Source organism: Perissodus microlepis, chromosome 16, assembly GCF_051167445.1.
Source record: "Perissodus microlepis isolate ML-2025 ecotype Zambia chromosome 16, ASM5116744v1, whole genome shotgun sequence".
In the NCBI taxonomy this organism is placed as follows: Eukaryota; Metazoa; Chordata; class Actinopteri; order Cichliformes; family Cichlidae; genus Perissodus; species Perissodus microlepis.
This window is the reverse complement of record NC_140476.1, coordinates 33220317-33292375: the sequence shown is the minus strand read 5'-3', so window position 1 is coordinate 33292375 and position 72059 is coordinate 33220317. Positions and strand designations below refer to the sequence as shown.

Sequence of the window (72059 nt, the reverse complement as noted above, 5' to 3'; positions counted from 1 at the left end):
TAGTTCCTGCACCAGCCTCATGTACCTTGCAGTCGTGCAGGACCACAGTTCCCCTCCTGTCACCATCACATCCTTTCTCCACAAAGAGACAGCATAACTCCTTCAGACCTTCTCCACATCTCTCTGTTGGTACACTTGCTTTTCTCTCAGCATGAAGCCATACTGCTGCTCACTGTCCCGTCGCTTCTTAACCTATCTTAAGCAAGTCTTTCCCATTGTCGTCAACTTCATCCCCCTGTATTTACAACTGCTCTGTGCATCACCCTCGTTCTTGATAATCTGTACCACTGCACTTCTTTATTCCTCAGGCATTGTTCCCTCTTCTTAAAGTACATGTTCACCACAGCCATTTCAATCCTTTTTGCAAAATCCACCATAACCTGTCATTAAGCATTCCTCTCCTTAACACTGGTGTACAGGGATGTAGTATCCCCACACACCAGTACCGTCTCCCACCTTTCTCTCACTTTTGAGCTGTAGCAGAGCTAGTTGTAAATTTGCTGGTCTTCATTACTGAAAGTGGGGGAGAGTTCAGTAACATCAGAATACATATTAAATGCCAGCCCGTGTGATAGCTGCTTGATCCACTGTACAAAAAGAGTCTCCTGCTCTCTTGTGCTGGTCTCAGAGCATGAAGAACCCATTTACAGCTATGATGGTGTCTGTTCCAGGAACACCGAGTGTCCAAACAAATGCACTGTGTTTCTTGTCTCTGAACATGCCAAGTACCCAAAGCTCTACAAAGCATGAAGGACAAGTGCTTACAAACGTCTACAGTGCTGCTACAGACGAGCCCCTGCTCAAAAGGAACGGTTACTTATGAACAGTCCTGTTGAAATGATTGAACTGCAGACTTTACTCACTTTTATTTCAAGGGTTTAAACAAAAATATATCTTTATCTGTTTAGGAATTTTATTTTGACACAGATCTTTTCAGAACATAATTTTAAATAAGAGTATTGTTTTTGACATTTGGATCTATCCTTTGCCTAAAGTCCATAACCGATGAACATCCCTTGAATTAAAGCTGAAAGTTTCCACTTCAGTCACATCCACAGAGGCTACACAACAAAATGTGTCATTGTCTAATAACTTACCAATTAATTGTTCGATATATCTGCTGTGAACATGCTGCACGGTGAATGATGGGAACTCAGCGTGACACCACGACCACGCTGTTTCACAAAAACTGCTTGGCAATAGAAGGTCCTACCAAGGATTCCCCTCACCGAACAGCTTGTTGATCTGATGAAATCCCTGGGAGGAGTTCATTCAAGTACGAGGCCTGAAAATGGTGAAAAATGTTGCCAAAATGACACTCTAAACTCCAAATGGCTGACTTCCTGTTAGGTTTAGATTATGACTCCAAGAGACCTTAAGATAATACATTAGGCTACCAAATTTCAGTCACAGATGAAACATAGTGCAGGAGCCGCTTGTTTGAAATGTATTCTGTAAATGTTGTACTTTGTGCTGTGGAGCCAGTTTGCAATATTCCATGACCAACTGCACCACCTGCTCCCACTGGGTGGCGCTCTAACTATTGCTGATAATGGGTACATCAATCTGTTCAGGGCGGGACTTTCATCGTGCCTGTGAAGTTTGGTAGATACTGGACTAGATTTCTTTGACTTATAGCAGTTTTATACTTCATCGCAAAACATCAACATTCACCATGCTGCTGGGGTCGTGCCTTTTGTGAAACACTCACAGTTTTCAATCTAACCTAAGACCAAATCCTCAAAGCTTTCCTGGATAAATCTGAGGTTGCTGGGGTGAAGTGGCTTGAAACTGTACTCCAAAGTGTAAAACATGACATTTCCTGTTCCCACTAGGTGGCGCTGTAACCACTGTCAATTTTAACAACTGAAACGTGTTCGGGGCAGAGCCTTGTCACCTGTAAGAAGGTTGGTCCAGAATGAAGAATGTATGTGTGAATGACAGCAAATTAAAATTTCATGAATATGATCAAAATTTGCTTTTAATGAAAACTCAAAAGCACTGCAGTTTACCATGGCCCAGGTGTGTCGTTAAGACTGCCCAGGTGTGTCGTTTACATGAAACTCCAGCTGTGTCCCAATTCAGGGTCTGCACGCTTGAAGTACGTGCACTACGCGAACAACGTACGGTGCGTACTATAAGTACGAGAAGTGCGGAAGTGAGAGGCTTGTGAAATGGGACGGTCTAGCCGTCATCGCGCTGCTCAGGCGTGTATATATACACGTATACGTGTATATATACACGTATATGTACATACGTGTATATATACACGTATATGTACATACGTATATATACACGTATATGTATATATACGTATAAATATATATGTATATATACGTGTATATACATATATATATATATACGTATATATATATATATATACGTGTATATACATATATAAGTGTATATATACATATATATATATATATATATATATATACATATATACATATATATACATATACATATACGTATACATATACATATACGTATATATATACACGTATATATATCTGTATGTGTATATATATATATATATATATATACATACACATACACATACATACACATACACATACATACACATACACATACACATACACATACATACACATACACATACACATATATACACATACATACACACACATATACATGCACACATATATATATATGAACACCCATTTTTAAGTAAGATCATTGAAAAAGCAGTTTCTCAACAGCTCAATTACTTCTTAAAACAGAATAACTGCTATGATGCCTTCCAGTCAGGTTTTAGACAGAACCACAGCACTGAAACCGCTCTGACCAAAGTGTTTAATGACACATGTCTGAATACAGACAGTGGAAAAATGTCAGTCTTAGTTTTACTGGAAACGTGTTTACACCTTGTAAAAACACGTTTTGGCTCAACAAAGAAGCTCTCATCTTCAAAAGATGGGAAACCTTCAATGAATTTAATGCTTTTATTTTTCTCTTGCAGCTCAGAATACAGAGGCTGAAAGGATGTATAAACCCACACAACATTGTCAACAAGCTTGTTCAAAACATGTACACAGTTTTCCAATACAGATTTCACGAAAAAGGTCTTTCCCGAGGCACTTGGCCCGACAACCATACAGGAAAATGGCACATGAAGTCTGGGATCAAACTCAATTAAAGCAGGCTGAAACATTTTAAAAACAAACAAAAAAACAAACAAACAAAAAAAAAATAATCAATAACCAAGGGGTAAAGTCAGACCTCCTGGCAGCAATCTACGCTTGTCATAAACAACCCGGAATTTTTTGGGGAATGATGAATTTTGTAGTGAAAAGGCTGCTTTATTACGAATGATACTGTGCTGAGGGGCCTCAAGTGTAGACCCTCCTTCAGTTATCAATGTAATTGTCAACAAGGTTGTTTACAGATTCAAAGTTGACCCTTTCGCAGACCTCATGTGTTTGTGTGATGCCTTTTGCTTTCAAAACAACTTTACCTTTTCTGGTCATGTAACCATAACTTTTAGGTCCAGCTGCAACAAACTCGGTAATGAAATCATCCTGATCTAACTCGTTTGTTAGCTCGCCTAAATATCGACCTAATTCTAGTTCAGATTGATTTTGTTTGGTGAGATAAACAACACTATCAGTATCATAGTAAATAGCTCTTTCCTGCAGCTGATCCAAGTAACTGTAGAGTTTCATACGCCCATATGAAGTAGTGAAGGCCGCAATGAAGATGTTATCTGTGGAGTTTGGGAGTGGAGTGCAGAGGTCACCATAACACCATTGAATAAGAGCCACATCATCACTGACAAAAGAGAAATAGCTCACTTTGTATTTTTGAGAGAACATGAGGTTAAAGAATTCCTCGGGGTCACTCACCAGTTTGCTCTGTGTGAGATTATTTCTCTGACCGAATTTTCCCCAAAAAGAGTTTAAACACAGTTTGGCCATTTGTCTTTTAGCAGGGTTTAGTTTTATGTTTTCAGGGTCTAAAGTGATGCCTTGCTTAGCCTGGTAGTCTTTAATGTAAAGCTGTTTAGCCTCCTCAGTTACAGCATCTGATGGGTAGCCTCAAGCTTCTTGTTTTTTACGCAGGAAATGATGTAATACTCTGTGAATATTGTGTTACTCTGTTTCTCAAAGTGCCATACCTCGACTTTTTTGATAGCCCTTTTCTAATGCCAGGTTAAATTCAGGAGTGGTCCACACCCCTCTGAGAGCTCTCTCCTCGTTGCTATGGTTACACGCCCCCTGTTGGTTGTTCATTTCAGCACAAGTGCGACAGAGTAAAGAGAAGCTTTCCTGACTTTGTTTTATAGGGTAAAACGGGAAAATAGAGCCCTCTGGGTGGGTAAACAACCGCTTTGATAAACCCAAAGTAGTTTTTAGGGTCCTGAAAATCTCGAAAGATTATTTGAGGATGACCTAAGGGGTAACTACAGGTGCTATTTACAAATGGATACAGCGAGGTAACATCAACATAGCTGATTTTCTCACCAGGCCCAGCACTACAACGCAGCTGTGCTGGGCTTGTACGGCCTCCAAAGAGTGCATGACGGGGGTTCAAAGGCTCTGGTGGATCGTAACGTTTGAGAAAGCTGATTACACTCTCATCAGTACTTTTCAACTCGGTCCACTCGTGCTCCCAGGTTATAACAAGACACACATTATGCTCAGCTCTCAATCTAGCGAGCCTGTCTTATGTGTGCAAAAGACGCACCTAACAGGGGATTAACATCGGCCTGATTCAAAAAACACTTAACACAGCCGTGGAAGTAGCAGCCCAAAAATTCCCAAACGTATGTTTTACCGTTAATCTGACCAAACCCATCGACATAATAACAACAGAGCTGTTTTTCTCCTTGATTGAGCGCATGTCTGATAAAAACACCTTGTGTGTACGTGAGATATTCGAGCCATTGAATTGAGGATGAGGAAAATGATTTGACCTGATCACGGTAATTTACAGGGCATGGTAATGCTAAAGAATTCGCTGGCATGAAGTTTGCTAAATAAGTTTTCAAGCACGGGCTTGCAAGAGTGCTGCGGCTGAAAGGATCTACTCCTGTCTCTTCAATAAACCCGTTTCTGCACAATGTGCAACCCGAGCTAGAATTTCAACATCGTTTTCACAGTATAAAAGGGCCTCTTTCATGAAATTAAAGGTGCCGGAGCTGACTGAATGATACCATTCATAAAATTCTTGCCTGCCTTGTGTTGTCATGCGTTCCAGACTATAGGCTGAGGGGGGAGGGTAAGGGCCTGCATAAGTTAGGTTTTGTTTCGAGCTGAAACAATGGGGGGAAAAGCCTTTAATGCTGTCTGAAAAACCCATCGCTTTTGGGATACCTGACGATGGCATAGGAAGGAAGCTGCACGAGTCCATGTAGCGCTGGTTTAAGTCTGTGTCTGTAAAGCTGATCACTTTCGAGCCTTGCATGATTAACTTTGGTTTTAAACCTTGCTTAACCATAGCCCTGAGAATAATGTAAGCATCGAAACCCTTAGCATTATGAGCGATAAAGATAGAGCCCTTAAAGAGCGGGCGTCTAAAATAAGCCAGAAACTTTTCAGCGCAATCCTCGCCCTGACAGCTCCAAGATTTACCATCTGATGTTTTTGCACAGACCAGAAAAGGACTGTTCACCGTGATCGCTTACGAACGTTTCAAAATCATAAAAAAATCAACTTGTTGTTATGCTCTGTCTCGCGTTCTAAAACCTGCATATAGCACTCGTGCGTTTGCCGATCACTTATTTTCTCTTGGCCGCAAATTCTGCATTTGCTCTTCTTGCATTTGTGGGGTTTACCTTTTACAGCAATATAATAAAGAAGAGAGCACTTGAGACATTTTTTAAAGATCTGACAGTTGCTTGAGAGTCTTTTACGCCTCTCATTTGGCTTTTTATGGTTCTGGAAACAAAGGGGAGACCTACAGGTACGGTTACAGTCTGGGCATAACAGGGGAGACAGGATGTCGCTACTACATGTGGATTGCATACAGACAGAGCAGCGATCAGGGCAGAAATGAGATAACACGTGATTATATCCAGTGTAACAGTAATTACAGACATAGTCTGTGCCCATAAAGCCTTTTAAATTTTTAATAGCGTAGTAATGATTGTCAAATAAAAATAAGCACAGGGTTTTTTCTGTATTTGGTGTACTAGTTTGAAATTTACAAAGGCTACGATCATACTCGTTACAGTAAAATACTATAATTTTACAGTTGAGTAGCGTTTCGCATGTAATTATCTGATTAAAGCCCACAGGCGTTTGATCATTTAGACCAGCTTTTTGTTGAATTTCTCTACCAAAGGCTTCTGCCTGCGCGTCGTTAAAATCGGGGTGCAGAAGGTGGGCGAGACTTATGGAAAAACGTAACTTATTCGCGGGGTTGTGGACCACGTATAAAAAAACGCCTTTTCTTTTTCACAATTTCGTTGTTGAGTATCTGACTAAGATGCCTCTTACCGCTACCAGAAGGGGGTCTAACGATCTGAGCTATGAGCTCAAGTGAGCCTTCACACATAACCGACCAATTTGATTGCACAGTTCTCAAGAATAAATCTTCAAATTCAGACTAATCATAATCACGTAAAATGACTGAAACATTATTTTGTAACTGTTGCCCTATGAACTCTAATTGTATAAGATCGCCTGGACTTGCATGCGAGAAAATCCTGTTTGTTATTTCATGGGCACTGCCCATTATACCTTGATAATATTGGGCGTAATTGGGTATATCGTGCGGAGGCGGGAAATTCTAAATTTCTCTAATTTCAACGTTATTAAATTTATTTCTGACAACTATAGACGGTTGTGCTGAATTGCTGGCGCAACTCAGGTCTGGATTACCGCCTTGCTGTTGAAAGGAATGATCGGGATCATTGTTTGCGGGGTTAAGTGGCTCGTTAGCAGAGACTATGTTTGGGGAAAAGACTAGCGATTGCTGTTGTTGATTAGACTCATTGAAACGGTTTAAGAACGGGTCGTTAGGGTTTGGGGAAAAGCCGAGCGATTGCTGGCTATGAGAATCATTGAAACGATTTTCATTTAACCTGTTTATTTGACTCAATAACTCTGGCGGTATTTGAACCTCATCCTGTATTTGCGCCAAGGCTGCTAAAGCCCTATTAAGCGCTAGAAACGGATCTGATGAATGAGAATGAGCCGCGTCTGACTCTGTTCGAACCTCAACATGCTCCACTCCCAAACTCAGAGAATTATTTTGAAAGGCACTTTCACTAGGCGCTAATCGGGCTAGAGCTAAATTGAGCATTTCTAAAGGGTCATCATTATTATTATTATTGATAACATCAGGTTGCTCATGGTTTTGTGGAGGTGTATTCTGTGAATGATGAGTATTTTCATTTAACCAAGCTAAGGCTATTTCTAAAGCAAGAAATGGGTCTGTAATATCATGCTCCTGGTTATCCATTTTTTATTGTGTAACAAGAATATATAAAAACACAGTTGTTTGAAAAAGCAAAGAAAAGCAAAGAAAAAGTTTTTTTTTAATATATGACCAGTGGAATTAATTCAGCTATGAGACATACTGCACAAAGAGCTATAGAAGCCAGCTGGTCTTGTCTGCGCTTTGACCTGGTGCTTCTTATCCTTGTGGTTCTGCCGCTTGTCCTGTTCCTCCTTGTGAGATGCTTAAGTAGCCCTAACATTTTTTTTGAGGGTAAAAAACAAACAGTTATGTTAAATACAAAAGGATAGTTTTTTTTTTAAATGAGAAAAAAGGGAGAACCTAGAGAGACTGACCGTGTTTGGCTCTCAAAAGCAGGCGCCGTGACTTTCGGTTGCCTGAGGGGGGAGAAGAAGTGTTGGCCGGGATGCTGCTCCGGGAGCCAGGAACATGGGGACCGAGCTCGGAGAGCAAATCCTGCCTCTCCCGATCGGGCAGACGAATGTTTTTCCCCGAGGCTCGCGGGACAGAAGAACCGCTGGTGGGGATGGAACTCATGTGGTCTGACAGTGTCACCACCCAGAAACGGATCACCATGTACCCCAACCAGAAGCCTTGGATGAACCGGGATGTTCGTCTCCTCCTGAAGGCCCGCAACACCGCCTTTAGGTCAGGAGATGCACACGCCTACAGCACAGCCAGGGCTAATCTAAAGAAGGGCATCAAAAAAGCCAAACACCATTACAAAAAGAAGGTAGAAGAACACTTCTCCAACTCCAACCCCCGACGCATGTGGCAAGGACTCCAGACCATCACAGACTACAGGACCACCAAACCCTCCCCCGCATCCTCTGATGTCTCCTTCCTCAACGAGCTCAACAACTTTTATGCTCGTTTTGAGCGAGGGAACCCCACAACCACAACCAAAGCAGACGTGACGCCAGACCACCAACCTCTGACTCTCTCCCCCACCGATGTAGGAGCGGTGCTGAGCAGGATCAATGTCCACAAGGCTGCAGGCCCTGATGGCATACCCGGGCGTGTTCTCAGAGCGTGTTCTGGGGAGCTTGCAGGAGTGCTGACAGACATATTCAACCTGTCCTTGGCCCACGCTGTGGTACCGGCCTGCTTCAAATCCACCTCCATCGTCCCGATACCCAAAAACTCCAACCCATCTTGCCTCAATGACTACCGCCCAGTAGCACTCACCCCCATCATCACTAAGTGCTTAGAGCAGCTGGTCCTAGCACACTTCAAATCCTGTCTCCCCCCCACCCTGGACCCCCACCAATTCGCATACCGCCAGAACAGGAGCACAGAGGATGCAGTCTCCATCGCACTGCACTCTGTCCTCTCACACCTGGACAACAACAACACCTACGCCAGAATGCTGTTTATAGACTTCAGTTCAGCGTTCAATACAACCCTCCCCTCACAACTCATCAGGAAACTGACAGACCTGGGCATCAGTTCCCTCATCTGCAAATGGTTACTGGACTTCCTGACCAACCGCCCCCAACATGTCCGGCTGGATAACCGCTGCTCATCTACAATCACGATGAACACCGGTGTACCACAAGGCTGTGTGATGAGCCCCTTCCTCTACTCCCTCTTCACCCACGACTGCAGACCTGCTGATGGTTCCAACACCATCATTAAGTTTGCAGATGACACCACGGTGATTGGCCTCATCAGTGACAACGATGAGGCCGCCTACAGGGAGGAGGTGGATCGTCTGGCTGAGTGGTGCGACACAAACAACCTGCTGCTTAACACCGAGAAGACCAAGGAGCTCATCGTGGACTACAGGAGGAATGCTCACCCACATCCACCCATCCACATTAAGGGGACGGCTGTGGAGCGTGTGAGCAGCTTCAAGTTCCTGGGAGTCCACATCTCCGAGGATCTCACCTGGACGACCAACTGCTCCAAGCTGGTCAAGAAGGCTCACCAGCGCCTCTTCTTCTTGAGGACTCTGAGGAAGAACCACCTGTCCTCAGACATCCTGGTGAACTTCTATCGTTTCACCATCGAGAGCATCCTGACCAACTGTATAACAGTCTGGCACGGGAACTGCTCTGCCTCGGACCGGAAGGCGTTGCAGAGGGTCGTGAAAACTGCCCAGCGCATCGCCGGAGCACCACTTCCTGCCATAAAAGACATCTACAGGAAGCGGTGTCTGAAAAGGGCTGGGAAAATCATCAGAGACCCCAGTCACCCATCACATGGACTCTTCACCCTCCTGCCCTCTGGGAGGCGCTACAGGAGCCTCCGGACTAAGACCACCAGGTACCGGAACAGCTTCTTCCCCACAGCTGTCAGACTCCTGAACTCTGCCTCCTGACATCTGACCCACGTTAACACATGGACTGAACATACACACACCCACAATGGACAACTGTACCCTCAAACACACAATAATAACATGGACTGAACCACCACTCACAACCACTAGCACTTTATATAGATACTGTAGAAATTATCCACATATCTAATTTATCTTAACTGCACTACTGTATAGCTCTGTAAATAATCATTCTGTACATACGATAATTTTTAACCCTACAACTGTTTACAACTTGCATAGTTCCCATTTCTGTATAACTGTATATCTCAGATTTCTGTAAAGTTATTTATTTCATATTCTGTACAGTTTTTCATATTTATATCCTGTTCATAGCCTGTACATAGCTTGTACTCACTACAGCCTGTACATACCTATAGTTATAGAATATTCACAACATACTTCATACCGTGTACATTATAACATACCATAATAGACCCATTTCTGTAATATACTTACATATCTATATTATTGCTAATATATATTGTAATATATCTATATCACTAAAGCACTTCTGGATGGATGCAAACTGCATTTCGTTGCCCTGTACCTGTGCATGTGCAATGACAATAAAGTTGAATTCTATTCTATTCTATTCTAAAGCGGGGCGACCTAGCGCTGAGATCAGCTCTTGTCTCTCCCGATCGGAAAGATGAATATTCTTCCCCGAGGATCGCTGGTATGGGGGCTGGAGCACTGGTGAAGAAGAAGAACTCGGAGTCCTCGGAAAGACAAAGCGGTCCAAATCCAAGATGTCTAAAAAAGTTTGATAAAATGAAAAAGAGGGTTAATGTTATTTTTCTTGTACAATTAGCTGTTAAGACGGAGAACAAGAAATGAAACAAACCTACCAATTTGATCGAGAGAATCACCGAGAGTAGAGTTGAGCACGCTTATTTCAGAGTCTAAAAAAGAAATAACAACGAGTATTTAAAAACATGGAAAAACAGTAAAAATATAAGCATTACATGAACAAAGAGTAAGAAATGAGGTACCTGATGAGGCCATGATTTGCTGCTACAGTATAGTATACTAAAGCACTTTTAGCTCCGAGTGTTAAACTCGAGCTTATATATATTTTAAAAAGTGTATTCGAAGTGTTACAAAAACCCTATTTACATGGTTTTTAAGATGAAAGGTTTGAGAGAATGGTTAAAAAGGAAAGTGCAAAGTGTAGTTAGAAAGGAAGATTAACACTTACCGATTGATATGCACATAAGGAAAGAGGCGCCAGTTGCTGTTGAAACGGTCCGGTCCTTATGCGAACTCACAAGCAGCCTAAGCGGCGCCAGTTGTTGATGTGGCTGAAGTCAGACGTCTTGTGGGAGCGCCGTGCCAGTCTTAACCTCAGCGGGAGATCATAAAAATCGGACCTGTATCCGATTGGCTAACCGGGGTGCGAGGAGAGCCGCCCAATTGTTATGTGATTGGCAGTGGGGCGTAGTTAGGCGGAGTTGGTCTCCGGCACAAATTTTCAGTCTAGGTAAGCAGCACTCACGCGCTGACCCACCACCAGATGGCGTTTTTTAAGCATAAAAAGTAAAAACTTTTTTTAATGGCTTAAAAATAAAATAATGCTATTAGATATAAAAACTTTTTAAAATAATCAATTAGTTCTTTTTTGGGGGGGGGGAAGCAATGAGCTATGACCTAGCATATTTTGGATGAATATCATATTTTTTGATGAATATCATAATTTTGTTACTTCCTTTATTACTTTTATTGGGGCCACAAATCACTCTGTTTGACATAAGGGGCCTAATATCCCTCCTTTGATCGGTAGTTGGATGGGACCGGTCCCTTCTTGGGGTCCTTGGGGATCAGGACCGTCCGACCTTCGGTTAGCCATTCCGGGTGTCTCTCGTCAGCTGGTTCATTTGTGCTACCAGACACTCATGGAGTGCAGTCAGCTTCTTCAGCTAGTAGGTGTGAACCATGTCGGGGCCTGGTGCTGTCCAACGCTTCATACTAGAGACACAAACAAGAAGAGTTCCCAGATGGTACAGTGGACACATGTGTGACTGCTGTGATTAAAGCATCTTTCTTTCAGCTTAACGAGTGAACCGTCAGCTCGTTCAAACACACGTTAAAGTCCGTTTGGCTCGACACCACCGAGCAGAGGCAGCAATATAACATAGCTAACATTAACAGTGCAGTGAATCCTGCTTGTGCCTGATATTCAGGACTGCAAACCGAGCAGCATCACTGACTTTCAGCTTGTTGTGTTTGTGGATATATGACTGACTTTAATTATCCATGAAATCATCACATTCTCTGTAAGATGAAGGTCGACTATATATATATTTTGAAGTAGAAGCTTAAAAACCAAGTTAACGCTGAAAGTACAAACATCACTAATGTCACATAACTTTGCCGACATGTGGCCAACAGTAATGTTTCAATGTTCTTCATTATTAAACATTCGCACATAAATAAGTGACATCATATTCAGTACTTACTTTTGACAGTTCACTCTTCGGCCGCTCCACTTCAGCCGTATTTTGCCGCAAAATTATCCACACCCACCGCCGCGCTATGAATTGTGGGATTTATGGGACCACGAAGCGTGCACCGGACCATGCTTGGGGCCTTTCTCAATATGCGTACTTGTGTTCTCGTGTACTCGTGATACGTCATCAGTCGGAGACCAAGTACTGTTCCAATTCGAAGTACGCATCAAGCCGAGAACGCGAAAAAGTCCCGGATGTGTTCTCGCTCCGCCCGTTTTATCGAGCATGCATTGGTGGTGACTTGTGTGGACTTATTTTGGGGGGGGCGTGCCAAGATGGCGGAGTGAGTAGACGCTCTCTACCGAGTTCTGCACAGAAAGTTCGTGAACAACGGTAAAACCTCAACTTTATGCTGCTAACACTAACAACTCACTAAACAAGAGAAGATACAGCAACCATAGGGCAAGAAGCAGCAGAATGCCGAATCAGAAAGGAGCGAAAAGGGGACTGGAAAGTTCCAAGTCTAAGATAGCGCCTGAGAATGCTAACGAGGAGAGTGCTACGTCCAGCAACGTGCTAATGGATAGCTTCCATAACTACGCAGCTACTACGGTGGCACTCACGTTAGCCGAAGAAGAAATGGATGAGTTCCCACCTCTCCCTGTTACACCTCTCCAATCGCCAGCTCCGAAGAAGGTGATGTACGAACGCAGCAACTCTGACCCAGTTGATGTAAATGAGATAATTTCTCGTCTGTCGGCACTAATAAACACCAGGTCTGATAACATTGAGAGCATGGTGAGAGAGAACTCGAACATGGTGAAAGAGAATACGCTCCAGATTGAGGGTCTCAAAAAGACGATTGATTTTGTGTGCGCGGAAATGAAAGATATGAAGGGGAAAGTTTGCGACTTGGAAAAAAAAGTAACTATAGAGGAAGGTAGAGTGGACAACTGCCAACAGAGAATATCTGAGTTGGAAAGATATTCCAGGAGGTGGAATCTCAGACTGCATGGAGTCAAGGAGGCTGAGAAAGAAGACGTAAGGGGAAAGGTGACTGTGATATGCCAGTCTGTTCTGCCAGAACAAAATCGTAGGCTGCCTGACGTCATCGACACCGTACACCGACTCGGAGCCAAGCGACAAGGTAGCACCAGACCCAGAGGCATCATCGTGCAGTTCACCTCCCGAATCTACAGAGATGCTGTATGGAAAGCAGCCAAAACATCCTCCTACCTGCAGGACAATCATTTGAGGTTCGCTGAAGATCTGTCCAGGGAGGACAGAGAACGTCGTGACAAACTGTGGCCGATGATAGACAAAGCCCGTGAGGAGGGTAAGCCGGCTTATTTCGTGGGAGGCCGAGGATTCATCAGTGGATCAGAAGTTTTCCCTCCTTCATAGAGACGCTTATTCAGTCTCCGAAATGACATTTCTGTAAGCTTGTTTACATGGTGAACTTGATATTTTCACCCTCAGGTTAAAGTTTTATTTTGTGTTGAAGAGTGTGTTTATCTACAAAAAGCTATATTTAAACCATAGTAGATAGTTAAATACTGTATTTTTGTAAGCTTAGTCACTCAGGGTTTTTACTGTTCTACTACCTAAATTGTGCGGCACCCGGTCCCCTTATCCTATAGATCTATTCTTAGCTGTAGAAGTTTAGAACTTACTTTTTCTCTTTCTTTTTTCTAATAACTTTGTCTTTTTCATTTGTTTCTCTTAATACCAGGGGTTTAAGACAAACATGTAAACGCAAAGCTTTGTTTTTATTTGCCAAACAATTTAAAACAGATTTTTGCTTTTTCCAAGAGAGTCATTCCACACCTGCTGATACAAATTTTTGGAAATCACAATGGGGTAATGAAGTCTGGTTGTCCCATGGCTCTGAGCGTTCTGCTGGAGTTGCCACGCTTAAAAATTCTTTTTCTGGAGATGTGTTACACTCTGACTGTGACACCTTAGGACACTACCTCTGCTCAATAATCAGACACAATAACAGTACTTTCATTGCAGTAAATATATATGGTTACAATAATAAAACTGAAAATGATAAATTACTTGACTCCTTAGAAGAAAGAATTAATTTCTGGCTCTCCAAATACCCAAATTCAGTCCTCTTAATTGGTGGAGACTTTAACATTGCTTTAGACAATATGGTTGATAGGTGGCCTCCAGGGCAGCAGTCTTCATACAGTGCAAACTTGAAAAATTTTATGGGAAAATTTAATCTTGTGGATATTTGGAGAGAAAAATTTCCAGATGATAGACTCTTTACTTGGAGCAATAAGACAGGATCCAGGCAATCACGTATTGACTTTTGGCTTGTTTCTGACTCTATTGATAAAGATAATATTACCGTTAATATACTTGCCACCCCCCTCACTGATCATAGAGCAATTTACATCAACGTCCAAATGTTTACACTGGATAATATACCTCATAAATTCTCTTATTGGAAGTTAAATAATTCTTTACTAAAAGATAAAATGGTTAACATGCAGATTAATAAATTAATTGTTTATTATTGGAACAAAGCTAACAGAGAGAAGTCCTTTTGTACCAATTGGGAACTTTTTAAATTTGAAGCATGCAAATTCTTGAGAAGATACGGGAGTCAAATTGCTAAATTAAGGAAAGCTGAAGAACAAGAAGTAATAAGCAGAATTGCCTCTTATTACCAGAAGTCCCCAGAAGAAATCTCAGAGGAAGATAAATTGAGTTTACTAGAACTTCAAAATAAACTGGACGGTTTATATCGACACAAGGCTGAGGGTGCTTTCATAAGATCCAGGAAGAGGTGGCTGGAGGAGGGCGAACAAAATTCTGCTTACTTTTTCAGACTTGAAAAATACAGATCAAAAACAAACTCTATTCATCAACTAAATATTAATGGCATTGTCTCTGACAATCCTGGAGAAATTTCACATTTCTGTGCCGAATTCTATACTAAACTATACAACTCAAAATATAATGAGGCTGTCTCAACAGGATTTTTCAATAATATTAAAAACCTAAAAACTATTGTTGTGGAAGATAGAAGTTATTGTGACAGCCCTCTGACTGTGGAGGACGTTTGTAATTCCATTTCTGCACTTAAGGCCAATAAATCTCCCGGCACAGATGGTTTGACTGCAGAGTTTTATAAATCATTTTCTAATCTCCTGGCTCCGTTTTTACTGCAGGTTTTTACAGAAAGTATAGAGAATAACACCCTCCCTCCTTCTCTTACTCAAGGTCTCATAACACTTATTCCAAAACCAAACAAAGACTTACTCTTTATTGATAATTGGAGACCCATCTCCCTGCTCAATAATGACTATAAGGTTATGGCTTTAATACTTGCTAATAGAATTAAAGAGGTCTTGGAAACAATTATTGATGAGACACAATCAGGCTTTATGAGAAACAGACACATTTCTAATAACATTAGACTGGTTTTGGATTTACTTGATTACTCTGATCTGGTACCTGACAATAGCTTCATTCTCTTCCTGGATTTTTATAAGGCTTTTGATACAATTGAACATCAATTTATTTTCCACTGTTTGTAAAAATTTGGCTTTGGCAAGTTTTTCTGTAAAGCTGTCAAAACCTTATACACAAATGGCAATAGTTCTATTAAAATGATTAACGGCTCCACCCCGAGATTTGACCTGAAACGTGGTATTCGCCAAGGATGTCCTATTTCACCATATTTATTTTTACTTTGTACACAAATTCTTGCAACTAATATTTCAAACAGTGTTGTACAAGGAATCACCATAGCTGATAAGGAGCTCGTCATCAGCCAGTTAGCCGATGACACCACACTCTTCTTGAAGAATGCAAACCAAATCCCACCAGCCCTTACTGTGATTAGTGATTTCTCTGAGGCCTCTGGTTTATGCCTAAATCTAAAAAAGTGTGAGTTACTAGCAATTAAAGACTGCCCTGCAAATACTATCTGTAATATCTCTGTTAAACAATAAGTCACATACTTGGGACTGTTAATATCCAAAGACCAAAAATCAAGATGCTCTTCAAACTTCACTCCAATTATACAGAAAACCCTAAAAAAGTTCAACCAGTGGCTGCAAAGGGACTTGTCTTTGAAAGGTAGAGTGTTAATTACTAAAGCTGAAGGGATATCCCGATTAACATATGCTGCTCTCTCCTTACATCTGGATAAGAAAATTAGTAAAGATATTGACCGTATGCTCTTTAATTTTATATGGAAAAACCGTACGCATTATATTAGAAAAACTGTTGTGATGAATAAGTACGAATCAGGTGGGCTTAACGTCCTAGACTTTTCTACTTTAAATAACACTTTCAAAATTAATTGGGCTAAACATTTTCTTAAAAACCCTACCTCTATCTGGAACTTTATACCATATTATATTTTCTCTCGTTTTGGTGGCTTTAATTTTATTTTAAATTGTAATTACAATGTTGAGAAACTCCCTGTAAAGCTTTCATCCTTCCATAAGCAGGTCCTCTTAGCGTGGACCCTCATTTATAAACACAACTTCTCACCTCACAAATACCTTATCTGGAACAACAGAGATATTTTATATAAAAATAAATCACTTTTCCTGGAAACTTGGATCCAAAATGGGATCCTATTGGTGGCTCAGCTGGTTAGTAAAGAGGGACAACTACTTACTTACGACGACTTTATTGCACTATATAATTTTCCAATCAGTGTTCAGGAATTCTCAATGGTGCTTGGTGCCATACCCTCAGGGACTTTAATGTTATATAAAAACACTGACAGCTCAATATCTACCTCAGTCACTCTCCCTGATCCAGCTGAGTCACCAATAGGAAAAATCTGCTTTTCACAGGAACTTGGTAACAGCAATAAGAGAATACGTAGTTTATTCCAAGAAGATATCGTCTCTCTCCCATATATAATATCTTATTGGAACCGCTTTGTTCCAGATATCAAGTGGAAGACAGTCTGGATGGTCCCCCATAAATATTTGATTGTAAATAAGGTGAAAGAAGTCTCATTTAAAATTCTACATAAATGTTATCCAGCCAGTCACTACATGGTAAAATTTAAAAGGGACATAAATACTAATTGTACTTTCTGTGGGGATCATCCAGAAACTGTGACACATCTTTTTTGGTACTGTTCTTTTACACAGAGATTCTGGAAGGAATTTAGCAGGTTTGTTATTGTCCATATTTTAAGGGAGTTTTCTTTACGATGGGAAAATGTTTTATTCTGTTTCTTTAAGTTCCCCAAGAAGTATGATAAATGTTTTTTTATGATAAATTTGTTAATACTTTTAGCTAAATTTTTTATCCATAAATGTAAGTTTACTAACAAAACACCATATTTCTGTCATTATTTTAAGGATGTGGAAATGTACATACAATCAATATCAGACTCCACCAACAAAAAGGCTCTCAAAACAATATATGTATGTGAATTTTTGCGTGTATTCTTATAATTGTTACCTTTTTCTTTTACCCTTGGCTTTTTGTGTTCATGTTCTGTTGTTTTGTATACTTCATCTGTTCGTATGTTGTATACTCATTGTTTGTTAAATAAAGTTTAAAAAAAAAAAAAACTTGTGTGGACTTGGTACAGCTAAATATCCCAGAATGCATTTCGTCCAAAACTCAAACGCGGCAATGGCGGACGAGCGGGGCTAAAAACTTTTAAATATTACTCTTTCTGGGTCACAAAATAAACTTTTAAGTTCTTTTCAAGCGAGAATGTAGCTGTGTAAACTTCAAATATCTGCTCGATTTATCAAGATATCATATATTTCCAAACGCACTCCGACATTTTCGGAGACGTCTGTGACCCGCTAGCTCCATAGCAGACAGCGAGGTCGAGGATTATTAGAGCCGGCGAGAACAGCGGACTCCCAGCACATCGTTTTCAACCCCCCCCCCGCGGTCTTTTCGCTACTCAGGTTAAACAAACCCCAGCAGCTGTCTATTGTATTGAGTGTCCACTAAAATAAAAATAAAAGCGTTCTAACATCTCACCTGCTTGTCTGTGAAGGTTCTCAGTCATCCAGGTCATCGTAGTGTTTTGGAAAACACAGACTTAACAATGTGGTGTATGCTGTACAGTGCAGCGAGGAATGCCCAGACCTCTACATTGGAGAGACCAAACAGCCACTTCACAAGCACATGGCACAACACAGAAGAGCCACCTCCACAGGACAAGACTCAGCAGTCCATCTGCATCTTAAGGATAAAGGACACTCTTTCGAGGATGCCAATGTTCACATTTTGGACAGAGAGGACAGATGGTTTGAAAGAGGAGTGAAAGAAGCATCTATGTCCACTGTGAGCGACCATCGTTGAACAGAGGCGGGGGTTTACGACACCAACTCTCTGCCATCTATAATCCAGTTTTGAGATCCCTTCCCAGACGCCTTAACGCCCACTCACATCCTGGGCCATCTGACCTCAGGAATTCGCATGATAAGGTGGGGCCAGGTTTCAAAATGAACACACCCGAAACTCTGGCTGATTGGGACCCACACCCAGTTTCACACCTTGGCTCAGGCGATTAGAGGATCATCAGGGGGTCCTTTTGTCCCTCTGTGGGGGGAAACTCCCACTAGGTTTATATCTGGGACTCTCCACCATTTGACCTTAGAACTGAAGAAGCTTCTCGGATGAGAGGTGAAACGTCTTCAAGTAAACTTAAAGAAGTCCAGACGCTTTTCTTTGCAAGCTCCTTTGATCTCACCTGCTTGTTTTTATTAAAGTATGTACACCTATGTACATGTACACTATTTTTATTAATAGAGATTTCACTACTGAGGTTAAACATGATATATAAGTCACTTAGATCACTTCTAAATGTTAGTGTTTGGTTTATTTCAGTGTTTTATTTGTTCCTGAGTAAACCGGTTTGGCTGTGATTAAAGTTAAGCTTCATAACATATTACTCACAGTTAAATTAAGAGGGGACGGCAGTAAAAACTCCGGACCTGTGACATCATCAAGTACGCTGGTGTTCCAATTGTACAAATCGCGAGTCCGTGCTCGCGGTCTCGGCGAGTCCGTACTCCCGTGCGTTCTCGGCAAGTACGTACTAGCCGAGAACGCGAGTACGTACTCGCGTACTTGAGAATTGAGAAAGGGCCATGCTATTTGGGGAAATCGACGGCGCATTTGGAGTACGCATTTGAAGTACACTTCGAATTGGCACAGCCGTCGTCGCGTGGCGGTGACGTAATCGCACTCAAAATGCGTACTTGAAGCGTGCAGTCTCTGAATTGGGACACAACCTCCGTCTGAGGGCTCAGTTTGTGAGGAGATACAATTCCTACTGGGGCCCTGAGAGAAAAAAAACTGTTCATCACAGAGTTATTAGTAACTGACCACAGCTTTAAGGTAAAACAATATATCTTTGTGGTTGACGGTGGATTAGCTCAATGAAATACTTTTAATCAAATTTCATCAGAATTTCACTTGAATTTATTTAAAATTACATTTTGCTTGGAAACAGATCAGAGCATTTTTCATTTAATTATTATTAACGGTGTCTTAAAAACATTTGCAAAGTAAAGTCAGAGAGATTTTAATTCTTCACATTGTAATTATGTAACTATATATTCTATAATAAAACACTTGAGAATGAGAGAATTTGATTGGACGTTAGTGGTAAATCTTTTTTTTTTTCTTCTAACTTTATTTCAAATTATAGTGAACAGTCAGTCATTCCAGTTCAGTTTGTACAGTAAACATAGAGGGCAAATAAGAGTAACAATATACAGTACAAAGAAATAAGGACAAATAAATAAAGGAGAGGAAAAAAAGAGAGGGATGTGACAGACTTCATAACAACTTTGTACTTGAAAGTTGTATCTGTGACAGCTCATTCGTTAAACATTTCTGAATGAATTTCAATCAATGATAAACCTTTTTTATTGGAAGTTAATTTAAGAGAGTTTAAGTAATATTCAATTTCAATCAAAAACAAATTAAATGAAGGGGTTGAGTTTTGAAATTTACATTTATGTATATGGAATTTCCCTAATAAGATATAAAGATTGACAATGGCACATATTTTTTTTTCTTTAGTTTCAAAATAAGTGATAATGTTCTTCCCCTCAATTTTGATTTCGTATGTTGTTTTGCACGGTATATAATTTTCAAGCTCTCTCGCTAGTGGTAAATCTGGACAGCTTTGATAAAACTGTGATAGCGTCACATCCTGAGCTGCACCAGCAGGTTAACAAGCAAAATGATGAAATCATGGAAAACAGAATAATGAAAATGAGCCACAAAATAATTATTTTCAAATTACTCAACGTAACAACTTAAACAATGACACTATTAACGAGCATTAAGGTATATTAATTATTTCTTTCATAAATGATGTAATTATTTGATTGTCTGGCAACACTGATTGTTTTCCATGTTGTCTTTTGTCTTTCTTATTTGAATCCTTTCCCCTCTCTGTAGTCTTTCCATCTCTTTGTGGTAATATTGTGTCTCTGTCCCCTCACAGACGTCATCAACGTCCGCATAAACTCCCTGGCATATATGAGTCTGACCCCTGTCCCACATTCAGCCTCCGCATAACCCTCCGCGTCTGCTTTGTGCGCTGATTGGACGCCAGGACTCGCTCGGGAACGCGCTTGCGTGAACTCGCCGCGCTAGTGTTTCCAGGAGACTCTCCTATGTGCACGCGCACGTTTCCCACACGCATCCCCGCTGCCCAAACTGCATTTAAGGCGAATCCCATGAAGCGCGCATCCGTTAGATGGATGCATGGGGCGTACCCGCCAGTGGAATGCGCGCACCCGCTGTCCATCTCGTAACTGCTGTCCAGCCTAATTGGAGGACGCTGCTGAGTAAATGGGAATACTGGGAGCGCGTCTTTGAGCTGCAGTTGGAAAGTGGAGCAGAGTGCGCACTCCTTTTCCTCAGGAGCAAAACTCTGCGTTGCTTTCTCACTCATAACAAGTTGATGTTTAGGCGCAGCTGAATGTTCTCATTTATGGCAGGTCGGATTCTTTATCGCATATTTTAATTTGACGATCTTGCTTCCAGTTGATGCGGAGGATAAAAGCAGAGTTTTTGTACATGTAGCGCAGAAAGACGGATTCTCCAGAGGCTTCTGTAAGAGTAACAGACATGTATGCAGGGCGCAAGAGGAGAAAACCCGTTCAGCGAGTGTAAGTTTCTCTCATTTCATCTTTGAAGGTTTCCCTCCGTCTATTCTACCATCCACGTCACATTTATTCTGTTTCGTAATTCAGAAGATTTGTTTCTTTGTCGTCCCAAATTCATCGAAACAAATCGGTGTTTGCTGACGATGCTGAATCAGGTCGGTGGATGTTCAGTGCGGATTATCGCAGGCCTGCAGCTGTGGCCTCATTCTTTAACATGATTTCTGTCTGTTAATGATAACGCCACACTTGTGTGAATTATTGTACATGAATTATTTTTATTGTCCCAACGTTTTCCAGGCCTCGAGGCTTTCGGGACGACTGCTCGGCTATTTTCTGTCAAACGCCCTTCAAACAACCAGCTGGGCCGTTTTTCCCCTTTCGTTTCCTTTTGCAGGGATATTGAAGATATCTTCGTTTTTTATGTTGTTGTTGCTTTAGTAAAACTCAGCTTCATTTAATTTCAAATCTTTTTATAAAAAGGCCTTTGGTAAGAGGCCCTAATCTTTTTTTAATCGCATTAACGCGACTCAAACACTCACGAACCTTTTTCAGTTAAAAAAAAAAAATCTTTTAAAATAAATTCCAAGCGGTCAGTGGCGTCACAGTCCAGCTTTAAACGCTGAGTCTCTACTCAACTGTGGGAAAACGGCACCGAGATGATCTGCATCCTCCGCAGGCCTTTGTTCTGCTCGGATGTGATCGGACTCTGGGAAAGCTGCGGAAGAATTATTTCAAAGGAAGTCATATAAAAGAAGTCATATCTAAAATCGTTACATCTGCGTTCAGTTCTCCGCTAATGCGCTGCTATAAAACCATTCCCCCCCTTCCGGATTTCTCAGCTTTTAGCGTGTTTATCGAATAAATGTTAATATTAGACAAACCAGACTTGTTGTCAGGGTTAAACAGGCTGAAAGTTTATCTGACTGCAGAATCCAGTTAATACAAAATGCAGTTGTTAGGTGATGATTTCATGGATTAAGGGAAAGTAGCGAACCAAACCAACCGGCCCTGTGTGGAAAATGTAATCGTTCCCTGATCCAAGTGTTTGTGATAAGTGGCAATGACTGTTTCACTTTGCTGTGGAGGAACTGTGGCCCACTCTTCTTTGCAGAAGCAAATGATGAGAACACTGAGCACTTCTAGGTTACTGTGGTTTTGCTGGTCAGGCCTAAGAACTGAAATGACTTTGACTCCCATGAATGTGACAGAACTCAAGTTCAGAAACGGATCAGTGGTGCAGCATAATTCTTGAATTCTCAGTAAAGCTCCTAAACAGCCTATAATTCTCCTCCTGCTGACACGTACTGTCACTACTGAGATGAGCATTCGGTTACATTTGTGTTGAAACAGGGACAGACTTCCTGACTCCCTGAGCTTGTTAAATCTGAGAACATGACGCGTGACGATTCCACGCAAACACATTTCCCGACTGAGCAACGCTGAATGTTTATCTGACTCAAGCGACTCAGAAAATATCAAATCAGAGAATGAATTTGAGTGAAAATAACAACGTGGTGCAGCACTGAATGGAGACGGGGAGAGGAAAAAAGACAAGCCTGGCATATCAAGCTGCTATCTCTGATGTGCAGGATAAACAGATCTCCATCCATCCATGTGTTGTGATGTTAGGAGAGGTCATTGTAGTTGTATTATACTCACATTGTTGCCATGCTAGTGTGGAAAAAACCAAGAAAATGTGAAACTTCAGCTTTGATTTGGAATTGAAGTAAAGAAACGTTGAGTGTTTTAGATGTAGGCCGACAGGGAGGCCCACCCAGCACTGAAGTTCAGAGCATGTGATTGGCTGCTCTTTTAATGCAAACTATAAAATATATGTAGTATATATATACACTGACAAGACCACCCACATGATCAGTTACTGGATTTTTTTACATTAGAACAATAAAGTCACGTATTACTCTATTACTATGTTCCTTTATGACAGTACAGTATAGAAAGAAGGCATGTAGGATAAAGTACTCTTTACTTTGAGCTCTGTGATGTCTCACATTAGGATCCGTCAGCCTACATTAGTACGACTTTCTTTCTTTGCATCTGGTTAATCATCCAGATTATACTGAAGTCTGAAACCACCAGTTACAGCCGCAAATAAACACGTCTGTAACGCAAAGTTATTGAAGGGCTAGTTTTATTGCAATGGGTGAGTTTACTGACTGACGCGCAGAAGAAATAGTTCTTTATGGAGCCTAGATGGTGTGAATGATGAGACCAAAGACTGCAATATCTTGTACCAAAAATATATTAAATAAATGGGGGAAAGGGGAAATGGAACAAAATAATAAATACAACACACAACATAAATGCCCACAATTAAGTAATAAATCAAAGCTGTGATTTTTCTGTGCAAGAGTCCTTTTGCTAAGAGTCCTTTTTGGTCCTTTTCTTTTTAAAGTTCACGTTTAAGGTATTCCTCCTTAGGGTCCAGCTTCATACAATGGGGAAATATGTCCGTAATCCAAAGACGGCAAAGTGGGGGAAAAACAAAGGATGGTCCTACCGGCTCGCCACTTCAATATGAAGAAGATCAATTCAAAGGGGGGAAAAAAACCTGACCTGTAGGTCAGAAAAATGTCCATTAGCACATCAAGTTCGATTCAGTTTACCGGTAAACAAATATATTTTTCTGCAAGTCTATGTAACAATGCAAATCATGAATCATCATCATCCACCAATGTACAACAGTTAAATTATTAATCATCTTGGCTACGTAGCTTGATCTAGACATTCCAGTAGCGTTCACTACAAACAAATACAAAAACAACAATAAAGAAAAACAACTGTCTAACAGACAGCATAGCCGAATTCAAGGCAACACATAACAATAATCATTCAATCGCACTTTGTTTCAAAGTAAGCCCATTAAAGTGCTTAAGTAAATAAAAGTGTTCAAAAACAGCGGTTTTTGAACCGGAGTTCTGCTCGCGGTGGGAACGCCGCCGAACAAAGTCATTTTTTAATCGCGAAAACGACCGACTGGTTACTGACAACCAAAAGGTTGTTTTTGGTAGATATTAAGGACACTTACCGCTGAGGTGAAATGAGTTTATAGATGAATTGAGGGGAGAAAACGCTTTGTTTTCCAACGCCGTTCTAAACGCCATGAGCTTACAGCCACAGCAGGAGTCGAACCCGGAAGTATCCCTCCACAGCCGGTTTTCAGAGTTGCCGCGACGTGGAAGGAGCCAATCAGGAGAGGGACCTCAAATCAGCTGACGTGGGTCATGTGACAGGGAGTAGTTGATATGGGTTACACGTCGCTTGTAAGAAACGATTCAAATCTGATTGAACTGAAAGCTTGTTGGTTTCAGTCACAGCCAGATAGATTAAGATGAGTGTTGTTAAAGGATTACTTCACACAACAAATGCCAGTGTTTGCTTACTGTGCAGGCTGGAAAACCATAGACCGTTCATAAAAGAACAACCTGAGCAGGCTAGGAGTGCATTAGGCCACCATCTTGGCTTTTTGAAACGTGACAGGGGACTGGGAAGTCAAGGTACACAATTCACTTATATAGTAATGAGTGAAGGTAGACCTACCTTCAATCACACCCTACTTTATCTTTCCGCTGTACAATATTATTTGCATGCTGTCGTCAGTAAAGCTCCAACACACCAAAAACACGTCACTTGTCGTGCATCATTTTGAAGGTGACGGCTTCAAGGTCACTTCTGTCACTCGTTTGGAAGCAGAGAAAAGTGGGTCTCAGGCTGCCTGCTTCCCACCACAGGCACTTATTTCACCCATCGTCACTTGAAGTCACAGAATGTGATTCACTTTGCTTAGTATGCAGGGTTTTTATGTCTTTATTATCTGTATAGCACATTTTACGTCTGCTGTCAGAAAGAGTTTCCCCGAGGTCTTGTTGGAGTGGTCGCTCTCTGCTGGTTATTGAAATGAAAGTAAATTTTTAAGGGACTTCTTTACTTGACCACACTTTTGAGACCCAGAGCAATGTCTGTCTTTGATACACAGCGAGTCTACACATAAAAATAATACAGAAGACAGGCTGCATACATGAAGAACCAGATCTAATCTATCTACAGCAGGGGTGCCCAATCCCAGTCCTCGAGAGCTACCGTCCTGCAGCTTTTAGATGCATCCCTACTCCAACACAGCTGAATCAAATAGTTTGATTACCTCTTCAGCATGCCATCAAGTTTGGCAAAGGCCTGATAACAAGCCATTCATTTGATTCAGGTTTGTTGGAACAAGGATGCATCTAAAAGCTGCAGGACGGTAGCTCTCGAGGACTGGGATTGGGCACCCCTGATCTACAGCAATACCAATGGTTCTTGTTTGCTTTCTAATCAGGGTGAAGCAACCACCAACTGAGGGATCCAAGTCCAATCCATCTAAACGACATAGAGACAGGCTAAACGGGGAGCTGGAGCGGCTGGCCAGTCTGCTGCCGTTTCCTGAAGAGGTCACCACCAGTCTGGATAAACTGTCCATCCTCCGCCTAAGTGTCAGCTACCTACGAGCCAAGAGTTTCTTCTCTGGTAAAGTTACCTTCTGATCGCAGCAATGGCATTAAGCAAGTAGACATTCATTTTGTAAGTCACAAACTCTTCTCCCAGAAAGTGAAAGGTTTTTGGTATTTCTCTATAAAACTTATGATTCCTAAACGGTTAGCGTAGCGATTGAAAGCAGGACAAATGCCAATGCCAACACTTGCGTTATATTTGGACCTTTGGATATTGACTTCCAGTGTAAAAAGAGGTTCCCCGATGCTATTACCAGAAACTGTCTGGGCCCTAAAACCACTGAAGCTGGTGGCTGTGGGAGAGACTACTGCAAGAAACTGATGGGTAGAATTTCACATTCTCTCCTCTGTGGATTTCTTCCCATGAAAATGAGTCCAACTGCTGCTGTGTAAAGCTATGCAACATTCATGGACTAGTTCTCACAAGGCATTAAGATAAAACTGGCTCCACACCTGGACGACAGGTGCTGTGTAAAAACAGCCGTGAAAAGACACATACACTAAATAACAACAATGTACAGCTCTGCACAGATGGGCCGTGAGATGTTCATCCATTCACAGATGGATATAGTATTAATCCTGTGCTGGATTAAAGACAGGACCATAGTATGCACTGCACAATGACAATAATGTGTATAATAGTCTGCACATTTGTAAACAGGTGAATATTTTACAAAGTGCAGGATGAGCTGATGGAAATCTGTATGTATGGTAAAATCCTCTGATAAAAAAGTAACAGATGAACTGGACTGATCAAAGATACAGTTGTTTTTTCACAGCTATAAAAAAAGTTAGAAAAATGTGAAATGTCACTGGTGGATTTCTTGTCGTTAGACCTTTACTCACCAACTGATGGTGGTAGGTTTGCAGAACAGCTTTGCACTTTGTTTGTTTGTTTGTTTTGGTGAAAATCCCTGGAGCTGGTTCTGATTGGGTCCTTGGACCTTGTTCCACTTCACTACATCACCACAACACCAAGGAAATAAGGCCAACTTCTGTGGAAATGGATAGTGTAGAATATTATTGAAATTGTAAAGAGGAGGGGAATAAATATTAATATTTAAAAAATCAAAAATAGCATCTATTTAAGTTAGAACAGTAATATCCTCTTTGAAGGGTCTTTCACTCAGAACCAGTAGAGTTGAGAGAAGACTGCTGTTTCTATCTGTACTCATGTCTTTTTGGTACTACAAACTGCGACTGGAGTTTGAACCAGGACCCTCTTGCTGTCTTAACCACTGCTTCCCTGTGAACCAATCCGGTTGTTGATTGACATATGAACTCTGCTTCTGGGTCCAAACTACTCTGTGTTTATTAATTACCGCTGTTCATTTTAAAGCTCAGTTTTTAAACCCTTCCGATGTAACTACAGCCCATGCAGCAGTATATTAATGACTAACCTCCTATTGTGGATGGATTATCTCAGTTGTTCTCCTGACTGAAGTTTGGTCCGTTTACAGCATCCTGCCATGCGATTGCATTTGTCTCTAACCATCAGGAACCCTCACGTTAACTTTTATCGAGTGGAAAAAAGTTAGCGTTCATCCTCCAGCTTCACTGTGTTTTTTGTTATGCTAACATAGCTGTATGGCTAGCGATCACGTAGCACATCATTATATACCAGCTAGCCCAACTTCAGTAACCCTACAAACGTCACTGCTGTTTAGTTTTCTGTCTTCATTTATGTTGGAAGTGATAACAGAGCTGTACGTTTGAATTTGTTTCAGAAATCTCTCAGTCAGAACATGCTATATCATGTTTAGGTGGAAGCTAGCGAGCTAACTTCCTGCTAACTTCAGCTCCGTTAAATGTAATAAATTCTGTTTTCATGGATGCCTGGATGTTAAACTTCATTGTTACACCCGGTAAAGCAGCAACGCTGATCATTTTATTAAAGATGAAAGAATTGACAGTTTGTGACTCTCAGTGATGTCGCCGTGTTCGTTTGACTTTGGGACCTGAAGCGGAGTTTGGACCTGAAAACGGCTAATGACTTCAGACTTAAAGACGAGATAGAAACAAACTGGAATTTGTTTTTATGTGTCGTTATTGTGAACAGAAAGCAGCAGCTGTTTTTAAATGTCCTCAGTTATTTTCAGCCATGATGATTGTGTCACAACAGTCAAGCTACTCTTTTGGTGTTGCCCAACAGCTCGCAGATCATCTCAGAGCACCACATGGACAAGAACCCACTGCCTTCTTCTGATGACTTCATCACAGCGACAGGCTCTCAATATTTCATTAAGACCTGTGTCTGTGTGACTTCACATATATGGGGATTAAGAACTGTGTTTGGTATGTGTTGCATGGTGTTCAGAATGAAGACATTGTTATTTTAGGTGGCGATCTTTCGAGGCGAATGCTGCAATGCAGTGACTCCCAAAACATGAATAATTGAGAGAAACCCTGGAGTTTAAAGAATTTATGAAATGGAGGCAGAGCAGTGTTTGTTTAAGGCAGCGTCGTTCTGAAATGGCTGTTTGGTAGAGACACACAGGTTACAGCTGTGGTGATTAGAGTATGTTTAAAGTGTTTGCACAAATGCTTTGCTTAGTTTTGCCACGTGGCTGTACGCTAAGAAAAGAAAGCAAAGTGCTTTTCTTACATATTTCCTTAATTATGTTCAGGAGCTACATTTAGTAACATTTGGTATCTCCTCAAGCTGTCACAGTGAATTATTGATCGTGGATTGCTGTAGCATTAGGTCAAGTGTAACCTCTTGTCTAACTGCATTAGCCTACTTCCTGGGCAGTCTCTAAGTAATTAACAAGCTCAGGGCTCTTACATAAAGGAAGCAGCTCCAGTGCTCCAGGCTGCCTCTGCAGTCAGCTATAATTTGCTGTATGTAAACAGCACAAATTCACTTGTCAGAAGCTTCCGAGGCTGGATGACCTGGACAGCATGGAGCTAGCAGCACTCTGGGAATGCTGCCACTTCTTCAGCACTCTGCTCCACTTGGATGTTAAGAGGAACTCTTAAACACTAAGAGAGCTATGACTTCATTAAGTATTGTTTTTTTCAACATCAATAAGGTGTCTTTAAAAATCTCCTGAGAGCGGGCATTGAATGCATCACAGGAGCTGAACAAAGCTCTGACAGAGCCCATTTAATCTGGCTGACAGCATTATCCAGCCAGCTGCCATCTTTGTTATTGTCAGCAGCTACAATGGGCTCATTCAGTCTGAGGAGAGGTGAGTTAACGCTGCAAACACGTGGATCCCCCCACCCCCCGTATCCTCAGCTATAAAATACACATTCACAGCTGCTGTCTGGCATTTGGATCCAAGCACTGTTAGAGATGCTGAATCAGCAGATGACCTGCTCGACCACCTGAGCTGCAGGTTCAGCCGTTAGTCTGAGCTAACGTTTGAAAAAGTTCAGATCACGTGTTTCTAGCAGTCCTGTCACAGATGACGTGCAGTGTAGACGCAGTGATAAGATGAGATAAGACTTTATTGATCCCACGACGGGGAAATTTTTGCGTCACCTCAGCTTGAGTACTTCGGTTGTTTTATTGTACTTTTTATATTTTATATTTATATTTATTATTGCATTTTGCACCAAGGGAGTGGCACTCCAATTTCGTTGTACCTTGTACAATGACAATAAAGGCTATTCTATTCTCAGGTACAGATATCAGAAGGAAATCCAAAAAGTACAACCAATGAAAAAAAGTAAGATAACACACTATATACAACAGTAGCATACACAGTATGTGATTATGGATATGGTTGGAAATATGCAGGACATAAACTATATAGCTTAACATAACTATTGTACCACTACTATTCCTATGTATAGACATGTACACACACGTACACACACACGTACACACACACACACATGTACACACTAAATATACATATGTATACATATACATACATCTATACCTGCACATGTCCATACACATGGAAGCATTATGCATGAAGTGGTGACCGTGGATGTTCACAGTGTCCAGTGAGTCATGACATCGTGATTGAGGAGTTATAGAGTCTAACTGCTGTTGGGATGAATGCTCTGCCAAAGCGCTCCTTCCTGCAGCGAGGGTGTTTCAGTCTCTGACTAAAGGAGCTGCTCAGCCCACTCACAGACTCATGCAGTGGGTGATGTGGGTTGTTCATGATGGATGTCAGCTTTACTAACATCCAACAACAGCTTTACTAAAATGCACGATATGCCTTTTAGTATTACAGTCAAAAACGTGACTGGAAGTTTGGGCAGTGGAGCAAATTCACTTTGCCACTTTTTATTTCGATTTTCTAGGTTTCTGTGATATAGAAAAGAACAAGCATAAACGTTTCACAAGTTTCAAAGACTGTCAAATAAATCCCATGTATGCCAGGAGTCACTGTTAGTCGATCCTTCTACTTTAAAACTCCTGCAGTTGACTGGATGTGAGCTTCTGGGACAAATCCTGATTGATGGGGATCCATTTCTGCCTAATCAGAGCTCCAAGCTAATCCCAGAATGTGGAAAATGATGTAAATTCTATAACTATTGTCCTCAAATGGCTAGAGCACACATTTAGCCATGCTCTACATATAGTACAGCACAGTAGGTGTGACCATAGCAGCTGTTTTATTCATTTATCCATTTGTTTTTTTGGATAAATTGTTAGATCAGCTGTGCTACCATAGTGAAGATATCCCCTTGGAGGCAACTGCTACTGTGTTTACAACAAACAAAAGCTTGATAAGATTGTAGATGACAGAACTGAGCCAATAAAGACGCCTCTGGGTTTCTTAGAAACGTCTGTGCCTGCAGCCGGGCGCTCTGACTGTCCCTTTTCCTCTTCCTGTCCCCTTTAACTGACCCAGTGTCCTGGAAAGCTTCCCTCAGTTTTTTTAAAGACAGGAAGCCAACCTGATTTCACTCCAGTGTTGCTGAGTCGTCCCATCCATGTTTGGACCTGCAGTGAACCACAGACATGATTATTGTTATCATCATTAACATTAATAATCCTATTATTGTATCCATAGCTGGGTATTTGTTGTTCAGATAAGCTGCGGCTCTTGGAACACGCTATTGTCATTTTAATTTTAATGGATTATATTTGTAAATGAACAAATATGAATAATGTTCATAAAGAGAGCAAAACATTATTAAAGAGCTGTTTCTGGCAGGTGCAGTAAAGGGAAGCAGGAATGAAAATTGTCATGATGATAAGGCCAAAGAAGCTCAGGGTCTTCCTGTGGATTCCCCTGATATTGTATTAAAAATGAACTATGAGGAGAAAAACACATAAACCTGGCACACAGCTGCAAATATCTGCAGTTTGTCCCACTTTTGTAGCCTAGAACTGCTGCTCCGGGATTTGTTATGTAAGCTGTGTGACCATTCCCAAAGTCTTGTGACAGGTCATGATGCCTGTTTCACTGTGCACTGCTTCCCCCTCCTTCCTGTAGGTCATCTCTCTGACCACAAATGAAAGGTAGAGCTGTGGGATCAGCAGTGGGCCGTCCCTTAATGACAGCTCTTCCTCCCTTCCTCTGCCAGCCTCATCCTCTGTCCTTCTCCTACTTGGCTTAACCCATCCCCCAGCCCTGCTAATGCCAGGAAGGCGGCACAGCGTGCGTGTTTTCTCTAATATATGTGTGCTGGTGTGTACAGCATGTGTTAGTAGATGTGGGAGTGGGGCAGCTGCACTGACTGTTCATTTTATGCAGGAGTTGAAACAACTGTCTGCCCTGCTCAGCAGAGGGGACACTGAGACGGGCTTAAGGTTTGTTTTTGTCATGTAGGTACAGATCAGTGCTTGGACACAGAGGCTGCAGACTCTTTCTGTGCTGTGTTAATGCTGTCAATGCAAAGCAAAGGATCGTTTGGTTGTTTGCACAGAGAAGAAGGCTGTGAGGATGTGGTTGTATTGTAATTACTGCATGCCCATTTATACAAGGAGAAGGTTCACTGACATTACAGATTAATATCAGAGCAGAAAATTGTGCATTATTTAAAATGTCAAACTCATGTGAACTTTATTGTTATGATAACTTATAACCTTATTTGTGTAGCACTTTATAAAGTGCATGTTATTGTAAATTATAGCCAAAAATGTGATGAAATATTAATATGTATGCGTACTAATCAAAATGAACGACAGCTTCAGGGATGTCGTTTCAAAGGTTTGGTGCTGCAAACTCAAAAGTGTGGATTTGAAGTAAAGCAGTGGAGTAGTCAGTAGTTTCTAATGGGATAACTAGAGAAGCTGGAAGCTCAGAACATGAGCTATGTAAGAAGGATTTGGGCTATGTAGGGCTTTATGTGTGATTAATGAAAATATTTAAATCAGTTAAAAATTTCACGAGAAGCCAGTGAAGGGAAGCAAGAATAGAGAAGATGTGAGTTTTTTACTGGTTTTTGTTAGCAGCCAAACTCCTGAGCTATGGCAGGTTAGTGGGTCATGTAAACAGTGAAGTCCAGTGGAAACCTGTTTGATTAGCTTGTGTAAAAGTTGTGACAGGGCCTTTCAGCAGGCGTCATGTAGTGAAGGCAGGGAATTCATTCAATCAATTTCAACTCTGTAGATTTTTATTTATTATATAAAAAAAAAATTCCCCCCTCGCCCCTGTGGGTGGTCTGTCCTTCAAGCTCGGGTCCTCTACCAGAGGCCTGGGAGCTTGAGGGTCCTGCGCAGTATCTTAGCTGTTCCTAGGACTGCGCTCTTCTGGACAGAGATCTCCGATGTTGTTCCTGGGATCTGCTGGAGCCACTCGCCTAGCTTGGGAGTCACCCATCTAGTGCTTCCATTGCCACTGGGACCACCGTCACCTTCACCCCCACATTTTCCCTGAGCTCTTCTCTGAGCCCTTGGTATTTCTCCAGCTTCTCGTGTTCCATCAGTTTATCAGCTAATGCTAACATGCACACCAGCTGGGTGAGGGGTCAGCGTTGTTAAAAGGGGTCAGCTATACTGACCTCTTGAAATTCTTCATAAAGGGCCATCTACTGTTCATATGTTCAGCTGCGAGCTTGTCTGCTGTCACCGTTGGCACTGAAACTGTTACAAATGTGTCCAACTCAAGAGTCATTTTTATATCCATTTCTTACAGCAGTAAGTCATCAAGAAGTTTCACATTAGAGACTGAAGAAGTCACCTGGATGATGACGAAACGTTTCTCCCACAAAACGCTACGTCCAGATGAACAGAATCAACTTTTGGAGATTTACTTTCCTGGATGATTGAGCACGCATTAAGACGTTTCACATTAGTTTTCCTCAGATCTTCCACAACCAAGTTAGGGTGCTCACACAGTAGAATGTACAACCACAGCACATCCACACTTACCATGACAGCGGCTGTATGTAGAGTTAGTCATCAGTAGTTGCTCCTCCTGTGTGTAATGTGCACTTCAGCTAATTTTAATAATTGGATTAGAAAATGATTAAACTCAAATGTGTTTTCTTTGTCTTGGGTAGACTCTGACATACTCATTCCTTGTTTCTCAGTTGTGCGTCTAAGTCTCCTATTTCTATTTTTATTTTGGTTTGAGTCTTTTTTTTATTAATTAAAAAAGAAAATGTAGAGTTTAAGAGGAGTGAGACCAACCCTTTCAGCAGTCTGTACATAAGCTCAAGGCGCTGTCATATGTACAGACATTTGAAGGAACGCTCATGAACCTTTAGTTTGCAGCTTCTCGTCTGCATTTTGTACACCAACACATTACAATAAAAACTGCCTGCAGAGCCGGCAGAGAGAGCGCCAAGTATGAGGGAGTGCCTGATTTTCAGGGTCAGTGCTTGTTTGTCAGGTTTAATCTATCAGTTACTGGGCCAGATACATTTGGCCAGTGCTGACATGGGGCCCACTGATGGGATCAAGCATGCTGCTTCCACCACAGTAGTTTAGCAGCAGCAGTGCTCATACAGAGCTCCTTTCTATCATCCAAAACACTCCCAAATTAATAAATAATTTCTTTGTGAAATAAAGTACATCAAAGTTTAACACTCCAAAGTTATTTCATGTGAACTTCAAGCAGCAAGTCCTGGTGATGTTCCCACAGCTTCCCACGTTCAAATAGCCAAATTGAAGCGTCAGGTAAGATAACCAGGTGTGCTTTGAAGAAGGGCTTCTGTGAAAGGAGTCGAGTGTAGCTGCATCTGTAGGGTGAAACCTGTGGTCACAGCGGCAGGTTAATGGGAGTCAATGGGAGTAAAACGTTGTAGATAAATTGCTCATTTGAAAACAGGTGAGGTTAACAAAGTGGTGGACATGATCAAATGTATGTGTTTCTAATAAATATATTGTAAGTTCATAAGAAAAGAGAGAAAGGGGGGCGTGGTGAAAAGCTGTAGTTGACCTGACAACCTTCAACTTCCCACTAAGCCAGTGGTTCCCAAAGTGGGGGGCACACCCCCTAGGGGGCGCGCAGAGTCATTGCAGGGAGGGGGTGTGGTATAATTTAAAAAAAAAAAATGCTTAGACGCTGCTGGCATAATGGATAAACGCAAAAAAACCCCACAAAGCAGGGGATGAAGCATCGGCAAATATTCTTCCACACCAACTTCTTTCTAAGCCAAAGACTAGAAAAGATGATGAAGCTTAGCATTCTCATTCCCAACGTGTAATACTGATGATTTGTCATGTGTGTGTCTCATATTAACACGAAAGGTACCCGTCAGTGTCCTGATGATATGCTTTGGATTCTCAGTTGAATCCAATAGAATTCAGCTTGTGGCGGTAACACGCTGCAGCATGTACTCCAGCCCTCACCTTAACCTCAACCGTAGGAAATAGTGTTTCATGATCAGAACATAAAACACGTTTACATGTATAGATTCATTCCAAATGGCTCTCGTGCCTCCGAGTGCCTCACGGACGATTTGTCACAGCGTCGGGATGTGACGTGTTGCCTTTGGCTTCACCTGCACAACGATGAGAAGGAATTTGTCGTCTTTCTTCTCTGTTTTAAAGTAAAAACAGTATATTTTAGCTCAAAAGCTCTGAACCTGAGGAAACTGCTTATTGCATAGAAACAGCATGAAGTGCTTTGTTAGTGTGTTTCCTGCTTTTAATGTAGAGAAAATAACAGCAGTGCTGTGCAAACATCACAAGACTGAAGCATGTGTGTTTCTCTCTGCAGTTGCCCTTAACAATCGAAATGGAGGGAAGGATGGTCACAATAAAACAGGAGGAACAAATACGAAGATCCCCGAGGGTGAGCTTCTGCTGCAGGTCAGTTATGAACCACCAAAAGCACCATGACTACAACAGAGCAGCCCTTTATCATCACTGACCATGTACAACAAAACTGTGACGCCTTTGTCTATAGTTAGTATTTATTAATTAGTCAAACATGTTGTCTTTAGTGTTAGTTTGCTGTTAGGATTCAGCTCCAGGGATTCCCAGCTGGGAGCATCATGCAGGCTCTGGGACTCAGCTCTCGATGAGACTGTCTTTGACATTTTACTCTGTTCACGTGACTTATTGTTTCATTTTGGTACATTTGAGAACTGCATTAAAACTGCTGTGTTGCTCTTCTACCACCAAAGGTTCTGCTGCTGTAGTTTCACGTCTGACAAAAGTCTCAGTGTTGTTCAAATATGTTTGACTTTATCTGTGCATGAATAATACGATTTAGCTCCTTTATACTTAAAAATACCTGAATTTTTAAAACCACACTTGTATAAATGTTTGTGTGGCAGACGTGTAAAAAAATGACAGCGACCTCTTTATGACAAAATCACAAAGTGTGTGAGGGATGATTCACTGCTATCCTCACATCGGTTCACACTGGTGCAATTAAAGATCGCCTGAGCTGTTCCGCTGCAGCCAGCGAGCTGCAGCCAGCGAGCTGATGAGTAAAGGAGCATTCATTTGCACTTTTGTGTCTTTGGGTCATGCGTGAAAACAGCGTTAGTGTCATTCTCAGAGCCACGAACAGCAGGAGGCTCAGTGTCTGTTGGAGCTACTTCAACGACGTTACTGCTCAAGTCTTCATCAAGTCAGTGTTTATATTTGAGCTCAGCCTTGTTTTTTTCTGTTCTGATGACTCGACGTGGCCCTCATGTCACTCTCAATCTACACGTTCCTTCATTTTGCTGAAATCTCTTTAGAAAACAATCTAATGTCAATAAAGTGCTGCTCGGGGTTAGGGCTGGAATACATGGCTGGAACGTGCATGACGTGTCATTCTACTGGATTTCATCCATAACCCAGCGCGTAGCATAAGAACTCGTTCCTCAGGAACGCCTTGGGACTTGACAAATCGTCGGGATGTTACGCCTCGGGAGTGAGAACGGGCTGTAAATGCCTGCAGTGTAGACTGGAGTGTTCCCTGGACTCACATCCACCAGGTTACTGGTTCGGTTAATCCACGGCCTCTTTATGGACCAGTTTGTACAAATGTACTGTAAATATCACAGACTTCAGCTCTAATCAAATACGAATTAGGTGACCTGGAGAGTGTGATAGGATAATCTGATAGAAATGCTGTTATGGGATATTTTCTGGAATTTCAGATAGAAATTATTGATCAAAAATCCAATTTGACTTCTAACAGAAAGATAAGAGCTTTGTGCCGTCTGCGCTGCGTGTGTGACCGAGGAGAGAGCTTGCTGGCTGCCGGAGCTTTTCGGGATCGGCTGCAGTCTTTGATTTTCCAGTCCACTTCCTTCCAATGTGCATCACACTGGCATTCCAGGAGAGCTGAGGAAACAGGCTCCTTTCTCCAACATTTTCAGACTTCTTTCACATGATAACTGTACGTTTCCCCAAACTGTTCAAAGTGAGAAATGAAAGGTCATTTGTAGATGAGTCAGGAGGCGGCTGCTCCACAGAGAACTTGCTCCTCATGCTCCTGATCCTCAGAATAAGCGAGGAGATGAACAGTGATGGTTTGTCTCCAAAGGAAGAGGCTTCATAAAAGGACTTCTTTTATGAAGCCTCTTCCTTTGCTGTTCTTCACATCAGATGGTAGTGAATTATAGAGGAGCCAATCAATTATTCAAACTGAGAGAATGGAGGAAATATGGCAGAATTTAGTAATTGTGCTACTTTTCCCTTTTAGGTAATGTTAATAATGAACGACAGCTAAGACAACACAGGACACAGGCTGACTGCTTTTAGTCTGGAAACAAGAAGTAAACAGATGATGCCTGAAGTAAACCCCTGACAGCTCGGAGGTTAATGATACCATGAGGTGCTAACTGGTTTGATTCTGGACGATTCAGAAACAGTTCAGACACTGAAATGTTTGTGTCGCCCAGTTTCAGTGGCTGTTTCTGCTCCCTGAAGGAGGCAGATCATGGGAGGGCATCAGCGCTGTGCTATCAGAGAGGAGGAGTGTGTGTGCGCGCGCGTGTGTGTGTGTGCGTGCGTGTGTGTGCGCGTGTGTGTGTGTGCGTGTGTGCGTTTATGTGTGTGTGTGTGTGCGCGTGTGTGTGTGTGTGTGTGTGTGTGCGTGTGTGTGTGTGTGCGTGTGTGTGTGTGCGTGTGTGTGTGTGCGTGTGTGTGTGTGCGTGTGTGTGTGTGTGTATCTTTGTGGGGACCAAAAAAATCCTGGTTTCCTGATGTGGTCTAAGAAGTCACCAAAATAAAGTAAGAAATGTTCCGGTACCTTGGACTGAACCATCACAGTACTGATGCAGAGAGGCGAATATGAACTGTGGGAGAATGAGGCATGTTGTATAAAGTACTTTGACTGCTCGAGTAGAAAAGCACTATCTAGCATTTTACAGGCAGTCTTGTGTTGGATATTCTTATTGTTTCAAGAAATAACAACTAAAATAACGATTTTGTTGATCTAAGCATCTACCAAACGTTTAAACTGATTCTAGGCAGTCATGTCTTTTTAGATTTCTAAGTAAAGAGATGCTTTTTCCAGAAACGTCGCTTTTCTTTCTTTTCTATTAACCATATTTACAACAAAGTGACAGAGCATGTTTCTCTGGATGACCTTACAGCAACCTGGAAGTTTGAGGTAATTTGTGTGTATTTCAGGAATGGGACCACACCTCATTCACTCCTCTTTTTGACTGTACGCCTCCCAGCAGCACAGGAGGTTTGTTCTTACTGTCATGTGGACAGGCTGCAAGAGAGAAAGAAACCAGAGATGGCACCATACCACTTTTTTATGTCCGATACCAATATTATAAATTTGTATATCTGCCAACACCGATATGAATCGGTCTTTTATACCCGTATGCAAAAAATACACTGCACCCAAAATATTTGTCAGTTCAGCAAAACTGATCTTTTCATTTAAACTTTTAGCAGAGATCTAAGTATTTAAAGTGATATTCAAAAAGGAATTTAAAATGCAATTTTATGCAGGTTTCACAAACTCTTTGGTTCTGAAAGAAAGAAGTGCAATATCAGCAGAAAATAATATTTATATTCAACAACTTTAGAAAAAATGGACCCTTATGTTCTTAAAGCTGAACATAAACCGACTTCTTATAACGACGAACTCCTCCTGAAATGGAGGTTTTGGCTCTTTATGCAGCAAAGTCACAGGAGGATAAATATAATTATCAGGCGTTTGTTAAAACAACCCCGTCCCTCACCACGTGAGAACCCTCACACTGAATGGTAATATAACAACACTCATTTTCACTTTTTCACAAAACTCAAACATCACTACTTCCACGTCTAATTGTCTGTAACGGAGGCGGAGTGAACTGGATCCCACTCTGTGTCCGGCGGGTGCTCGCAGCGGGGGGGGGACCGTTTTCTCGGGAATCCCTACCTTGGTACAACACCTGGTTTGGCAGGACGTAGCGCGGCTCCAAATGCTTTCAGTGTGAACTCCAGACTGCCGACAGGTCTCGCACACAACAGCCGCTCTGTCACGTGACGCGTACTGCTCCGACGTGCTGAGGTCACTACCTGGGTTACGCCATGTTGCAAGTTTTCTGAGGCGCTTTTGTGATATTTAATGGATCGAATTATATTTTTTTTCTCCCCGATATCCGATCCAGTAATTTAGGTCAGGATCGGACCGATGCTGTATATTGGATTCTGTCACCTTTGGGATACCGCGAGCCAAAAACTGGAGCTCTCACTGCTGTAGCTGCAAACATCATATTAAAAACTATCAATTAACAAAAGCATATCTTAGGTTTGAATGTTTGTGAATGCAGACAAGCTAATACTGTACTTTTTTCAATATAGCGTACATTCACTGTAATCGTCAAGACTGTTGTCACGCTCAGTCATTGCTCCTCATGCAGGACAGTTTCTTTGGAGGTCTGCACAGCCAGAGAGCCAGCACCAGTCCTCACAGAGGGCCCCCCCCCCCAAACCACAACCTCAGATCCACGTTTATTCCACCTCCCACTGTCTGACAAAAATGTTGTTAGATGGAAATGAACGAAAAGGGAAAAGAACATATTGTTGTACCCGTTGTTCGTCAATGTATATCCTCTAATTAAAGTCACATCATTATGATCATGTGTGGCTGATGACAGTCAGATCCTGCAGCCTGCAGCACACGGATGAAAGCACAGTAATGAACTGTCACTGTCTGTGCATCTGCTTTAACAGGCTCTCAATGGATTCATCCTGGTTATCACTGCTAGTGGGACCATCTTCTACTCCTCTCACACCATTCAGGACTATCTGGGCTTCCATCAGGTATCAGTCTGTTTTTCACTCTAATTACATCCATTAATTGTCATTCCTCACTACTGAGAACCAGAAGCCAGAGTAGCTTAGCATTTAGGGATGCGACAGGTTCTAAATGGGTGTCATTGTGACATGGTGGCATTAAGTAGGTCCTGGGTTCTAACGATTTATTCGATATTTTATATTGTATTGAAATACAAAAGTAGTAATTTTACAGGTGTTAGAGGCTCTGCTTCATCAGCTGATAAATGCATTGCTTGCGTGCAACAACTGGCGGGAGCAACACGGGGGTCTGCGTCGATCCATTAGTATAGTCCCTGCATGCTAGGGTCACAGGCTCAGACAGCTGCAGAAAGACCTATTTATAGCTTGGCCTTTTGTAGAAACCAGCGGCCACAACAGCATCCTGCAGTGCACAGCACGTCTCTGCACCACCGCTCGCACAGTGTTACGTCCAGCTTTTAAGCACTATGTACAGGTGGAGCTTGCACCATTATTATATCTAATAGTAGAACTTCTGTGACAATAAAAATGTAATAAAAATGCATCTGTGGCATATAATCAGGGTTCTATATTATAGAAAACAAGGAACTCTGTTTAAAAGAAGTGCTGTGGGACTTCCGGTTGAGCTTCGATGGAGTAGGACGCGAGTCTGGGAGCTCCCGCCGATTTCGATTAAGTTGTTATTCATTCGCGCTTTTTGGCCATATTTGCAGTCCTGTTTTGGTTTGTGGATTGTTTTGTTGAGAAGTTTTACTCGGGCCTGCGTAAAATGGCAGCAAAAAATGTTAAAACCCGCAGTACTATTCAAACACAACTGAGGCCTAGTTTGCAAACCGCGACCAACTCGAGGTCGAGTTGCTGGCTTCGCTGAGGAAAGATATCGCCGACATCTTTAAAAAGGAACTTCAGGACACTCTGGGTGATGCTTTGTCTACCATTAAGTTCGACCTGCAGGCGGTGAAGACGCAGCTGGCGATCGATAAAGCTGCCAATGACTCTACCATGTCCGAGCTAAAAGGTACGGTGAAGGAGATGGAGCACGCACTTACTGTCTGCTCTGATGATATAGCTGAGATCAAAAACTCTATCACGGGCCTCACAGCTCTTGTAGCCAAGCTGGAAAATACGTGTGAAGACTTGGAGTCCAGGTCGCGGCGCAACAGTGTTAGGATAGTGGGAGTACCGCAGGGCCCTGACACGTGCACCACTGCTGCCGTAGCCTCCTTGCTAAAAGAAGCATTTGATCTGGGGAAGGAGCTGCTTTTGGATCGTTCCGTTCGCACAGGACCCTCCAGCCCACACCTAAGCCCGGCGACCGTCCACGAGCCATTGTATGCAGGTTTCATTACCACACTGACTGTGTTGACATTTTACGACGTGCTAGAGAACGCCGACAGATTAAAGTTGGAGACCATCTCAGTCTTCCCCGACTACACCGCCAGGGTGGCACGGGCTCGTGCTGCATTCAACACGGTCAGGCAGCAACTCCGTGGCATTGAAGGTGTTCGGTATGGCCTGCTTCATCCAGCGCGACTCCGCATCACGTATAAGGGTGTCGAGAAGGACTTTGTTTCAGCAGAGGAGGCCAGTGATTATGTCAAAACTTAGATCTCTGGGTGAGCCTCGATAGCCCCTCAGTTTGATGCTGTAATGCTGCTAAGGGTTCACGCTCTCGTCAGGTTTAACGCCACCTGTGCATTGTTTTCTTAGGCCGTTGTGCTGGTTATTGTACTGTTGGTGTGCTGGTTCCTTTTATTTTCATTGTTAATTAATGAAACTGAATCATGTAATATATACTTGAACTTCGGACCAGTCCAGCACAATCTTCTCCAAGCTTGCTGCTTTGATTTGCACAGGACTGGGTTGTTTTTTGTTTTTGTTTTTTGTTGTTTTTGTTGTTTTTGTTTTAATTTTTTTTTTTATGCACTTTCTGTGTTGGAAAGTTCTCCATCTGAGGAAATCATATTTTGCACTGTGAGATCTTTTTTGCTTGGTTTTTTTTTCTAAAAACAAAACAAAACAAACATGTTTATTGTCACGCACACGCTGTTATACACTAGAGAAGTTGTTGAGAGGGTTTTTTGGGGTTTTTTCTCTTTTCCTCTCTTGCTTTTATTTTTATTCGGGCTCCAGTTAGTCCAGTCACTTTGGTGAATCATTTTTAATAATACTAATAATAATAATGATGGATTGCATTTATATAGCACTTTTCTAGGCACCCAAAGCGCTGTACAATTCCACTATTCATTCACTCTCACATTCACACATTCACATTCTTGCTACTTTGGGGTTCACTGCTGTCTCCTTTGTTCTGTTCGCTGGAGACTTTGTGTATTTGAGTTCAGGGTTGGGGGGGCTGTCCCATTTTGGCTCTTCATGGCCACTGGCATTTTGGTTTGTTTTTTTTCTTCTCCCTTTTTATGAATGGTTAATGGCAATATAGACCCCAGCATTGCTGGGTCAGGCATGCCTCTTAGCTTCATTAGTTGGAATATCAGAGGTATGGGTAACCCTGTTAAGAGATTTAAGGTTTTTACTCACTTGATACGTCTAAATTCTGATATAGCATTTTTACAGGAGACTCATCTTCGCATTAAGGATCATTATAGGTTATATTGCCCTTGGGTGGGTCAGGTCTTTCACCCAAATTTTAATTCGAAGGCTAGAGGAGTGGCCATTCTCATTAATAAGAAAGTTCAATTCTCTTCGACCAATGTTATCGCTGATAGGAACAGTAGATACATCATTGTTGCTGGTACCCTGATGCAGAAAAAGGTTTTGTTGGTAAATGTATGTGCCCCAATGATGCTTCACTAATAGATTGCTGAGTAACATCCCCTTTCTGAATACTCATTTGCTGATCCTTGGTGGAGACCTGAATTGTGTTTTTGATCCAACCTAGGATCGATCTAGTCCTCGTAATTTGACTCCATCATCTCTAAAACATTCTCAGATTTTATGAAACAGAATGATCTTGTTGATCCATGGAGATTTCTCAACTCTTCAATCAAAACATTTCGTTTTTCTCTCAGGTCCATCATTCTTATTCCAGGATTGATTATTTTTTCATCGACAGAACTCTTAATTCGTGTGTCAATTCTTCCGACTATTCTGGTATTGTAATATCTGATCATTCTCCTCTGCTATTGGATGTTCAGCTTTCTACCCATAAACGTAGTCCTCCACTTTGGAGGTTTAACTCTGAATTTATTTCAAGCTCTATTGACGAGTTCTTGTCCTTCAATCAGGATGATTCAGTTTCATATTCTCTGCTATGGGAGACTCTTAAATGCTACCTGAGAGGTCAAATTATTTCTTACTCTGTCCATGCTAATAAAAAGATTAATGCCAGGCTTAAAGAACTTATAGCTGCAATTAGTAACCTTGATCAAAGTTATACACTGAACCCTTCTCCAGAATTACTGAAGCAGCGCCTCGATTTACAAGCAGAATTTGATCTTATGTCAACCAAAGAGGCTGAGCACTTGTTACTACGCAGTCGTGGCTCATATTATGAATACGGTGACAAGGCTAGTCGCTTGTTGGCACATCAGCTACGACGTCAGGCCTCCTCACGTGTGATACCCAGTATTAAACACTCTTATGACAATATTACTACAGATCCCTTGGAAATTAATTCTACCTTTAAAACATTTTACTCTTCGTTGTACAAGTCCGAATTTCCCACGGATAAAGCTAAAATGAATGAATGTCTTCATAATCTTTCAAACCCTGTTATTGGTGCTAATATTGCCTGGCGATTGGACTCCCCATTATCTGTTGAAGAAGTATTAAAAGCTATTACAGCTATGCAGTCTAATAAAGCCCCGGGCCCGGATGGGCTTCCAATGGAATTTTATAAAACATTTATTGGTAAATTGGCACCATTGCTTTTGTCTGTGTTTAATGAATCCTTGGCGGGTTCATCACCACCTACGTTCACACAAGCCACCATAGCGATCGTTCTCAAAAATGACAAGGACCCAACCTCCTGTGGTTCCTACAGGCCATTATCTCTGCTTAATGCCGATGCAAAGGTACTGGCTAAAGTAATTGCATCTCGCCTTGAGGATGTGCTTCCTCGAATTATATCTGAAGAGCAGAATGGCTTCATAAAGGGACGGCAACTGTTTTTTAATACCCGTACACTCTTTAATGTTATTTACTCAAAGCGTCTATCTGAACTTCCTGAACTTGTGATTTCTTTAGATGCTGAAAAGGCTTTCGATAGGGTGGAGTGGGAGTACTTGTTTGCAGTTTTAGAGAAATTTGGTTTTGGCGATAAATTTATTTCCTGGATTCGGCTTCTTTATTCGTCCCCTAAAGCCAGTGTTCATACTGATGATGTTTACTCTGATTATTTTGCGCTGGGTCGTGGTTGTCGTCAAGGTTGCCCTCTGTCACCTTTACTCTTTGCCATTGTCATCGAGCCTCTGTCTATCACATCGAGATCTTCTTCTGTATTCAGGGGACTCATCCGTGCTGGGGTGGCTGTAGCTCAGGTGGCAGAGCAGGTCAGCCACTAATCAGAAGGTCGGTGGTTCGATCCCAGGCTGCCTCCTGGCTGCATGCCAAATATCCTTGGGCAAGATACTAACCCCATGTTTGCCTACTGGTGGTGGTCAGAGGGCCCGGTGGCGCCAGTGTCCGGCAGCCTCGCCTCTGTCAGTGCGTCCCAGGGCAGCTGTGGCTACAATGTAGCTGCCATCACCAGTGTGTGAATGTGTGTGTGAATGGGTGAATGACTGAATGTAGTGTAAAGCGCTTTGGGGTCCTTAAGGACTAGAAAAGCGCTATACAAATGCAGGCCATTTTACCATTACCGTAATTCAATTCAATTCAATTTTATTTATATAGCGCCAAATCACAACAAAAGTCGCCTCAAGGCGCTGGAATTACACATAAAGTATCATTGTATGCGGATGACTTGTTATTATATATGACTGACCCCGCACGCTCCATCCCTGCTGTTTTAAGTATTCTGGAGAACTTCAGTTCGTTTTCAGGTTATAAATTAAATTTAGGGAAAGTGAGTGTTTTCCTGTTAATACGGCAGCACGTCTACTTCAACAGTCCGATCTACCATTTCGTCTCAGTCCATCTGGGTTTAAGTACTTAGGGATTAACGTGATTCGATCTCTATCTGGCTTTAAATCAGCTAATTTGTCTCCTCTTATATCAAGGATCACATCTGATATTCAAAGATGGGGTAATCTCCCCCTTTCTTTAATCGGTAAGATTAATGTTGTTAAAATGAACATCGTACCAAATTTTTTATTTTTATTTCAGTCGATTCCCTTATTTTTGCCGAAACATTTTTTTGTTTCACTGGACAAGATTATTGGTTCTTTCATTTGGGGAGGGAAGCCGCCCAGGGCTTCTAAAACTTCACTGCAGCGATGAAGATTTAGTGGAGGACTTGCATTGCCTAATTTTCTAGCCCACTACTGGGCCGCTCACATCCATAAAGTTTGCTACTGGCTAAAATCTTCTGGTTCCTCGTGGTGTAAATTGGAGCTATCATCATGTAAGGGCTCTTCTTTACCAGCTTTGCTCTTTACCCGTAAAACCCTCTCTGTATACTGATAATCATGTGGTTCTTAACACACTCAAGATCTGGTTTCAGTTTAGACGTCACTTTAATTTTGTAATGCCGTCTTCCTCGGGTCCTCTAAGCGACAACCATTTGTTTCTCCCTTCACTCTTGGACTCGACATTCTCAGTGTGGTGTGACAAGAGTATAAAACAGTTCAAACATTTATATGTGGATGGTGTTTTCGATAGTTTTGCCAACTTGTCTTCTCGTTACGATCTCCCTATCACCCATTTGTTTCGCTATTTTGAAATTCGACATTTTGTTGCCGAGTGTTTCCCAAATTTCCCCTCTTTACCTCCAGAACAGCAGTGGGAAACTACGTTATCATTTATTCCTCATCACAGAGGAACCATTTCGAAACTCTATGATGCTATCCTGTCTTTTAGTAACCACTCTAATGTTAAGCTTAAGTGTCCATGGGAAGGAGAACTAGGAATTCAAATACATGAGGAGTCTTGGGAACAGGCTATAGCGAGGGTACGGTCTTCCACCTCCTGTGCTCATCTTGGACTTATTCAATTTAAGATCATACACAGGGTGCATTTCTCTGAGTCTAGAGTTTCTGAATTGTATCCAGAAGTGGAAAACAAATGTGATAAATGCCACGGCTCTCCTTGTCACCTTAGCCACATGCTTTTTCTGTCCTGAGCTGGAAGGTTTCTGGACAGGGTATTTTGGTATTATGTCAACTGTTCTTGGGGTAACTCTTCATTCCTGTCCTCTGATTGCTGTATTTGGGATTCCTGATCGCTCACTTACACTTGATTCCACACAAAAGGATATTATAGCCTTCACATCCCATTAGCGAGACGTCTAATATTGTTGCATTGGAAGTCTGTTAAGTATCCTACTGTTTCCCAGTGCCTTAAAGATGTTATGTTTTTTTTTAAAACTTGAAAAAATTAAATATACGTTGAGAGGTTGCAAAAAGTGGCAACCCTTTATTTCTTATTTTACTAGTCTAGAGGTATTGCCTGTCTAAATGTACTTCTGTTACTGTTGTGTTGAGGGGGGGATCTTTGTTTTAGAATGCGTTTTTGTTTAGTGTTTTTTTTTATTTATATATATATATAAATAAATATAGATGCTCTATATATATATATATATATATATATATATATATATATATATATATATATATATATATATATATATATATATATATATATATATATATATATATATATATATATATATATATATATATATATAAGTATATTTACTTAGGAAAATGAAGAAAGGTCAATTGTATTTCGGTAACTGCAAGTACTGTGTTTTCTTTTTTCAATAAAAATATTTGCAAAAATTAAAAGAAGTGCTGTGTCGATCGCACACTGAGTGTAAGCAGGTTTGTTTTATTCTTTAACTTCTCTTAGACTAAAGTTAAAACCATTACATCACCTAATGTGTGCTTTTAGTTTACTGTTAGCATTAAGTGTGTTACTCAGTGAAGATGTTAGTCTCCATGTAACTACTATGACGAGGCACAACAGATGTTTACTACAGCAGCAGCATAGATTCACATTCAGATCACTTCACATAGTCAGACTCACACAACCTACAGTCTTTACACACTACCAACACTGTTGCACGTCAACAGATCAACAAACAATGAGGTTGAGGAAAATAAAGAATTATAATCAGGTTACGTTTTAAAAAAGCTTAAAAATGTCTCTTTTTCTCTCTCAGACTGATGTCATGCACCAGAGTGTGTATGAACTGGTCCACACGGAGGACCAGCAGGAGCTCAGAAGAAACCTGGACTGGGCTTTGAATCCTCCTGATCCAACATCCCCCAAAGGTGATCTCACCTCACACGTGCTTTCATTCCTGTATGACAGTTCAGCACACACACTCCTTTACTACAGAGCCCTCTACCCTCAAAGGCTTTTCCCAGTTTCTCGTTTTTCTTTTTTATTCTGTCTTTGCTTGGTAAAGTTTTAACTTACCTTTGCAGCTGTGAGAGTTATTTCAACAGCATTGTGTTTGTTACAATGTTGGACCCAAAACTTGCAGATTTCCCCAGATTCTGCAAATCTTTCAATATTATCTTTGCCATCATCTAACTGAATATTATTTGTTGGTGAACTTCTTAAAGACTCAAATATGAGAAAGTCTTTGTTTTCGACCTTCCACTGCTGTCCACATGAACACAACCATGAACATTTGGATGTCAGTATCAGATGGTTTAAGCTGTAAGAACAGCCTCAGGTCAGATCACATGACCCTGTGATCTTCACTGTGGCTTATGAGGTGAAGTGTGTTTGGGTTTTAAAATGCTTATGTGTTATGTGTTAGCACTCTGTTTAAGACCTGTGGCCCTGACACAACCGACGGACTCTGAGAAACCGTTTGCACTCTCTTCTTTAAATCATTTGCAAATCTCAGGAACACATTTCTGAAAACATATCAAATCTTTAAACCAGGACAGTTTGCTACATTATAACAACTCATGTTGAATTTGATGTGTCTCAAAAAGTTGAGGCAGGAAAAAGCAAAGCTGGAGGAACATTTAAATGAACCTGTTGAATGAACAGGTTGTATCTTAGGGAGGTAGAGTTTCTCAGAAGATGAGCGGACGTTCTCCAGTATAAAGTTGCCAACACTTTGAGTATCTCATCATCCAGAGTACCTACTGTCATTTTAAAAGTCTCTGTGCCCAAGGGACCCAGTTGAAAATCAATATCTAATGCCCATTCGACCTTCAAGAATCACTGCATTACAAACACACCGACACATGGAAGTATGGCTCTGCCCACGGTTTTCTTTGTGGTTTTTATAGAGATGGAATTTGACAGTAGCTCATCTGTGGTCTGCTACAACCCGGAACAACTGCCCCCGGAGAACTCGTCCTTCCTGGAGAGAAGCTTTGTGTGTCGCTTTCGCTGCCTCTTGGACAACTCTTCTGGTTTCCTGGTACGTGACATTTTCTGTTTTTACCAGAGCTAACACATCAACACGCTCAACACGCTGGACTTGACGTCCCCGTTCTCTGCACGTAGACATCTATCGTAGGAGTGTATCTGTGTATTCTTATATACCTGGTGGGTTAAAGACATGAACAGGTATTTATGTAGTACTTTTCAGCTCTAACTGAACCCTCAAAGCACTTTCTATTCACAGTCTGGATCACTAATATTCAAACTGATAGGTGATCAGTTTTCTGAGCTTCATTTTCCCAGAAAAGGATCCAAACTTTTATCAGAGTCGTCTGCTACCTGTTTCCATGTTCCCATGCCCGCTAACTCCCACCTTCACTGAGGTTTTCCCTCAAAGATCCATCTTTACAGTTACCTGTAGTACTCACAGGTTATAAAAATAGTACATCTACTAATACAAATACAAAGTCACATAGTCAAAGGAGCTTGCAAAGAAAAGCGTCTGGACTTCTTTAAGTTTACTTGAAGACGTTTCACCTCTCATCCGAGAAGCTTCTTCAAGAAGAAGAAGAAGAAGAAGAAGCTTCTCGGATGAGAGGTGAAACGTCTTCAAGTAAACTTAAAGAAGTCCAGACGCTTTTCTTTGCAAGCTCCTTTGACTACGATGACCTGGATGACTGAGAACCTTCACAGACACAAAGTCACATACATTACCAGAAGGATAACTGGTTATTTTGCTTACTTCCAGGCTTTGAATATCCAGGGAAGGCTCAAGTTCTTGCATGGGCAGAACCAGTGGCAAGAAAATGGAGGGAAAGCTGCGCCGCTGCTTGCATTATTCGCTATTGCAACTCCTCTTCAGCCTCCATCCATTCTAGAGATCAGAACCAAGAACATGATCTTTAGAACCAAACACAAGCTGGACTTCACCCCCATGGCCTGTGACGCAAAGTAAAAATACTTTTCAGTACTTTGTATTCGACTGAGACACCTCACGTCTGTTTTTTGTTTGTTTGTTTGTTTGTTAGGGTTAGGAGGTACAGTTCGGTTTGAGATTTGTGTTAGCCACATGCTAAAGTGGAGCATTTTCATTGGATGTTAGATTTCAGGTGACATCGCTCATTTTCTGTTGAACGATTTTGGCGTTTCAAAGTGAGACAAAGAAATCTAGCTGACAAACCACAGACGGGTTATGCTTAACCTCCTGAGACCCGAACTCTTCCACGGCAGCATTTTTAATTTCTCTTTGATATCTGGGCTGATTGGGACCCGATGAATGTAAAAATAAAGAATTACCAGATTTTTTTTTTTTTACCTGATTTTTGTTTCTGACAAAAATTAGAGCCACATATGAGGATATTCGTTTAAAATTTCAATAGAACAGTAGCAGTATAACGTCCTCGTGAGTGGATATCAGGCCCTTGTAGAGCGAAATTGAGTATTTTGGTCTAAATAACCCAAAATGTGATGTCCACATATGTGGACCCAGGTCCTAGGAGGTTAAGTTAAGTTGTGTTGTACGTGTTTTGATCATATGTATCCTCCTTCATGAGATCCATGGGTGTGTCAGATGGGTGGGAGGTGTTTTATTCTTTAGAAAAATGGAGAAAACTAAAACAACATCACACTGGTAGAAGTTTCACAGGGTGACTATACTAAAATATAATACTGTAGTTTTTTGTTTTTGCTTTCTTTACAGTGACATGTGGAATGAACTGTAAACAGCTGCCCGAGGTAACTCTGGTCGTTTTTTGTACAGGGGGAAGATAGTGCTGGGGTACACGGAGGCTGAGCTGCGGGTGAGGGGCTCTGGCTATCAGTTCATCCACGCCGCAGATATGTTGTACTGTGCAGAGAACCATGTCCGAAGTAAGTAACCAAAAACCTGTCAACCAAAACAGTCTAGTTCATTCAAAGATGGGTCTGAATACTTGTGCCCTGTGCAGTGCCTGAAAATCCCTCATTTCCATCCTCTGCGAGGCGTTCTTCTGATTTGTTGCCTCGTGTAAACACGAGTTTTGATCAGCAGGTGGGTGGAGCTTCTGTGGTCATAACCAGAGCTGTGTGACTGCGAGGATAATATCAGGAATTACACGCTCACTGAGCCAACAGTAGGAAACAACAAGTTGTATGAAATTGTGTAAAACAGACTGAAGCCTGAGCTCTCAGCATGTGTCTGTATGTTGCCCTCATGATGTGAAAAGCTGTGGTGTGTTTGTTCTTTGTAGGCATGTTGTTATTACCAGGCCTGCACTACTGCTGCGGCTGATTTAGCCCATTTAGCAGGTTACATGAGCTGTCATATATGTCTGCTTTAATGCTGAAGAGAATTATCAGCTTGACAAACCTGACCGCGACTTCACTCCTTCACCTGCCCAAATTCCATTTTACCACAAGCCAGCAGCCTGCCGAGCTCTGTTTCCTGTATGTGGTAAAACAAATTACAAAAGCCTTTAAAACTACAAAAATTATTATTTATTTACTTTCAGACATTTCATAAATTAATTAAAAAGGTCTTAATGTGTGCTACTATTGCAATTACTACTGTATACGATTACAAAACTGGATAAAGAACAGTTAAAAAAACCATAACATTCAACACATACAGATCCAAAGTCTTCTTCCTCCTCCTAGCGTTATTCCCACTCTGCGGGGTCCGCTTTTCTGCAACCCGCCTCCATTCAGCACGATCAAGGGCGTCGTTCAAGTTGGTGCGATCCTCTTCACGTCGTCTTTGATTCGGTCTATCCATCGCCTTATTGGTCTGCCCCTTGGTTGCCGGCCTTGGGGGCGGAGTCGCAGTGCTGTTCTTGCCACCAAGTTTTTGTCACTTCTGACCACGTGCCCATACCATCGCAGTCGCGCTCCTTGCATCTTCTCCATGATCGGTGTGATGTCAAGCCGCTTTCGGAAGTCGGTGTTCATGACATGGTCCCATAGTTTCAGGCCCAGACACCATCGCAGCATCTGCATTTCCATTGTGTGAAGGGCCTGTTCGTGCTTTGCGGTGGATGGCCAACACGCTGATCCATAAAGGGCCGCAGGGCGCACTATGCTCTTGTAGATCTTTGACTTGAGGTGGTCAGGTATTCGTCGGTCGCACAGGACACCAGTGACTTGGCACCACTTCATCCAGGCCGCATTAATCCTGGCTCGTACGTCTGGCAGGATGTTGCCGTCATTGCTGATCATCGATCTGAGGTACCTGAAGTGAGATACTTTTGCCAGGTCTTCCCCATCGATGCTGATGGTGCCGTCGGTTTGGGGGTCGGCTTCTAAGTACTTAGTCTTCTTGGTGTTCAACCTCAGCCCGTACTCACTCAGGCGTGTCTTCCATTGCTGCGTTTGGCGTTGCAGCTCCATTCGGGATTCATCTGCGAGGAAGACATCATCAGCATAGAGGAGTGTCCAAGGGCGGGGTGCTTGGAGGTCAGCGGTCACGGTGTCCATGCAGAGGATGAAGAGAAGCGGGGACAGCGCGGAGCCTTGGTGCACGCCCACGGTGATGCTGAAAGGTGGCGATTTTCCCACTGGGCTTCTGACTGTGCTGGTCACGTTTTTGTACACGAGCTTGATCCAATCGACGTAGGCCTCGGGGACCCCGTGTGATCACAGAGAGTGCCAGATCAGGTCATGAGGGACTCGGTCAAAAGCCTTCTCCAGGTTGAGGAAGGCCATATGGATGGTCTTGGTCTTGTCCCGGTGCTTCTCCTGCTGCTTCTATTGTGCCGCATCCTTTGACGAAGCCACACTGGTTGGGCGTTACTGTGACAATTTCTCACAGCCGGGCATCGATGATCCGCTTGAATACAGATCCAAACTCTGACTTCCTAAAATTATTCTAGGATCAGGTCAGCAGCACACCACAGTGGGCTGAGCAGGCGATCCGTATACTGCATGTTTTCCCCTCTACCCCTCCTCCGCTGTCTGCTCCACTGCACTGTCATAAAATAATAAATGCTAAAAATAAATAAATAACTTAATTTTTAACTAAATTCTAAAATATTATCAGATGTCACTAAATGAATAATGTACTAAACTGTAAAAATATAGCAACCCTACCAGTAACTTGCAAAGCCAAGCTGCACACGTGTTGTGTAGCTTTGTTCTCTCTAGAGGGAAATCACAAAAGCCAGCAGCTAAAAAAGCTCTCAGCAGTTGTGACACAGAGCAGCCATGTGATGCTATATTTACAATTCAAATTAAACCTCTCATTTTTAAGTGGTTTCTGAGTCTACCTGGAGTCTAGAGAAGCAGCTCAAGGACAACATGAATCGTTTTTGTTAGCAGCCTGGTCCCTGCCAGTTACTTTGGAAGCACTGAGTAATAAACGTGAAGTGGGAGTTGAACTAGACCAATTATGAAAATGTTGTGCACTAGAAGGACAACGACTTTTAATATAGTTTGCAATATTTATGAATGAAAGTAAAAGACTGAATGACTCAAATTTAACGTGCTGGTGAAAAGCAATCCCAGAATTCATTGCGGCAGCCCGATGCTGGCAGGGAATGATCTCCTTAGCAGAAAAGCTAATCTCACAGATCTCAGGCAAGGTTGGGGTGGAGCAAATTTTGAGAGATCCAATTAGTAACAGAAGCTAGACAGTCATTAATGTTGGTAGGATTATTGAGTTTGTACAGAGAAGTAAAGTCATGTCATTGTTAAACTATATAGAGAACAGGGTAGAGTCCAGGATTTTATTTTTTATTTATTTATTTTATTTATTTATTTTTTTTGCCTGTCCCGTTTGGTTCTTTTGCCATCAGAATTATTGTCTAAAGGCAAAGAAAGATGCCCAACGGATTTACTTTACCAAATGGACCATCCCAGCCTTGCCGTATTGGTCTATTAGATTCACCTTTTATTGTTTATTTTATTTTATTTTCACTTGCTAAACACGGGACAGACTTGACTGGGGAAAAGAAAGAGGGAAAGAAAAACAGCGGGGAAGAGGGACGGGGATAAAGGGCAAAAAACAAAAACCAACAAAACAAACAGACAAAAAATCCATCTATCAATCACCTGTTGAGAAAGAAAAAAGAGAAAACAAGCAAAAAAAGAGAGCAATACAATAAACAACATCACGATGATCTATGTGAATATGACAGTAAATACTAGATGTTAAACATTATTGTGCAGCACGTAAGATCGACAGCGCACAGTGTGCTTTGAGGTAGGAGCCAAAAAGGGTGTAGTTTGTGTGTGTGAGCACCCGTGTGTACACCTGTGAGCATGAGCGCGCTTGTTTTTAAAAGGTTCCTTCATGTAATGATCTGCTAGAGGGTGTGGGGGGGCCACAGCCCCGTCCTCCAGGGCATGAAGCAGGTATGGAGGAGATCCAGACTCCAGACATCCAGAGGCCCCCAGAACACAAGAGACCAAGGAAGACCAACAGAGGGGCAGCCGCGCCACTGTCCCAGAAAGAGCTGAGGAGAGCCCCAGATGAGGGGTCACTCAGCAGCCGCGGAGCAGAAGCCAGGGGGGGTTGCAGTGACGTGCCCGTGAGCTCCGCCGGCAGCCAGCTGTGCCAGAGTGACCGAGCCCCAGGCCGAGAGGCCGAGGGCACCCCACCCCCGAAGTGCCCCGAGCGAACCCCAGGCTCCAGGCCCCGACAAGCAGCCACCAAGGAGTGAGCCGGTGTGTACCTGGACGCCCACCCCCGAACACAAAGAACCACCAACGCACCGACGTCTGAGGGCGTCTGCCACCAGCAGGGGAAGTGGTGGGGGGAGATAGGCCTCCATACCTTGGAGGGCCTGAGATGTCCCCAGAGAGGTGGCGTCTGATACCCGACCTGACATATAGACACAGACATACAGGCACACACAGATACAAACATCCATTCCCACCCTCATGCTCTCATATGCAATTACTCAACACTCACCCAACGTGGAGACAGACACAAAGAGACACTGTACACACAATCACACTCCCCAAGCGTACTCTAAGAACTGGGTCTAGGTACCCTTGCCCCCGGAGGGGGAAACTGCACCCAGACCCAGGTAGTGTTACCCTTTTTCCTGGGTGGAGAGAAGCAGACCGCCCCGACTCCGCAGCAGCAGGGAGGCCCCACATTCCAGACCCCAATCGGACGGCCAACTCCTCCTCCCGGCCCCCCCGCTCCAGCAGGCTGCAGAGAACGGGGGTGTGAGGAGACTCCAAACCTCCCTCCGCCCGCTCATATGTAGTGTTGATGCTTGTGTGTTCTAAGGTGCGTTTAAGAGTCCAGGATTTTAGACTTGATTGAAACACAGCTCTCGACTCAGCAGGCTGTGAAAAACACTAAACCAAAGCAGGTGGCTCAACATTCACACCCAAAAAGTTTTTGCTAATGAGCAACCTGAGTATATGTAGGAAATCCTGTGCTGAGGACGTTTGGTCTGGTCAAAGAGTTCAGACAGCTTTTGTAAGTAATCCTGTGGGATTAGTAAACAGATTGAGCAAAGCTGCAGAGCTGCCTGAAGAGAGGATAGGGCAAAGCATCAGAGATGATCCATAGAGCAGCACCACCACGTGCACTTCAGTGGACAGATGGGCACGTGGTCAGAAGTGACGAAGCCTGACCATGATTAACGGCCTTTGACCATAACCCACTAGTAAAGGTGAAATGAGTCCACTGTCAGTCCACTGCCACCCTGTCCAGCCTGGCAGGACACAGATGCTGTGGATAATTTGTGACAACTTTCGATGGAAACTCATTTCCGGGACATCACATTTAAAATAAATACCTTTAATGGCATTTGGCATTTAATGCTAGCAAAACGTCAAAGTGTTATGTAGATTTAGACTGTCATAGTGGACAGAGGTTATCTCTGAGTAACAGCTGTTTGTGTTCAATGTTTAAAGTGATGAAGACTGGAGAGAGTGGTCTGACTGTGTTCAGACTCCTGACTAAGGAAAACCAGTGGAAGTGGGTCCAGGCCAATGCCCGGCTGGTGTATAAGAATGGGAAACCAGATTACATCATCGCCACCCAGAGGCCTCTTTTGTAAGTACCTGTCTGTGTACAAGTCTCATTTGGTCATTTATCTCGAGTAATACACTGAATCAAACCATTAAGATATCCATCCTCCTTCCCTTCAATGCCATACGTTTGTATTTCTTAGTTGTTAAAAAAACTGCACAGAGAAGTCCTGACAATGATGTCTTCTGTGTTTATAGGGATGAAGAAGGAGGAGAACATTTGCGTAAGCGCTCGATGCATCTACCCTTTACGTATGCTACAGGAGAAGCCCTGCTCTATCAGTCCAATCATCCCATCGCAGGCTTTAGAGATGGCAGCTGTGTAAAAGATTTTAGCAAGTCAAAGAAGAATCGGACTGATAAGCTGCTGACAGATGGCCTGGACCCGGGCTCCCTTCTTGGGGCACTCATGAGTCAGGATGAGTCAGTGTATGTTTGCCAGCCAGCTGTGGAGCCCAAGCTGTCATTTCACAGCAGCTTCTTTGCAGAGCACGTTAGTTTCTCTGAAAGTGAACCCTCCAACCTGCACAGAAGCTGGAATGAACCTGCTAATAGTGTCGTAGGTCCAGGTATCACAGAACCAGGTACCAGCTTTGACCCACTGCTGGCTACTTTGGACTCGCTCTCTTTGGAGGGCCAAGGGATGGATGCAGAAGAGAGGAGTTACTCAAACAGCGAGCTGTTTGGAGCTCTGGAAGGGCTGGGCCTGAGTGCTGAGGACCTGGAGTTGCTGCTGCTAGATGAGCGTATGATCAGAGTTGAGATGGACCCTGAGCACGTGCCCACTTTGGATGATCTGCTGACAAATGATGAGATTCTCTCTTACATCTATGACTCGATAGAAGGAAGGACTGATTCCACCGTACATGGAGGACAGGTACCTCCTAGCACTACCGCAGCAACCTCCACACCAGTGTCATTATCAGAAAATAATCTTGATACAAGTGTGCAAATGCAGTTTTGTCCCTCCAAGCCTCCAATAATGGAGCACACTCCTATTGTCCAGCTATCCCAGCAGATGCAACAGCATCTCAACATGCGAACCACTAAAGTACCACCTAACTGGGGCCAGCAGAGTGACCATTTCCCCCACAGGATAGTAAATGGAGAGCTGCTGGAGCAAAATCAGTCTATTGCCAATGGACAATGGACAGCCCAAGACATTCTAGTCCCAGCAGAGATCAAGTTGGAGCAACTGACCACACAGCAGACTACTTTCAATGACAAGGCCTCAGACTTGAATAGCAAGCTTCACCAACACTACCTTCAGCAGGAGCGGCAACCAAGGACCCAGAAGAAGCTCTCACTACAGTGCCATGCCAAACAGACGGCAGCAAACCTTGACGGACGATGTGGTCCGTCGAGCCCAGAGCATTCAGCAGAAAAAATGCCATGGCAGAACTACAGCTTCAGCGAAAGCCTGGGCAGCAGTTTCTGCATTGACAACAGCCAAAACGCTCTTACAAACACCTCGCTGGAGTCTTGCAGTGATTATAACAAGCTCACTATGGACAGTGTGGATTACACAGTCAGTGGAGGTGGTTTGCTTGAGAGAAGTGCAGAACAGCGGGGCGCTGAGAGCACAGTTGCATCTTTTCGTGGAATGAACCACAAAAGCCACCCAGAGCAGATCCCGGGCCCCTTGTTCGAGGTCATCTCCAGTCTGTCGCAGTGCCCTCCCTGCACTAGCTCCCTGGAGCAGATTCTAAGAGTGGGTAAGCCCTGCTGCCAGCTCGACCACTTTGGCTTGGTGACCTCTGAGATCCTTGATGACCCCAGTCACAGCAAGGTGAGGTTGCTGATAAGTGGCACATCGTCATGACATTGAAATCATTACTAGCTGCACAGCTCGGAGGTTCCCTCCTGAGCCGGGCATACAGACTGTGTACCCAGGTTTTAACTTTTTAGTAGCTTTTACATTTAAATCTGTTATTTAGGAAATCATCTTTTATCTGTCTGCATTCTATGTATTTAGACATGAAGGTGCATCAGTTACTCAGTAATTTGATTAAAAGAGAAGGAACGGTGGTTGATGGGTCCGTCTGGAACGAGACAGTTCTGCTACAACGGCAAAAGCAAGACGCGAGTCACCAGAGCTCTTTGTGTTGCTCGTGCACGAGGGAGAGAACTGGTTCGAGCGCCGTTCCTGACAGTCGCTCTCAGCCAGTCGCTCTCAGCCAGCTCCCCCGGAGCACTGCTCTTTATCGAGGTTACATGAATATGCATAAGTTCATTAACATATGACGTCTTACACAGGCATACATGTGAACAAAGAGTACCTTGTCTGTGTGTACGTATAGCCATACGTGTCTGTGTGTGTGTGTGTGTGTGTGTGTGTGTGGGGGGGGGTCAAAATGTGACCCTGTGAAGACTCCCCAGACCTGCTGTGCCAGGAGTCCAGCGGTCCACCTAAACAAAAGGCACTTATACTTAAACAGATAAGAGTAGGTGTCCTCCTGTAGTATAAATCAGTAAGAGAAGGTACGACCTCTCTCACGACTTTAAGATGTGTGTGTGTGTTTATGCCAGAGTGCTCTGGGAGGCTCACAGAGTCTTTGCAGACTGCTAAGGATCAGACCTCCTATTATTATGCAATCGATTATAAAACTCTATATATGAGTAAATATTTCTAAGCATAAATGACAATCAACAATATAAACCTAACAGTGGTCAGCACTGTTGCCGCACAGCAAGAAGGTCCTGAGTTCAATTCCACCATCAGGCCGGCGTCCTTCTGTGTGGAGTTTGCATGTTCTCCCCGTGTTTGCGTGGGTTTTCCACGGGTACCCCGGCTTCCTCCCACCGTCCAAAGACAAGCAGTTTGTGGGGATAGGTTCATTGATCAATCTAAGTTGCCCATAGGTGTGAATGCAGGAGTGAATGTGAGCGCGAGTGGCTGTCTGTCTCTGTGTGTTGGCCCTGCGACAGACTGGCGACCTGTCCAGGGTGTACCCCGCCTCTCTCCCTATGACAGCTGGGATAGGCTCCAGCACCCCCCGCGACCCTGAAAAGGATAAGTGGAAGCTGATGGATGGAATTTCATATTATAGTAAAAAATGTCACTCAGAATTCAGGAAGTAGTTGAGACAGCCTCGGGATGGTAGGGAAGAATGAGAGAGAGGGGTGAAGCAAACGTCACTGCACATGTGGGTGAAAAACACTGGGGTGGTGTTGGGTAGCTACGGTGCAAAAGTGAACAAGCAATGTGAAAGGATAGGTATAGGTGTGCAAGGAATGAAATGTCATTGCAGTTTACTCAATGTAAGATGAAAAAATATTTAAAATAAATCAAATATGTTAAAATATGTATAGCAGCAAAATATATTATCACGTGCAATGGTAAAAGTGAGCTGTGGAAAGCTGTGGACACGTACACAAACATGGTAAACAGACCCTCTATCCACAGGCCAGCAAGGAGAACAGTCCATCGTGAGGGTGTGACGAGTCACACATGATAGTTTTGGCTTGAGACAAGTAGCCCTGACTGTCATAGTGTGTGTGATGAGGACTCAGAGGCAGGAGGAGGTTTATCTAAAGGCAAGCGCTTTACTGAGCGGATACGTACCAGCATAAAGCAAAATACAAAACTAAACCAAAAACAAATGCAAACTTTCAACTCACGAGGAGCGAGAAACAGGACGTGGACTAACACTGGAAACTGAACAGCACACTCTAACAAAGGACAAGAGGAGACTGAGACAATATACAGTCTACACAGGACGGTGATTAGGAGAAGCTGGGGAAAAGGTAGGTTTACAAGATGGTAGTAAGACCTGCTATGATCTATGTTTGGAAACAGCGGCATTGACAATAAGATGAGGAAGAAAAGGGGAAAACTACCGAGGGTTTGTGTAAGTTCTCAGTCATGCAGGTCATGGTAGTCTGGAATTTTAAAAAACTAAGGAAACTGGACTTCTTTAGGTTTGTGAAGACATTTCAGGTCTCATCCAAGAAGCTTCTTCAGCTATAAAAACAGCTGGTGGAGAGTCCCAGTTATTTATCTTGGCACATTATAGAAGAGCCACCTCAACAGGATAGATGTACACGTCTGTACAGATGCCATTAAAGAACAATGGTCCCTCTTTCAAGGATGCCAGGGTCCACAATATGGACTGAGGACACAGATGGTTTAGAGGGGAGTAGAGTAAATGGTAAATGTACTGACTCTTATGTAGAGCTTTTCTCCCGGAGCACTTGAAGCGCTTTATACAAAGGACTCCATCTCCATTCACTGTGAGCAACCAGGCCCGACGCCCGCTATCAAATACTCTAAAGATCACTTCCAGGCGCCTTGGCTCACATGATCAATGTTGGGTCAGCCACTATCAGGGCCACCTCCTCTCAGGGCCACCTCCTCTCAGGGCCACCTCCAAAGAGGGGACTACCACTAGGAATTCGACAGCTGGGACTCTCCACCATGTGTTTTTATATCTGAAGAAGTCCATCGGATGAGAGCTGAAATGTCTTCACAAACATAAAAATAAGTCCAGTTGCCTTCTTTTTCAAGCTCTCAAGAAAACCACAGAGTAGAAACGTGAATGTAGTGTGACAGATGAGACGGTAGGAACGGACTGCAATGGAGTCATGCTCCGCTGTGGCTACCCCTGAAGGGGGAAGCCTAAAGCCCCTCCCTGAGCCTGGTTCTGTTGGAGGTTTCTTCCTGTTAAAAGGAAGTTTTCCCTTCCCACTGTTGCCAAAGTGCTGCTCAATAAAATTGAATTGAATTAAAGAAGAAGGTTGTAGGGACTTTACCCTATAACTGATATTTTTCTGATATTCAGATATATACATGCTCCATAATATTGGACCGTCTTCCTCAATAAGGTTTTTGCCTTATTTATTTGTTTGTGTTTCTGCTTTTAAGATTATTTTAAGATTATGAATAATAATCTTTGTCTTATACAAACACCCACTATGAGCCAAATGGCAATCCTGTTTGGTGTTAATGATATTTTATGTCCTTTGCAGATGGAAAATGGCTGCGTGCTAAACAGTACTTACCCAGGAGGTTGTGCCCTGCCTAACAGGAATGGATCTGTGCCTCCTACTATCCAGGTACCCAGCCCTGAGACGTTGCCTACACTTCCGGACCCACCAGCCACCGGCTTCTACCTCTGACCATCTGACCAGGGACAGTCATGTAGCAGGACACTGTGAATGGCCAGAAACATCCAGTGACTGGACCAGCCTTATACATCTACACACCACAACAAACAAAGCTGGAGAAACGTAGGCCGACATCTGTGTTGTCTGTTTTTGTCCTTTCATTTTGACTTTGTAATGTTGTGTCAGGGGAGGGGATCACCGAGTTATATTTTAAGTCATATTATCATATGAGTTCTTTGTTTACACTAATGAAGTTAAGAGCGCTTAGCTTGTTTTAAGTAAATATGAATCATTGGAGGCTGGGTTTTAGAAATCTGCATCCAGATACACTGTAAAACCAACGTGTTCTCGTCCCAGGACATCAGATTCTGCCGTGCTGTCTTAGTATTGGTACTTTAATGCACCAGCATGGCTTCATTAGACACAGACACTGAGAACCAAGAAATCTGTTTTCAAGAGGACTTTACAAGTTAGCCAACCAGTCTGTGGTTTATGTCCTCTTCAGGAGTCTGTGGTTTGCACTTTCATTACACTCAGTGATTCTTTGCCTATTCGTTTCATACAGATTATTCAGACTGAATCTACAGTTATATGGACCAAGAATTTGGCCACATCTCCTAATCTTAGAATTCAGGTGTTTTCAGCCCCATTTCCAGGGGTGTATAAAATAAAGCACCTAGCCATGCAGTCTGTCTTTACAACCATTTATGAAAGAATGGGTCATTATAAGGAGACACTGAATTTTTGCATGGCACTGTAATAGGATGCTTCTACTGCAGCAAGTCGGCTAGTGCAATTTCTTCCCTCCTTCCTACATATATTTTATAATCAATTTTAAGGAGTGTTATTATTATTATTAAGTGGAAGCTTTTAGCAGCCAGAGTAGGTCAGCCACTAATGTGCCGTTACAGTGCTTAGGCATACAGTGTGTAAAAGTGTAAAGTCACTGATTTGCTTACTCAGTAACTGGAGGTCCAAACCTCCGGCTTTAATGTAAGCACAAAAACTGTGGCATGTGTTTCCATGGCTCCTGTAGGTTTACTGTGTAGGTGCTCCAGTACTAGATTATCCATGTAGAGTCTGTTATGTAAAAAAGGTCTGATCCATCCATCTATCCATCCATTTTCTGCCCATCTCTGCCCAGACCACCCTCCTCCAGCACCTCAATTCAATTTTATTCATACATCCTCAAATCACAACAAGATTCAAGTCAGTGCACTTTATACTAATCCCCAACAATCATATGACCCTCTACAAGCAAGCGCTTTGGCAACAGTGGGAAGGAAAAACTCCCTTTTAACAGGAAGAAACCTCCGGCAGAATCAGGCTCAGGGAGGGGCGGGGCCATCTGCTGCGACCGGTTGGGGTGAGACACCAAGGTGTTTCCAAGAAATGTAATTTCTCCAGAGTATCGTGGATCTTCCCAGGGCCTCCTTCCAATGGGACATGCACTGAACATCTTGAGCATCCTGGTCAGATGCCTTAAGAGGGCAGTGGCTCTATTCCTGCTTTTTCCTGAATGGCAGAGTTCCTCACTCTATCTCCAAGGCTGAGCCTAGGCTCCCTTCAGAGAAAGCTCATTTCTATGTTGTATCTGTGACCTCATTCTTGCAGACATGAGGTCACAGAGCTTGTGACTTAGGTGAACGTAAGGGCGTAGCTATAATTCAACAGCTTTGCTTTTACACTCAGCTTTCCCCTTACCATGACAGACCAGTACAGCATCTGCATCACTGTAGATGCTTCTCGAACCTGTCGATCCAATCTCTTGGTCCACTCCCCCCTAAATCATGAACAAGACCCCAAGATCTGTAACTGCTCTACCAGGGGTAGTAACTCGTTCCCATCCCAAAGAGCCCTTTTCAGTCTGAGGACCATGGTCTTGAATTTTGAAACACCATTTCTTATCCCAGTTTCATCACACGTGGTTGTGAACCACTCCGGTGTGAGTTGGAGAATCTCAAGATCCTGTGACCACCACACCAGACCTCCTCTTGGCTGCACCTGGAAATTTCGTCCATGGAAATTATGGACAAAATCGTGACAAATGACAGCAGTCCCTTTGTTCAACAGTCACAAAGAACGAGTCTGACTTATAGCCAACAATGTGAACTGGGCTCTGGTAATGGTTGTACTGGTTAGGCCACAGCAATGGGTCTGATACCATATACTCCCAAAGCACCTCCAACAGAACACACGGTTGAATGCCTTCTTCAAGTCCCCAGAACTCATGTAGACTGTTTGGGAACTCCCATGCATCCTCAAACATCCTTGAGAAAATAAAGAGCTGATCCATGATCAGGATGAAAACCACCTCATGAATCTAAGGTTCCACTAACAGGCAGACGAAGTACCCAGGCTGAGGCTGAGAAGCATGAGCATCCTAAAGTTGGACCACACTTTGTGGACCCAGTCCTTGAAGAGGGGAACCACCACCACCCCAGTCTCCCAGTCCAGAGGCACTGTCTCTGACTGCAACACAATGCTGCAGAGGTGTGTCAGCTATGACAGCACCACAGAAGAGCCTGAGCCTTGACAAACTACCTCAGTGACCTTACTCCCAGTCCTCTTATACTACAAGAAGCCATGTCAGTGGGATTGAGGAGATTCTTTGATGTGTTAGTTCAACTGTCCTCTGTTGAGGTCAGCATCCCCACTATAGTCCCATCCCCATTATATACAGTGTGGACGGAAACTGCTTTCCCCTGACAGTTTGCCAGGTCAACCGAAAGGCTTCTTCCATGGCCTCTCTTCTCCCATACCTGAGTTTTTGCCTTGGCTACTGTCAGAGCTGCACTCTGGTTGGCCTGCTGGTACAGCTGTTCCATGTACTCAAAACCAGTTTCAGTAACCAGGGATCAGACCCCCACATCCTTCATCTTGCTGTGTTGTAGAATCAGACAGGTTTTATATCATCTGTATGAATGTAGGGAAAGCTAGAGGAGCTCTGGAAACTTTTATATCTCTGATAAATGCAGTTCTTTTCTGGTGATATGTTTATTGTTTCGTGTGATCTTTCCTAATATGACTGTGGTTTGCTTTGCTTTGTATCTGAATGCACCATACAAACGCGTGATTACAGGTGTTGGTACAGTTAAGTTTTGCTCATGCTACAGGAATGTACTTGTTAAGTGTTTATTGATTTCTTTGTTGAATGATTTTCAACAATGAGATTAATCCATATACATTTGAAAAAAAGTATAGAACATGAGAATTATTTCTAGAACTATCCTGCACTTTATTTCTTAAACCCACCTAATGCACACTGGTAGTGAAGGACACTGGGGGGTGGAAACCCTGATTTATGGGGTTCTTCCCATTTCTGACACGGTCTTATTTTGCGATACACTTCAAATGATGAGTCCTCACAAGCACAAACATGTCATGTTAGTGTAATCATTTTTATTTTTCTCCACTTGAATTGTTTGTCTCTTGTTGATTATGTTGACATTGAATTGAACCTCTCAAAGATTCGTTTTTTTATATGTGGTCACTCTTACAAGTTTACCTGACTCATTTGGAAGAAACCCCTTGTGTATTTCTCTATATATCAATGTCCTATGGGAAGTTCCTGATTGTTTGGACGTCCATATGTAAGATATTGTCTCTTCCTAGGCTGCACTTACCCCTTCCTCCCTGCTCTCACCTGCTCCATAACATCTACTATACTATACTATATACAAATGGAAAACTCACGATTTTAAGGGCAGAGCCTGATATCTTCATCTTGATATCATCTTGTTGTCAAACCAACCTAAAATGTGAAATATAGTCATTTAATGACACACGGGTGACAAATTAAAGGAAAAATTGACACCTGTAATGTGGGGATTATCGGGCATAAGGGAAGCCTCACATGTACAACCTGTTGCTCTTAAACCCTTAAATCCTAAGTGAATCAGACACTGCTGTCATTGGATAGTTCAGACAGACGGCTTCACTGTGCATGAAATCAGACAGAATTTACACATGGATGAATATAAATGGATTAGTGTGTTTCAGAAATTTGACATCCTGCTAATAGTAGTCTATATGTGAAGTGTACATGTGTGGTGTGGTTGTTACGGTTATATTCAAGTCAATTCATGAACAGTTAAATTGAAATGTGCATTTGCTATAATTAGCACCAAATTGTGAACAAATTTCAGTAAGAGATCTTCTGTAAACAGAGCCACATCATAATCTGCTCACTTACAGACTTTGTTGTTGTGTTAGACTGTTTGGACTGTGGAAGTTATATCAGTATTCAACCATGTTTTTGGGGTATTTACATATAACATAGTGAAGACACAAGGAGTCAGCTGGGGCCCCGGAGAAAACAGCAAACATAAAATAAGAGTGAATAAAGCTAAACTACTGGCAAAAAGATTATGGATACAAATGCTCTTTTATTCACTGGGTAGGCAAAAACTGTAACTCATCAGTAAAGCTGCTTTTGTGTATGTGTGTATGTGACAATCTCTACATGCAACAATAGAAATACGTGTTCTATAGTAGAAATAGAAAATAAAAAAACATCAGAGAAATAGGATGGACTTCTTCCATCAAGCCATAGTCCACCAGATGAATACAAAGTAGCTCTGAGTGATTCAATTCAATTTTATTTATATAGCGCCAAATCACAACAACAGTCGCCTCAAGGCGCTTTAGATTGTAGATCGTACAATAACAGATACAGAGAAAAACCCAACAATCATATGACCCCCTATGAGCAAGCACTTTGGCGACAGTGGGAAGGAAAAACTCCCTTTTAACAGGAAGAAACCTCCAGCAGAACCAGGCTCAGGGAGGGGCGGGGCCATCTGCTGTGATTGGTTAGGGTGAGAGAAGGAAGACAGGATAAAGACATGCTGTGGAAGAGAGACAGAGGTTAATAACAGATATGATTCAGTGCAGAGAGGTCTGTTAACACATAGTGAGTGAGAAAGGTGACTGGAAAGGAAAAACTCAGTGCATCATGGGAATCCCCCGGCAGCCTACGTCTATTGCAGCATAACTAAGGGAGGATTCAGGGTCACCTGGTCCAGCCCTAACTATATGCTTTAGCAAAAAGGAAAGTTTGAAGCCTAATCTTGAAAGTAGAGATAGTGTCTGTCTCCTGAATCCAAACTGGAAGCTGGTTCCACAGAAGAGGGGCCTGAAAACTGAAGGCTCTGCCTCCCATTCTACTTTTAAATACTCTAGGAACAACAAGTAGGCCTGCAGAGCGAGAGCGAAGTGCTCTAATAGGGTGATATGGTACTACAAGGTCATTAAGATAAGATGGGGCCTGATTATTTAAGACCTTGTATGTGAGGAGCAGGATTTTGCATTCTGGATTTAACAGGAAGCCAATGAAGGGAAGCCACTTTTGAAGTGATCACTTTTATGTTTTATATCCTAATGAATGTGCTCTCTTCCTGCATGGCAGCGCCCTAATTCATTGAATGGCTCAATCATTATTTAAAGCCTACTGTGTTTTAATGAAGGTGGTATTCTCCCAAATTAGGAAAAATTATGTTTCATCTCTCGAGGAGAGTTCCAGCAATTTTTAGAATTCATCCCTTCAAATAGCACCAGATAGGCCAAAACGGCATATATAGATTTTCCTTTAATTTGTCACTTATTGATATTTTCCCCACAGTGTTTACTTTGAAATGGTAGAAAATGATGAAACATGAGGTCTGTCGTTTCAGGTCTACACAGTTAAAAAAAAAAGAAAACCAAATGAAGTTAAAGAGAGATCTTTAGTGGGCAGACACACTTCTGAATGTTTCTTGTACAGCATAAAATTACTCAGAAATGAAGATGAGTCAGATTATTTCATCAAGAGAAGATGCTGAAAAGAGATTTCCATTGTTCAAATAATGTTATTATTGATAGAGCTGCTGTTATTTTGACATGTTTGCGATGTAAAACACGTGGACGTTACATGTGACTCGTTTCTTTATCTTTCTTTTTCCCACAGCAAAAATGTCTGCTCTATTTAATATGATTGATGTGACTTAGTGTGAAAAGATGTGTATTTAAAGTCAAACAAACAGGTATGTACATAGTTTTATGTCAAGTCACTTGTTTCACTATTTTTGAGACACCCAACAACCCCTTTGCTGGTTTTTGTGTTATTTTCTATTGTAAATAGTACTTTCATCACAAAGCACTCTGTGACATCCTGAAAATGGTGCCATATTACTGAACTTTTATTCTGTCTTTACCTAACCACGGATATGTTACCAAGACATGACGTGCTGTAGATTATTTGGCCTGTGCCCTTTGTTTCAGAAGCATTTTTTCCCTTTTAAAATAAGGATTTCTGCAAACACACAAACATCTTACAGACATGGAACTATGACCACTCATACATTTCTGTCTTTCAGCCCTCTAGTTTTGTATTCACATGAACAGTAGGGATGTCTAACGTCTGTCAATGAATTCTTATTGTGGACCCCTGACATTTAAAGGTGCTATACGTAGCATTTGAACAATAAATAAACCTGTACCACATTTAATTTGTGAAGCCTGTGTAATTACAGAGAACAAAGTAGCCAGGATTTGACCAAGGTGCTCCACAAGTGGCAACCTCTTTGTAAGAAAAATGAAGCCATGGCTCAAAGGCCCAAATCTGTAGTTCTCCAAGTGCAATGAAATGAAATCCGGTCTTTAAGTCTGACGTCATTAGCCGTGCCTGGGCCCAAACTCCACTGCAGGTCCATAAGTCACTCGGTCATTGCAGCATCAACGAGAGTTACAAACTGTCTAAATTCTTTCTACCACGTTGCTGCTCTACCAGGTGTAACAATTAAGTTTAAAATCCAGGCATCCATGAAAACCGAATTTATGAAATTTAACGGAATTAGATGTTAGCAGGAAGTTAGCTCGCTAGTTTCCATCTAAATATAACACAGTGCTCATTGTGCTCTTCATGGGAAATCAATGTCCTGACTGAGAGATTTCCGAAACAAATTAAGACGTAGAGCTGAAAAACAGGAAACTAAACAGCAGTGACGTTTGTAGGGTTACTGAAGTTGGGCTAGCTGGTATATAATGATGTGCTACGTGATCGCTAGCGACACAGCTATGTTAGCATAACATAAACAGTGAAGCTGGAGGATGAACGCTAACTTTTTTCCACTTGATAAAAGTTAACATGAGGGATCCCGATGGTTAAGGACAAATGCAATCGCATGGCAGGATGCTGTAAACGGACCAAACTCCAGTCAGGAGAACAACTGAGATAATCCATCCACAATACGAGGTTAGTCATTCATATACTGCTGCATGGGCTGGGCTGGAGTTACACCAGAAGGGTTTAAAAACTAAGCTTTAAAATGAACAGCGGTAATAAAAACTCAGAGGCCGACAGTGATCACTGACTGTTTTTAGGGGCTTGTGGAGATTCAGTAGAAAAAGATACAAAGTATTAAAACATGTTAAATACACAAAAGTCTTTTTAAAGCAAAGCCGTTCCTTCCTTTAAAGGACCTTGAAAAGCTTATCCACTTATCACATCCAGATTGGACTACTGTAACTGCCTCTACTCGGGCCTCCAACACTCTTCTCTTTACCGGCTTCAGTTAATTCAAAATGCAGCTGCGCGTCTTTTAACAGGTACGAGAATCTATGAACGCATCACTCCAATTTTAGCCAAACTACATTGGCTCCCTGTTAAATATCGCATAGATTTTAAAATTCTTTTGTTCACTTTTAAAATTCTGAATAATTTAGCGCCCGGCTATCTTTCTGAACTCCTCCACTTATACAATCCCAACAGAGCACTTAGATCGTCCAATCACAGGCTCCTAGCACAACCTAGGTCTCGAATGAAGTCGAGAGGCGACCGGGCCTTTGCAACCGTGGCACCCAGACTCTGGAATAACCTCCCTGTTCATATTCGTACTGCCGAGTCGATCCAGTCTTTTAAATCGCGTCTTAAAACTTATCTTTTTACTTTGGCTTTTGATTCTAACTAGTTGGCTGTTCTAGCTTGTTGTGTTGTTACCTATTGTTTGTCCTGTTTTATTGTTTGTTTTAATTGTCTCATGCTTTTACTGACTGTGAAGCACTATGGTCAACACTGTTGTTTTAATATGTGCTATATAAATAAATTTTGATTTTGATTTGATTTTTTTGATTTATTAAACATTAAACGCAGAGTAGTTCGGGCCTGGAAGCAGGATTCGTCACATCATCACTTCAAGACCGGATTGAAATGAAAGAACACCAGGGTGGTGTGTGCTTACAGGACATAATGTTCAGTGTGAGACGGCAGCATCGTGCCGGTCCCTCTGCGGCCCTCCTCTCAGTGCTCAGTGTGCTTTTCATGGGAAATCAAACACAAGAAGACTAAATGGTACCATTATATGTATATGTTTTCATTCAAACCTGAATGTGGAAATGTTGGTCTTTTTGATTTTTTTCTACTATAAATACATTTTATTTCTCTACAGGTAACACTGGCCATCCTCCTAATTTTGCATACTTAAAAGAAGTGTATTTAAAAAAAATAATCAGAATAATCAGAGCATAGGAACATTGTATGAACATCTTATTTTAAAAAAACATCTTACTTACGCCTCAAACAAACAACGTCATTGAAAGGTTTATGAAATTATTATGAATGACAGCTAATCGAGTTTGGAGCTGGAACTTAACCGCTGTATTTGCAAACATATTTCTCTATTTATAAAATGAAATTATATACTTTATTAATCTCCTGTAGGGAAATTCCTCTCTGCATGTAACCCATTCACTCAGTGAAGCAGTGGACAGCCACCAGTCCAGCGCCCGGGGAGCAGTGCGTATGGACGGTACCTTGCTCAGGGGTACATCAGGGTGGCCGTTTGAACCTCCACTCTTCCCATCATGGGGCGAACGCTCTACCTACTGAGCCATCTCCTCCCCTGATGTAGTTAAGTAATTGTTGGGCCTTAAAGACATTAGACCCCACTGACTCAGAGACCAATCACTGCGAACAGAGCAAGACCACACAGCGCTCTTTGTCTTTTACTTGCTGCAAGGGGAGTCCGGTCAGGGTCTTAGAGTTGTAAGCTCTTCACCTGATCTCAGCCAACTCCGAATTCCAGCCTCCCCTCACAGTCCTTTTTTTGACAACCATAGTTACACAAAGATCTCATTAATCATGTGACAGCTAAGGCACTCAGTGATTAGCTGTGATTATGTTTGAGCTTTTCATAACAGCAGCTCCTTCAACTCCAAAGCTAACAGCATAGCATGTCGTCAGAGATGACTCATCGAGGCTTTGTAATATCAACACCTAGATGTAGATGATCAGGCTGCTAAGTTAAGACTTTAGAGCAGACACTTTTCTTTCCCCTTAGACTACGATGGCCTGGATGACTGAGAACCTTTTGTGAAGGTCACTTGAAATCTAATAATTCATTTTTCATGGATTGAAGGAATCTGAGACCACGGTCGTGCCCACTCCGGGTCGGTGACGAGTTTCTGCCCCAAGTGGAGGAGTTCAAGTATCTCGGGTCTTGTTCATGAGTGACGGGAGAAGGGAGCGGGAGATCGACAGACGGATTGGTGCTGTGGCCGCAGTGATGCGGACGCTGTACCGGTCTGTTGTGGTGAAGAGAGAGCCGAGTGTAAAAGCAAAGCTCTCAATTTACCCATCTACCCTCACCTATGGCCACGAGCTGTGGGTAGTGACCGAAAGAACGAGATCGCGGATACAAGCGGCGGAAATGAGCTTCCTCCGAGGGGTGGCTGGCCTCTCCCTTAGAGATAGGGTGAGAAGTTCAGCCATCCAGGAGGGGCTCAGAGTAGAGCCGCTGCTCCTCCACATTGAAAGGAGCCAGCCGAGGTGTTTCGGGCATCTGACAAGGATGCCTCCTGGGCGCCTCCTGGGTGAGGTTTTCTGGGCGTGTCCCACTGGGAGGAGGCCCCGGGGCAGACCCAGGACACGCTGGAGAGATTATATCTCTCGGCTGGCCTGGGAACGCCTTGGTGTTCCCCCGGATAAGCTGGAGGAGGTGGCTGGGGAGAGGGAGGTCTGGGCTTCTCTGCTTGGACTGCTGCCCCCGCGACCCGGCCCTGGATAACGCAGAAGAAGATGGATGGATTTAAGAATACATTTTTGTCCCCACCACTGCCACAAAAATAAACCAGGAAAATCAGTAAAGACAAGAATATGTACACCTTTTGTAGACCTTCCATAAATTCACACGTACGAGTATCTGAAATCATTTACACACTGAAATGCCTGAATACACATTTTTCAATATACAAATGCAGAATCAGTTCAAAGTTGGAAAACACCATTTTAACCATTATTACTGCTACAGTGGAGATCCAAACTGATGACATCAGAATTATGAAATAACATGGAGCAAACAAGGAAAAAGCTCATTCTGCATGTTATATTCTTCACTGTGATCTGAGTGCTCTGACAGCGTTGGACAATCTCTGGTGGTGGGTTAGTCGATTGTCCTTTATGTGGACATACGTGTCATTTCTCGGATGAATGATGCAGTAGATACAACTCTAGTTCAAATAAAGTTAGTCTGCTGTGTAAAATGGAAATAAAAACAGAATGTGATGGTCTGCAGATCTCATAAACTCGTGTTTTATACACAATAGAACACAGAAAGCATACAAAATGTTTAAACTTTTAATAAACACAAGGTCATTTTGAATTTGATGGAAACAGAATGTCTCAAAAAATGTCCTTTACTGCTTAGCATCTCTCCTCTTAACTACAGTTCGTACAGGTTTGCGAGCTGAGGAGACCAGTTGTTGGATTCATTTTGAGACTGGAATGTTGTTTATTCTTTAAAAAAATGGTCTTCCATTGCCCATTGACTCCCATGCTCCCTGCTCCCAAGGAAGGACCAGTGCCACAGCAGGATTGGCAGTTTCAACAGCAAAATAGTTTAATTTGCTGTTGAAACTAGAAACTAGAAAACATCAGGGTGGGCACAGCCAATTCTACATAAGAAATAACTAACTTAGCTACCACAAAGAAGCCAGAGAAGTAGCCACACATACTCAGAAACCCACGGAGTTGTTGATATTTCCTCGGCACAGGACAATCCAAAATGTCCTGAACCGTGGCCAACAAAGGGACCACAGAATGGCCAGTGCCACAGCAGGATTTGCAGTTTCAAAAACTGAATAGTTTATTTTCATTTTGGGTAGAAAACATCTGAGTGGGCACAGCCAAAACAGCTCTATTCTCCTAATTTAAGTCCCAATTTAAAGCTGTCCCATTCAGTCTCCAACCAATGGTCAGCTTCCATCTGCAAAAAACAGCAGGAGAAATGAAGACCATCCCCTCAGGGTGTGGAGGAACTAATACAACACACAACATTATGACCTGGGTCATATCTATTAGTGTTACCAACAAACACACAGCAACCTCTTACCTGAGCACTTGCTTTGTGTGTCATACTTGTGTACTTTCTCTCCTCTCATGAGACCTCCAGATCACTTAGCATTAAATTGTAGTTTTAAAAGGAAAACAGGAAGCTGCAAACGCAAAATGTCCAAAGACTGTTTCTAATACCCAGAATGCGTTAACATCTGTAACATCTGTCTTAATCAGAAAACAGTAATGCCCACATCCAGATAAACATATCTAATGTGGGATGTTGTCATATACCATAGTACTGCTACATCAGTGCTTCCAGCGACTGCACCTCTGACAGCTTTGTGGAAATCAGTTCAAATGACTAATTGCACAGTCGCTCTATCCCCGAGGTCGCCAACAACCCAGATCTTATCATCATTAACAACCATTAACCAAGCTTCCACATTTATTTCAACATGATGTTTTTGATACTTTTCAACATTAAATCCAAGACTTTCACATGGAAAATTCTCAAATCCTAGAATACTTGTAGTTAAAGTCATTATTACTGTTCTAACTGAAAATAACTCCTATTAAATGGCATTTTTCTGTCACAGTCTGTGGGTCTGATGCCACTGCGGAGCCAGCTGATCAGGGTCTGAGGTGTTGGAAGTCACCCATTCATTTCTTTTATTTTGAGATTGTTATTTGAGTACATGGATGTGTGTGTGTATGCACAGGCACACATATGTATAAATGTAGATATATACATCAAGATAATGTTTGTTACTAGAGATTTTCCATTATTCTTT

General features: G+C 42.4%; 1 protein-coding gene across 3 annotated transcripts; it reads left to right on the top strand.

The window, feature by feature from the left end:
• The first annotated feature begins 20922 nt into the window (after positions 1-20922).
• LOC146371271 (aryl hydrocarbon receptor-like) lies at positions 20923-68058 on the top strand. 3 transcript variants are annotated; one of them, XM_084908274.1, is made up of 11 exons: positions 20923-21344; positions 25675-25862; positions 34927-35018; positions 39330-39419; positions 46699-46810; positions 47792-47925; positions 48637-48839; positions 49648-49757; positions 54735-54876; positions 55050-56640; positions 59907-68058. In XM_084908274.1, the coding sequence occupies exons 1-11, from the start codon at positions 21304-21306 to the stop codon at positions 59967-59969; spliced, it is 2766 nt and encodes a 921-aa protein (XP_084764400.1). In that variant the 5' UTR covers positions 20923-21303; the 3' UTR covers positions 59970-68058. The 3 variants fall into 3 exon arrangements, with proteins under 3 accessions (XP_084764400.1, XP_084764398.1, XP_084764401.1); XM_084908272.1 differs by having other exon boundaries at positions 59820-68058; XM_084908275.1 differs by having other exon boundaries at positions 58258-59936.
• The last annotated feature ends 4001 nt before the right edge of the window (positions 68059-72059 follow it).

Excerpts from the sequence above, each read along its gene's own strand:
- LOC146371271 (XM_084908272.1), top strand. The coding sequence starts at position 21,304 with ATGTATGCAGGGCGCAAGAGGAGAAAACCCGTTCAGCGAGT. Across the intron at positions 25,863-34,926 it reads AGCCAAGAGTTTCTTCTCTG|TTGCCCTTAACAATCGAAAT; the intron begins GTAAAGTTACCT and ends TTCTCTCTGCAG. Across the intron at positions 39,420-46,698 it reads ACTATCTGGGCTTCCATCAG|ACTGATGTCATGCACCAGAG; the intron begins GTATCAGTCTGT and ends TTTCTCTCTCAG.